The sequence below is a fragment of the Anastrepha ludens genome, chromosome 2, assembly GCF_028408465.1.
Source record: "Anastrepha ludens isolate Willacy chromosome 2, idAnaLude1.1, whole genome shotgun sequence".
Classification (NCBI taxonomy): Eukaryota; Metazoa; Arthropoda; class Insecta; order Diptera; family Tephritidae; genus Anastrepha; species Anastrepha ludens.
In genome coordinates this window covers 53,847,791-53,919,879 of record NC_071498.1, presented here as the reverse complement: position 1 = coordinate 53,919,879, position 72,089 = coordinate 53,847,791, and the positions used below count along the sequence as shown (strand labels likewise).

General features: G+C 37.4%; 1 protein-coding gene across 1 annotated transcript; it reads right to left on the bottom strand.

Moving 5' to 3' along the window:
• Nucleotides 1–19,279: 19,279 nt before the first annotated feature.
• On the bottom strand, nucleotides 19,280–71,543 carry LOC128871155 (uncharacterized). Its single transcript, XM_054113307.1, has 2 exons — nucleotides 70,050–71,543; nucleotides 19,280–19,674 (listed from the first exon to the last, which is right to left on the bottom strand). Exons 1-2 carry the CDS (start codon nucleotides 70,877–70,879, stop codon nucleotides 19,503–19,505), a joined length of 1,002 nt encoding a protein of 333 aa, XP_053969282.1. The 5' UTR covers nucleotides 70,880–71,543; the 3' UTR covers nucleotides 19,280–19,502.
• Nucleotides 71,544–72,089: the final 546 nt, after the last annotated feature.

Here is a 72,089-nt window from a genome sequence, read left to right as displayed (position 1 = left end):
TTGCAACTTTCTGTTTGCTCTATTTTCGTTGTCGTTGGCCTTTTTGTATATTCAACTTTTAGGGAATTATCGATAATTTTTTAGCTGTTCTGAAAATTATTGTTACAAAAAAATATATTTTTACTTTGAAGAAAGAAAAAAAAGAAAAATGAATAAATAAAAAATGAAAAATAAAAAATGTGAGCTGCTTTGGTATAATAGCGTTGAGAATTACAACTTCAAAGGCAATAAAAGCTTTCAAAATTGAAATTTGTAGCAATTTATGGGTTTCGCGCGTTAACAATTCCGCGTCTTTAAAGACAATCCATTGAATCACTAATTTGTTGTCTGCTTCCAAAGAAGAATAGGTTGGTTGTTTCGCTTACCGCGTGACTATTCTTGAAATGATACTTATGGAAACTGCTATTATAAAGGAATCAATCATAGATCTGTTCTCCTTGTTCCTATGTATTTAGTCTGAGTTTTTCTACTACTTCACACGTTTGAATGTCTCTCTTTGAATTAGTCAAAGAGAGCACGCCAGTGCGTCATTGGCACAATTATATTCCAGATATTGTAGAATGCTAAATTTCTACTTATTCAGAATCGCCCCTGACATACTCAACATATGTCCTGCATGTGAAGGCACTCCGCACGACACTAACCACATTTTCACGTACACCACCAAACCCACTCATCTAACAACCCTCCCCCTCTGGACCCAACCTGTCGTAGGGCCTACCTTTAGATGAGTTAGACAGAGACGACCGCTGACTTACACTACACTGAAGGAGTTTAGCACTGCTGCTACAACAAAAACAGCACGCCAGTGCGCCATTATATGCTCTAATATAGCGGCTCCCGTTTCAACCAATTCGACCGTTTTCTCCTTCCCATTTGCCTTTGTATGACTAAGAATCCAAATAAGAGAATTCACCACCGCTTGAGGCAAACCAAGGTTTTGCTGTCGTTATCAGACATGTTTAGACTCCGAGGCCTTTCTGTTGCTTCAGGGCAAAATAAAATTTATTAGGTTCCTCACAACCATACATTCCCGTTGTTCTTTAAATCACAAAAAGAGTATTTACTTACGTTTGGAACACTTGTCCTAAATAGTCTTGACAAGTGAAAGAGGGAATGTTGTAGTTATATAATAATTCCTTCTTCTAGATCTTGTCAACATTTCCAACAACAACATGAGAGGCGAGTTATCCATTGTAATAACTTCTGTTATTAGACGAATGGCCCATCTACCGAAATGCGTAAAGATTTCATGCCTTACTTACTTATTGTTGACTAAAGTTGCCGAGCCACCTGGCAGCTAGATTTCGCATGCCAGCTTTGCATCAAAGTCTCAGAAAATATTTTCTTTGATTAGCCATTTCCATGTTTGTAAGGAGATACCTGTGGTATCCCTAGTGTTGAAATCAAAAAAGGTGATCTCACGGCGAGCTGGCTCATAAGCCCCGTAGCTGATATCTAGACTTATATCGCAGCATATACGTTAGGAATGACTCTTTTAATTATCATTTCGTAAAAAATGTTGAAGATCAAACGTTCTCCTACAGAATATTGTTTGGCGATCTGTTGTTAATGCATCCAGAAAAGTGCATCTACTTTTACATGGCGAGCTTGAGCACTTGATCACAGCTTCTGGCCCATTATTCACTGACTAGCTTAGTGTAATTATATCTTTCCTTTCCTTACTAGATAGATAGATAGATTTGATTACTGGAAATGATAGTGCCATACGTGGCTGAAAACTACATTGGGTTTAGGGCAAGTTTTAAGAAGAACGAATGAAAGAAGGCACATCTGCAGCAACCCCCGACAATTGTGGCCGATTCTCAATGTTAGAGGCACAGCGTTCTTCGTGAGGCAAAGTGAGCATAGTCTCACTGATTTCTATTATAACAGAGTACTGTTTACTAGGTAGACACGTTCAGAGGTTAAGCGTGCAGGCTCATGACTTTTGTAAAAGATATTTAAGCAGAGAAGAGGAAGCGCCGATCTCATATCTTCTGCGCCACTGTCATGTAACCCACCATGCGGTATAGCAATGAGCTATGAGCCTGAGTATGGCTCATAATCTAAACTGAATCTGTTAGACTTTGAATTGTTGTGGTTTATAATATATCGCTCCATTCATTTTTTCCTTCCTTAGGAGCTCCACAGGGCAATATCTTAAATCCCTTATTATTTGTGCATTTCATTATTGATATTTTCTCTAGATTTTCCAACTGCGCTCTTCCTCTGTAGAATATGAGTCGCAGATTTATTCTTAACTAAATTTTTTTAAATATTTATATTGAGATTTGTTCAATATCAATATTATTATGCATCTTTTGTAATATTGCCCTTTATTCGACGAAATTGTCCTTCGTTCTCAGATCCTTCCTTATATCGAGGCTGCCGTTACGGCGAATGGCGAGCGCTATCGGGCTATGCTGACTAAAATTTTGTTTCCAAAAATTAATCAGCTAAACATCAGTGCAGGACGGTGCTTCTTGCCATACAGCGCTCTTCGAATCGATTTATTGGAATATTTCACTTATCATTAACGCCCTACAGTCAGATTTATTGGAAAAGGTAGTCACAAATTATTCAGATAGAATGTATCACGTAAATCATAACTACGGCGGGTATATGCCGGGTATCATATTCTAAAAATAAATGCCATGAAATTATGTACCATAAAAAAATTACTCCAATTTTTTGCATTAATATCTTAAACCTCTTTGTTGAGTATTTGGCCGAGCTCCTCCTCTTATTTGTGGTGTGAGTCTTGATGTTTTCAAATTAAGAGACCTCCTGTAAACGGCTTTTACCGCCTACAAGTAGATTTTTCATTGGTTTACTTTATATGTATGTGCGGCATTTTGCTCATTGCGCGCCTAACTACGTAAGTATTTTAATAATATATATTTTTTTGTTTTTTGCAATAAACGCATATAATTTCTTTTTATAATTATTTAGGTAAATTTTTTAACAAAATAATGGAAACGAATAGCAAACGTTGTCGTCTGGCAAATGACACCTCACAAATTGCATCTTGGTTGGACGAAATTTTGGAAGACGAGGACGACGTGGAAGAAGATTTTGAGGAAAGTGATTGTGAAAGTGAAAACACTGAAAACCAAAGTGACACAGAACAATCTTCTGATACCGACGCAGGTTTTGATCAAGACGAAAACGTCGAAATGCCGCGAGGAAGGCTGCAATTTTATTTGGGAAAAGATATGTGTACAAAATGGGCTATGGATGTACCTACTCGCAATATACGTACTAGACGCTGTTACACATCTTCCAGGAGTTAAGGGCACAGCGAAAGTCGCTATAACCCCTCCACAATGTCTCGCACTATTTTTGAAAGATACTTTACTTGAAAAATTTGTAACATACACAAATATGTACATTAAAAAAGTGACTGATTTGTACCAAAGAGACAGGGATTGCAAGGAAACAGATTTGGCGAAGATGAAAGCATTTATTGGAATTTTGTATATGGCTGGATTAAAAAAATTGAACCATTCAAATTTAAAGGAGCTTTGACTAGATGATGGAACTGCTCCAGATATTTTCAGAGCAACAAGTCGATCAAGCGTTTTTTATTCCTAGTCCGTGTGATTCGTTTCGATGAAAATTCGTCTTGTTTAGCCAGATCCCAATTAGATAATCTTGCAGCGTTCAGAGAAATATTTGAAGAATTTAATGGCTATTGTTCCGAACATTTTATTCCTGGAGAATACTGCACCATTGACGAAATGCTGCAATCTTTTCGAGGAAGGTGTAAGTTCCGAATTTATATGCCTAATAAGCCAGCTAAGTACGGATTAAAAATCAACGCATTGGTTAATTCAAGGACGTTTTACACTTATAAAATGGAAATATACTGCGGAAAACAGCCACCTGGACCTTATCAGTTAGATAATTCACCTGCTAGTATCGTCAAAAGAATTGCTGCTCCAATATTAAATACGGGCAGAAATTTAACAATGGACAATTACTTTATGTCCATACCCCTGGTTGATGATCTTTACAAAAACTACAGGACGACAGATGTTGGTACACTAAGAAAAAATAAGAAGGAAATTCCCCGTCAATTCATTTCGACAAGAGGAAGACCAGTACCTCATAACCTATTTGGTTTTGGTGAAAACAAAACTATTGTCTCGCATATTCCAAAAAAGAAAGATAAGAGAATTGTACTTTTGTTATCTTCTTTTCATACCGACGACGGAATAGATGATGAAACGGATGACAAAATCAAACCCGAAATTATAACATTTTATAACCACACAAAGGGTGGAGTAGATACTGTGGACCAGATGAAGGAAACTTATTCGGTATCCAGAACTACACGCAGGTGGCCCATGCGACTATTTTTTACAATTATTAATATTGCTGGTATAAACGCGCAGATTATTTATAAATGCAATACCCAAATCATGACACAGAGAAGGTTATTTTTGAAAGAAATTGCTTTGGAGCTTATAAAGCCAAATATTGTACGTCGTCAGACTATCAAAACACTTTCAAGCTCATTAAAAGAAATTATATCTCATATAGTGCCAAACAATGAACATTTAGAAGCCTCTGAAAATAATGGATTTTGCGCATTGTGTACCAGGCGAAAAAATAGACGCACCAAAAAAGGATGCTTTTTGTGCAACAAATTAATCTGCACCGAGCACGGAAGAACTATATGTCGAACTTGTTTCGATTGCTCCATTAACAAAGATCTGGCTCAATATGGAATTTTTATTAATATGTATTGCTACTAATTTAAATTTTTTTTTGTTGCTAGTGAAAAAAAAATGTATTGAATTTTCGTTTTATCTTTTTTATGTTATAAAAATAGTTTCTAAGAGTTTAAAACTCAAAAATGCATAAATCTTAATTAATAAAAATAAACCATTAACCTATAAAAAAAAAAAAAGCTTGTCTGTAAAGTCGGTTTACTGACGATAGTTTAACGTGATAACGTCATAAGAAAATACTGATTGAGTGGTTGCATTTTTCAAAAGAAAAATTTAATTTTATTTGTTTGATAGATATTTTGTATGGATATAGAGAATGAGGTAACATTAACATAACATAATATACTTTAACATAACATAACATAACATAACATAACATAACATAACATAACATAACATAACATAACATAACATAACATAACATAACATAACATAACATAACATAACATAACATAACATAACATAACATAACATAACATAACATAACATAACATAACACAACATAACATAACATAACATAACATAACATAACATAACATAACATAACATAACATAACATAACATAACATAACATAACATAACATAACATAACATAACATAACATAACATAACATAACATAACACAACATAACACAACATAACATAACATAACATAACATAACATAACATAACATAACATAACATAACATAACATAACATAACATAACATAACATAACATAACATAACATAACATAACATAACATAACATAACATAACATAACATAACATAACATGCTGTTCAAGCAAGGTAACGACGCATGAGCAAGGTAACGACACATTTTTTCGTGCGTGCAGCCGGCTAAATCGAATTATAAGACGTTATCACATCAAAAACACTTTATCTTACTAATCTACCTAACCTAGAAGCATAATATGTTTATGTTAAAGTGGTTTGAGCAAAATGCAATTCGTGTAACTTATTAAAGCGCGCCTTCTCGAGGGTTAATGATCGGGTGATCGTTCTAACGATAGTCGGTACTACGCTACCAAACCGAATTTAAATGCGGCCAAGGACTGTCCCTAGCTTCATTCTTCAAGCATATATGGGGAATTTTGCGCCATTACAACAACAAACAAAGGTGATATCTCAATGGGGGGCTTATTGTTATTCCTCAAATTTTGATTTATTCTCAACTAAGCTAATTTTCAAGCGCATTCTCGTTAGACACTTGCTTTAATATTTATTTATTTAATTTTGTGATTTGTTTAGAAATTAAGTTGCATACGTAAGTTCATTGATAAGTACTAGTAGTTTGATGATATCAGATAGTGAATCCTGCTGTAGTTCCAGGAGAAAGGGCACCAAAGGGTCCCTCTCCATGTTAATTGTGTCCAGGGAGATATTTTTGAATACTCAGGTAACGCCACTACCAACTAAGCAACTTACTTCAAAAGAAGCACTGCACATACATATATACATATACCCTAGCACGCAGCGCCACGCATAATTACTTTCATTGTTGTCTGGCTTACCCTGACGGCACAAGCGCTTGGAAAATTTATTTGCTTATTTTTTGCATTGCAGAATATACTTAATTACATTTTGCTGAGGTAACCAAATTGGTTCATCTTACCTCTCCAAATGTGTCACCTTGGAATGGAGGAGAAATTAATTTAATATAAGCTACCGAATATAATTTCTATCTATAATTAATTTTCGTAGTACCTCAAATTCAATTCACAATTAAAGCTATGCAAAGTAGATATCTGCAGATACGTACACAACTTCACGCCAATAAGAAAGGTTACCTGAAACTTCCATCTAAATCACCCTTACACTTTTCGCCTCTCTCTTGCGGATGTTATCTACCCGCGCTCACTTTACTTCACTTTTTACTACATGCCAACGCCTTGCCGCTAGCTATTCCTTTGCTGGACTAATATTTATCTAGATTTTAAAATTTATTTGTATTAGCGCAAGAATGCGCATGTATCGCGTTGAATTTACAATTTTCCAACAACGGTGACTTAGTGTCACTTTTTCAAATTCATTTAATTTATTTACGCTATGCAACCCCTCCCCCTCTCCTCGGTTTTCTCCCATGCAATTACATAGCTCATTTCGAGTTTTTTTCTTATTTAGTTATGTATACGAGTATTTTTCTCTACGCTTATTTGCTTCTATCCTGCAGCAATTAACATAAAATATGCAAAGGGCACGCTTAGAATTTTTTTCTCATTCGGACCACTACCACAAATTGCGGTCAAATTTCATTAGAAATCTAATATATGGCTGCTAGTTGAAATTCTAGAAAATAAATTTGAGTTGGTGAGGAAAAGTTAATTTGCACTTCTTCGAATAAAGTTTGCGCTTAAGGGAGAAAATATAAATTAAAACAAATGCACAGAAAATAAAAAAACAAATTACTTTTCAGAAGTACAAAATTATTTTCAAGTGAAATTTGAGAAAGCTTCTAGAAAATTTCAATTAGTATTCGTCGCTTAGGAAATAAATGGCCGTGGATGATACTTTCGCCTTTGGAAAAATGTCTTTTGCTTTTTCCGGTTTTGTTTTTTAAATATTGGGAAACAAAAATGCCGGAAACGAAACGCCGAAAAATTGGCCAACTGTGTATCAGCGGTTCCCCCACAAGGGCCAGAGCCAATAACCGGAATCAGTTACGCAGGAATCATGAATTGGATCAGGGATTATGTATGCAATCCAGTCTACAACACTGCAGAACTGCAAAGTGTTCAGTGACAAGTCCGGATAGAAAACTGTCAAACTTTCTACTGAAACTTGGAAGGAAAGACGTTCGGTTGATATGGTGGGTATCATTACAGGACACAACCCATGGGATCAGCTTATGACCATCATTGGAATCATTGAGCACTCAATGTGCCTGTCGTACTTCGAGGAGGCGGATAGCACTGAGCACTTTCTCTGTGAGTGTCCTGCCTTTGCTAGAGCACGGCTACGAGTTTTGGGTTCCGATATCGTGAGAATGAGTAATATTCGTGTTCTAAAACTGAAGGATAGTTACAGGTTTGCAAAAGAATTTGGAAAATTCTCACAGGACTAACTATAAGGCGGCGCAAAAGTAACCTTGCGATGTTTTTTGGCTGTAATTTAAAAAAAAAATGAAAAACTTTGATTCTTCTTGTGGATTATTTTTATTTGGTCTTTTACTTTTTTTTACATCAAGCCGAGAATGTGATGTCATGTAAATGGCCGCCGCCACAGTTGATTGCCATTTGAGCCCTTTTTATGGCATTTTCCATCACTTTGGCCAAAACTTCCGGCGATGGGTCCTCACATTCTTGACGGATATTGTCTTTAAGAGCTGCAAGAGTCTGAGGCTTGTTGACATAAACCCGCGACTTCAAAAACCCCCACAAAAAGAAGTCTGGAGCGGTCAAATCAGGCGATCTTGCTGGCCAGTGCAAATCGCCAAAACGAGAGATTAGGCGCCCGGGAAATGCATCCTTCAGCATATCGTTTGTGGAACATGCAGTGTGTGCCGTTGCACCGTCCTGTTGGAACCACATGTTTTCCAATCCCAATTCATCAAGTTGCGGCAAAAAGAACTCGTTGATCATTGCTCTGTAGCGCTCACCATTCACAGTAACCGTTTGGCCCGCGACGTCTTCGAAGAAAAAAGGTCCGATGACTCCTCCAGCGCAAACAGCACACCATACAGTGACTTTGAGCGGGTGTAATGGCTCTTCGTGGATTACACGCGGATTTTCAGTGCCCCAGAAGCGTAAATTTTGCTTATTTACGTACCCGCTAAGATGGAAATGGGCCTCATCACTCATGATTATTTTTGATGAAAAATCATCTTCGTCTTGGTGGTGATTAAGTATGGCTTGAGCGTATGTTAGACGCGATTGGCGGTCAGCAGCTAACAGCTGATGCACCGTCTGGACTTTGTACGGAAACATCTTCAAATCTTGTACCAAAATTCGCTGTAAAGACCGTCGACTGATACCCATTTGCGTGGCACGCCGACGGCGCTTCCATGACATCCTCGGCTACAGCAGCAATATTCCCTGCAGAATGGCTACTCCGGGGTCTGCTACGCCTGGCAGCATCTCGTGTTGTGCCAGTCTCTTCGAGGCGAGCGGCTAAACGTCGCAGTGTTTCACCAGTAGGCGTTGGACGGCGAGGAAATCTGCGACGAAATTCACGTTGTGCCAAAGTTACCGACCGATTATTGGTCAAATAAATAGTCAGCAATATTCCGCGTTCTGGAGCAGTGTAGCGTAACATTTTTTATTAACGTGTATTTCGCATGTGTTTACTACAGAAATGTCAAAACAGAACTGACATTAGGGGCCAATCGCAAAATTTATAGCATTTTCTGATAGGAGGATTACTTTAGCGCCACCTGTTATCTCTATCTCTGCCTCTATTCTTTCCTATCTCTTTCTCTGATACTTTTCTCCTTCCCTGCTTGACTATCTATCCTCTTTTCAGAGCTTTAAATACAGTGGGATTTTTAGCCTGTGTGTTTTAGGAGCCACCAAATGTCCTGGTGTTCACTGGATCAACCTTTTCAAATTTCAATTTCAAGCAGCAAAAACGATAAGACTAATGTACTTACTTCCGGCAAACCAATAGTCGCTGACTACTAACTGCAGAGCCTCTAAAGTGTCATCTCAAAGAGGCATTAAAGGACAAAATGTCTGCTTGAATTCAACACATCAACTACCAGCATCCTCACAGGTATTATAAGGGGTCACTGTACACTCTAGCCAGTAGAATGGGCGTACCTCACAATGACTTCTGCAGGAGTTGTGGAGATGCAGTGACTTCTGCAGGAGTTGAGTCGGCTCAACACATCCTCTGTAAATGTCCTGCACTTCAAAGAAGCCGTGACAAATATCTTGACGATTATTACATTGAAACCTGGAAAATTTGCAAAATGTCTCATTGGAGGGACTGGTTACCTTCTTAAAAAGATCTAAATGACTTAAGCAACTTACTTAATTAAGGGATGGAAATCTAATGCAGGTATCATAATGGGTGTTAGGGTCACCGAGTGCCTTGTCTTAGACAAGCAACCTGGCTAACTTAACCTAACATATTTGGCATGAGCAACGAGTAATCGCAAATTTGTTTGATGGGCATATGTCGAAAATTTTCGAGTGTGAACTCTAGCATTTGATTATTTTGAATTGTTTGTCAGATCTTTTTTCCAATGTCACAAATTATTGATACGGTAATAATACGTTTCCACCAGAGAAAAACCCTGGGTATGCAAGTTTTGGGTTTGAGAAAATTGTGAACAGTTTCCACTGGGTGTTTAATGGTAATTGTGTTTACGCAGTAATTCGTTTGCTTCATTCTTGTGTATGTACCTTATGATCAAACAGTACCGGGAATGTTTAATTCAAGCGAACCGCGCACGTGGGAACCGGTCTATATTGTTTTCTTATGTTGCTAGAACTGTAAGACACACACCTCTCACTTTTTAGCGCCATCGGATCATTAGTGTCCGGCCGGAAATGTGGGTAAACAATTCTTTGATTTTGCATGATGATAACACGCAATCGCACCGAGCTCAAATTGTGCTAGATTATTTGAGCAAACTCTAAGTAAATACCATCGTGCAAGCATCGTATTCAAATGATATGGCCCCGTGCGACTTCTTTTTGTTTCCCAAGTTACCACTTCGTGGAAGGAGATTTCAGTCGATAGAGGAGATCAAAGAGAATGCGACGAGTGCCATCCCTTCATCGGCCTAGCAGGGGTGCATGAAGGACTGGGTTAAACGTTGACACATGTGTGTTGCTTCAGACGGGTCATATTTTGAAGGAGATGAAATGAATTTGCATGAAATTTAACTCTGTTTTGTTTTATTTAAACATTCCCGGTACTTTTGGGTCATAGGGTATACCTAAATTGTGTAAGGATGATAGATTTACTAGGTTTGCTCTTTAACTATGGTGAAAAATTAAATTGTGAGTGGAATTTGGCTGCCACGTCACTTGGGTATTCGGCGGCTGAATTCTGCACGATCATTTCACACATATTCACAATCTCGTCCAATCAGTTGTTGTTCTTACGGCAACGGATTGCCATTGGTTGCGTTTTTTCGTAAATTACCAACACAATCTCAGTTGTTTTTGTAAACACACCCGAAGTGATGTCAGCCTATCAGCGGATTCTGTCAAGTTTGCTGAGAGCCGAATAGCGGTCCGTTATAATTATTATTATTATTATTATTAGAAGAAGACCATTACGCACTGCGACCAGAGTTGATTTATTTTGCAAGGCCTATTTTTGTAATACTAGAGGTTTAGCGTTTTAAAAATTTTACCACCGTTTTGCGTTGGTTGTTCCGAAGATTGCATGGAGATACTACGGTACCACCAAGGTGGTGAAGTCTTTATCTGCGTAATGTGAGTGACAAAGCACATGTTCTGAGCTTTCTATGTCCATTTCGCAAAAGCGGCAGACATTGGTCTCAGATAGATCTATATTATTTAAATGATACTTCAGGTCACAAGATAGCCTGTTAAAAGAGGCAGGTCTACTCTGCTAAACCCTTTGAACGCATTCGACGTATCAGAATGTCATGCATTAATTAAAAAACCAAATTCATATTTTTAAGCAAAAGTTGTCCTGCAGTGGTTGTTTTTCAGAAATTTCCCCTATGCCGGTCTTGTGCACAAATTTTTTCAGACTGGCGTTCTTTGCTTTATCAAAAACTCACAAACGTTGAATTGAGCATAAATATATTTTCACTTTATTTTGATCGACAGTGTATAGTAAAGCTGTGGCTGCAATATGAGAAATGAGGCGCCATTTTAAGCTCCGCATACCGTTACCAAATATATAATATTTATAGCAGTCAATTTGACAAAATTATGTGCCATTCATTTGTGGCAGTAGCGTCATCAAAAATAGGGATACAGATATATACTTACACATATATATATACAAGTACTATATATTTATGCATACCCAAAGGCGCTAAAGGACTCAAAAAATGTGCTAAAAAATGATGGCAGTGTGAGATGAGAAAGCTGAAAGTGGCAGTGGCAAAAAATGTAATGACAAAAGTGGGTTAATGTAACAGAATCGAGATACAAAAATAGCAACTTGATATGAGCGAGAAAAATAAACAAAAAAAAAACAGAATGTCTATTAATAAGGTTAACAACACCAATGCACAGTCAAGTCTGGATTTACTGACACGGTTGAATGTTCGGTTCGCCACCCGTCGAAGTATTTAACTGGCATTTGACCGATTTTGTTTTCGTGTTTGTCATTTTCTCGCTTAGTGGAAGACAATGGAAGGGCCTAGAAGTGAGTCGTAGTTAGGACAAAATTAAAATGAACAAAATGAAAAATTGTACTTGGATCCTTCAGTACGTCTGTAGTAGTAGTGGTGGGAAAAATGTAAAAACCTGCAGCAGAAGTAAAAAAACTGAGCAAAGCTGAGTGCGGAAAACGGAAAAAATCGATTGCAGTTAGGCAGCAGTTGAGCAGTAGAAAAAAATGAGGCCAGTACCTGAATAAGTTGAAACTAAAAGCCAGTAATAAGTTGGCAAAAATAACAGCTGCTGCATCACTGCTGCCACAAACTGGGCTAGGATATGCGTCAAGTGTTGTGGTGTCAACACAAATCAAGTAGCTGCGACAAATTTCCCAATCACTAACTTTTCGAACTGTCGAAGTGACGTTGGCTTCGAAGTTGACGCCTGCAAAATGCCAAGCGTAAATGTGTAAAAACAAAAAAAAACCTAAAAATTTGTGCCAGAATTGCCGCATATTTGGCTGGAAAAAATTATTTTTTTGTTTGCTTTTGCAAAAAATTGTGGGCTATGTTTATTTTCTGCCTGTTTTACATTTCTACTTTCGTCTTCGTTTTGGTTTTTTGCTTCGTACAACCTATTTGAAATTGTAAATTTGGCCACTTGCTATGTATTAAGTCCATACCAGCTGACAGCGATACTTTTTATAGCTAAGTGCAAAGGCAAAGCTAAAAAGAGATAACAAAATACTTAAAAAAGAAAAAAAAAAATATAAAAAATTAAGAGGCATTCATTTCTATATTTTTGCGCGCTTACGTAAATGGTACGATGCAATGGGGCAAATATCAATGGGCGCGTGAAAACACACTAAGGCAACGTTTTAAAGTGCACGTATTTGAATCAGCAGCAGGCGGAAGCGGTGCAGTAAGAGAATATTTAAGAATCCTTTTTTTTGTATATTTATATTAATTTTTTTTATTTTTTGTTTGTTGCCTCTTCCTTTTAATCATTATTTATTATAAGAGTTAGCAAAACTTTGAAGCGATTAACCCTTAAGTGCGGATAAGCTTTGATACGTTTTTTGTAGTTGATAACAGATGAAGCTGCAATTTCGTGGGAACTTTATGCTCAATATGATTTCTCTATTTCTAATGCATGATAATGCAATAGTTGTTTTTAGTGGACGGATGCACATTTTTTGGATATTGTGAAATGGCTCTATATATCGGGAGTTTTCTTAAGAGCTTCTTCCATAGCGTTACAGCGCGGGGAGTGTCAAAGCTTCCTTCGAAATGCTGTTCCAAAGCGGTCTATCTTGAGCTGTTGCTTCGTAGTTAGAATTCTGTAAGTACTATCATCCATTCTTATTGGGCCAAAGACCTTTCTTAAATTTTTTCATTCCATACAGGCAATCTGCACGCAGTCATTACCCTTAAGAGTCCATAACTTACAACCATACGTTGGGATTGATCGAATAAGGAGCTTGTACATAGTTAACATTGTAGCTTTAGACGAAAGTCCTTTCTTGAACAAGCTAAGGTGGGCGTAATACGCTTTGTTGGCGGCGTTAATGCGATCCCTGACTGCGAAAGTTGAATCACCACTTTTTGCATCTGTGCAGGCCGCCTCCATTTCAACAGATATTTGGTTTTGCCCTCGTTTACAAAAAGGTCAATATATTTATATATAAATATATACTTGGCGCATACACCTTTTTTGGGTGTTTGCCCGAGCTCCTCCTCCTATTTGTGGTGTGCGCCTTGATGTTGTTCCACAAATGGAGGAACCTACAGTTTCAAGCCAACTCCGAACGGTAGAAATTTTATGAGGAGCTTTTTCATGGCAGAAATACACTCGGAGGTTTGCCATTGTCTGCCGAGGGGCGACCGCTATTGGAAAAATGTTTTTCTTAATTTTGGTGTTTTACCGAGATTCACAATGACGACTAATACTTCCTTGGTTTAAACATATTTTTAATACCTAATCTGTAGTAATTTTCAGGTCGAAATGTACTGAAATTTTCTTGTCTACAAAATTCCTACTGTTATGTATTTACAATAAATAAAAATATTGAAAAATTGTGAAAGTGGATTTTGTACGGTGGTGCATTCATGCCTTTTTTTCTACATCTGGTTAGCATTTTTCTTTCCTCCTTATTTTCAACATACCAGTTTTTGATTTACATATTGAACACAGCCAGAAAATATCCCACCCGACCACGATCACGACAGTATTGAAAGTTTTGTTTTTTTTGGTAATCACAGATTAAGTCCAGCCGATGTTTTTTATTGGCTTGAAAAATTTTTATTCACCAGCTAAGCTCCAAATTTTAAGGATCATCATTTTGATAGTATTCACTTTCATAGTTATTTTCTGTAATAACCGTAGGGAATGTATGTATGTACATATATCAATATGTATATATTTATTTAATAGTTGTTAATTGTTAAGAGAAAAAAAGTGAAGTTAACAGACAGTTAACCCTCTAGTGCCCAAATTTTATTTTTGAATGAAAAAAATTGCTTTGGGTGGGGATTATGGTAAAATTATAGGTTCTTTATCAAGAAAGTGAAATTTTGTTCCTTGATCCGATTAATAGGGATAACACCTTACCCCACCTGCAGGCGGCTTTGGGAAAGAATGCCAAAAAAAATCTAAATGAAAAACTTGCAAACTCAGTGTATTACGTAGTTTTATTGAACAAAACAGAAAGTTTTTAACAGAAATCAATACAAAACAAACAGTCAGTCTTATTTCAATAAGTTTTAGAAAAATGTCTACAAAAGAAAGGCATGCTTTTGGGCGTAAATAGGCAGTTGGTGCAAATTATTTATGGTGAAAATTGTGAAAGCAGTCCTTTTGCTGGGAAAAACAAAGATTCAGATTCCATTTTCGGCACACGATTTGAGTTTCGGAGGTGCAGCCAGGATATTCGCACCTTTTTTTACCGGTGCGTGATAAAAACTTTGTAAAATGTCCAACTCCGTCGTAGCGAACGTCGTCAGGAGGTAAGTAGGCTTTTCTTCCAGTAAATTTTACTTGAGGAGTTTGTCATGGACGACCTGGAGCTCTTGGTATTAAAGAATATTGTTGTTTGCATAGTACGTATGCGATCTCTGCTCGGAAGTTCGGCAGTTGGTACTGCCTAGCATGCGTGTCAATCTTGTTAATTCTTCTGAACAAAACATAAGCGTTTATCATGGCCATATCAAGCAGGTGATTAAAAAGTCGGTTTGTGTACTTATTGCTCTTTACCGGAATCTTATATCGCCCAATTAGTCCAACCATCTTATATCGCCCAATTAGTCCAACCCCCCATATATGACTATTATATTCACGGACTACATTGGGGCAATCGACATCAACAAATTTTTTTTCTGAGCAGACGAACCGCGACACCTTATTTATAACATTTGTTTCATTCTGGAAGGGCTTTTCGCCTGCGTAACTCGATGCGAGTCACACTATTTTATTGTCCCTCCAAACTGATAAAGAAATGTCAACTCCTAAAGCAGATCCACAAAATTCAGTTGAATATCCACGGGGTTGTTTCCTGAGATCAAGATCTGTCGGAAGTTTGCAATTCGGAATTCGATTTGAACGAATAGTTCCCAGCGAATGTATTCCGCGTGATTTTAGATAAACCAGAAGTGGCAGTGACGTGTAATAGTTGTCGAAATATGTTATATGGTTTTTTAAAATCTGGAATATTACGGGAAAATCGGACCACCACATTCGCTGATGCCCCAAGATCTGGTGTATCAGTCAGAACAGCATTGTCTCCTGCGCCGCAATATATTTCGAAGTTATAACAAAATCCGAAGGAGTCACACAAAACGAAGAGTTTTATACCCCATTTATGTGGTTTATCTGGCAGATATTGTCCAAGGAAAGTCCTCATCTTCGGTGTGCACATTTGATCATCGTCACATAAACGTTGAATCATCGGAAGGGACTGAAACCTGTTATTGAAATGATCAACGAGACATAAATTGACACACACTTCTGATTCCAGCATAGAATCTGACAAATTTACCGCCCTGTTAATCACCTCGTCAATTCCAGTGTCGATAGGTAATTCTGCATCGTCCACATTTTCGTCTAAAAGATCTTCGAAATCTTCTTCCACGTCTGTATCATCGTCGATTTCTAGTAAATCCAAAAATGTTGCAATATCTTCATCATTGAGGGATGATAATTTAGACTTTTGTCGTTGATCCATTTCTAAAAAACCAAAACTTTAAGCTTAGCCCCCTCTAAAAATATCAAAATTTCAAACTTACCGCATAGTGTTATTTATTCCGAGTTATCCCAGGACCGCCTCTAGACGGGCTGTCTTCAAAGGTTTATAAAATACAGGAAACACTTTTTTTTTGTTATTATTTTTAACTTTCGTATTTTGAACACAACCAGCAACACTATGATAATTTTTATTATAAGCTAAATACACTTCTAAAAGTTTTATTTAATTTTTAAAATACACCACTTTTGCAGAATAATTAATTTGACCGCTTTTCACTATTTTCCGACTTCAAATGACTATGACGGCTGATTAAAAAACAAGACGCTGCTGCAAATGCACCAGCAATAATTTTGGGACTTTCCGGAATTAGAAAGAGTTTAAAAAGTAACGAAATGGTATTTTAAAAGGGAATAAGCGTGAAGTAAACTTAGGCCGTCTACAGGCGGTCTTGGGTACTAGAGGGTTAAAAAAAAGAAAACTTTGAGTTAAATGCACTAAAGTTCTTTTCTATTCGCTCTTTACCCGCTCGCTATCTCTATGCTCGATTAACTCGACGAAAAATTTGCCACAACAAAGTTGTTGAGTAAGATTCGCCGCTAGCGAGTATGGCTATAGCTCTTCCTGCGCTACCAATGTATGTTCACATGTACCAGTTGCTTCATCTATTCGCCATTTACTAACTCTTGGCAAAAAGAAAAGGTCATAAATCAACATTAAATTACAGTGAATTTTGTGAATTTTGTGAATTTTTTGCAAAAATGATGAAATACATAAATAATTGTTTTCCCCAATTTTATGCACACAGTCATCTATGTAAACTAAAATTAACCTCCCTCAACACAGTTCTTTGTTTTTTTTTTCTCTATATCATTACAATTATTTAATAATTATAATTTTTTTATTCTTAAATTAAACCAGAATCGAATTAAAAGAAAAAAGAAAAGAATTTATAATGAAATTTTTTATAATAACAATAAAGCTAAAGTGAATTTAACATAGAAAAGAGAAAACACTGAATACAATTTACAGGACGATATTCCAGCAACAACTACAATGCAAAGAGGCCCACACGCGTGCTTCGACTGCTATATCGACATCAGAGGTATGTAAGTGCGGTTATGAGCATTCTTATGTTAATATTCACTCTCCCTCTCATGTAAACGTATAAATGGGAGTAAGTGACAGTTTAGTATATATGATCTGGACTTATATCTGATCATTTTGTCTATTCCTGTCCATTCCTTTTCGACTAACTAAATTTTTTTTTCAGTTCAATGACCATACCTATATGCATTATAAGAAATGTTGACGTAGGACAGTTTTATTAAATGTACACAATCAAGCCTACCAGAACTTGTTTATGGTCTGATAACAATATGTCTTTCCATAGGCTAGAATTTTTAAACTACCTGAAAGCTCCATAAAGAAATTAAAGTTCCGATAATGTTACTGAGAGCTTGAAATCATATATTGTTGTGCAATGCACATTGAAGAGTTCCTATGAAATTTCCAATTATATATATAAACATATATATAATTAGCGCGTATACCCTTTTTGGGTATTTGACCGAACTCCTCCTCTTATTTGTGACGAGTGTCTTGACGTTGTTCCACAAATGGAGGGACCTACAGTTTCAAACCGACTCCAAACGGCAGGTATTTTTTATCAGAGGCTTTTTCATGGCAGAAATGCCAAGCCGGAGGTTTGCCATTGCCTGACGAGGGGCGATCGCTATTCGACTTTTTTCTTCTTTTTTTCTTATTCTTCGTTTTGATCTTCCAATTAGAATGGGGAAATTTCGAAAAAAGTAATAGAAGAAGAATAAAATATGAAATTCGGCGAAAGATGTCATTTCTGATCGAAAACAACTTTTTTGTAATTGAAAACAACTTCTAAATTATATAGACTAACAAAGAACAATATCGAGAATTATGAACGATTACTGTAAAACTATTCTTATCTCTCTGAATCGTAATCTATTCTGAAGTAGTATTGTGGTGGGGGCAAGAGGATGGCGAGTTTAAAGCCAAAGAGCGGACTTGGGGTATCGAAAAAGCTTAGTCCCTATAATGTCTGCATCGTTGAGAGTCCTGCCGGGGAATATCTTAGGTTTATACTAAGAAACTGTGAAAGGATTGCCACTTTACCGCCCACCGGCAAATGAAGAAAGGCAAGTGCTTTCTCTCGCGGTCACTAAAGGATCAGTGTCACTTATACTAGGACACAAATGAGAGAACTCTCTGACTGGTTATCTGACAGGATGGCGTAGATGAAATTATTTAGATAGTTAAGGCAGGATATGTCGGAGAAATGAAATCAGGTTTTGTAGGTTGGCTCAGAAAACACCAGAACATTTGATTCATCCTTTATTATAAGTCACAACAGAAGAAGAAGAAAATCAATTATTTGCGTCATCCAAAATATGGCTCTAAATACACTACATCAATTGCTAAAATTTATAAACAGCCGATAGCTGCAGAAATCATCCAAAATCTTCAGAAAGCAACAAAGTGCTCAGTTTTCCTTTAAATTAAGGCTTAGAGTGATCTTATTTGTAAGGGTAGGCACAAAATGCTTATTTACGTCAGAGCTCAAGTACTTCCAAAATAATTGAATGGCAATAATAATAACCAAAAATATACAATTCCCATATAATTTATGCTTAGATACCCGAACGCCTTGCCACGCACAGCAGGGTTAACTATTAATCGTGCAATTTTCTCGGAAATACTTTCAGAAATCAGTGAGTAGCATAGTGAACGAGAAAATCGCTGACAATTCATTCATACTGCCTAAAACATTTTTTCATGCCTTTATTTTTTAATTTTGTTTGCAAATTGGGAACAACAACAACAGTTACACGCCTGTCCATTGTATTTGATTGTGTCGCTTCCCTTTAGGGTTTATAAGTAAATGCTTTTACAAATGCCCTTTTCGAAATTATAAAGAAAACAAATTTATTTTGCGCCTTAGACAAAATGGGGAAAAATAGAATAAGCACCATTCCATATATATTAATATTATGCCACAACCCAAATTTCAACATTATCCACCAGTCCGTTTGCCAATTGACCGATAAACAGTCCCTTGAGAAATCGACGCCAGCATACAGAATTTACATTGACAATTTTACCCACACACGCACAGGCGCACAAACAAACATATGTTTTGCCATTCAAACCTACTTCATTTACATAAGGAATATATTTTATGCAGTAACTGTACATATATATGTACATGTACTTTACTATATACCGATTTATTTTTTGCACATCACTCACCTTGTATGGGCACGTAAATATTCAAATAAAGGCAATCTTCCGATTGATTTTGCAGATACGGCAGTAGACGTTTCAAGTACTCCAATCGTCCTTTGGGCATACGCTCTAAAGCGGCTGTCTCGTTGGCGATGTCGGGTAGGCGTTGCGGGCAAACCGGGCTGAATCTGTGTTGGAGAGAAGAAGCAGAGAGGTATGTCATGAAAATTGCACATTTATTGTGGAGCCAAATGTGTGGGTGGCCCAACGGGGCATTGTCTGTATAATTTGCTATTGAATAGGAAGCTTGAAAGATATTTAAGTAGTGATGCGCGAATGGGAGAAAATATGAAACATTTTTTTAAAACTATATAGCTATTGGATACAATTTTTTTAAATTTTTTTCGAAGTTGTATCTTCTCTTCGGGCATGTCGCTTGAAACTTATTTTCGCACAATTTTTAATTACGTATGCATAGGTTTTTTCTATTTTATTTATTTATTTGTGTCAATTTTGGGCAAACGAAATACGTAATAATGAAATAAAAATAATTATTTTAAATTGACTACACTGTGGTGCTAGATTCTTCCACATTGTGTAGTTATTCAATGGCATTCAGAATAGATTAAGATTTAGATAAGTCTGAGTCTAAAACTTTGAGCAAAAATATAACAAAAAGAAGCAGTTTATTGGTGGCTCAATGGTTTTTACAACTGGTGGAAAGATAATTGTTTACTTCGATGTGAGAAATTTTACCGGATGTGAGACATTTAGGAATGCTTAGCGTAAAAACGAGCACTTTCTGCTCTCTTACCATTTATATAAACAGTACGGTAAGCTCTTCGAATGAAGCCAAGCTGGAGGTCGAAAATTCCAAAAAACGCACCAAAACCTCGAAATATTTTTGTTGTCACCGATCGAGATACAATTGACTTCACCGTGTTTAGAGTGCGTTACTGTCAAGATGTTTTATAGGATAGATGTTCCCGTGCATTTGTTTTGAGCAGGCAGCCGCTCGACCTTGAACGTTCCGATGAATGGGCGTGACGCTGCATTATTGCCTCGCGCGTGCATCCGAAAGTTTTTGTTTATAAAAAGAGTACAACTATTCCGAGAATATCCGGGTCTGATGGATTTTCTCCGCGATGGTAAGTGGAGTATTTATATACTAACTTCGAATGATATTTTTGATATTGGTGCCTGTCAGATACATCCAACGAAAGTGTTTTATTTCTCATTTGTTCAATAAAAATTTCAATATTGAGTGAAAAATTAGTTCATGAGTTGAACCGAGTTGAGCTTAGAGCCTTAGAGTTTCGGGATCGGAAAAGTGTCTACAATAAAATACCGATTCAATCAACTGCGGATTCTTGCGGATTTGCCTTTATGAACGATTTTCGTGTGACCACGCGCTTGCCGTTTGCCGAGCACGGCTGGCGCAGCGGTGCAGTGTGAGTCCGGCATACGGCCCGACCGCGACGCGGCCGAGCTATACGGAGAATTTGTCGATCCCCAATTCTCATTTTGTAAAAGTATTAATCAATGCATGTAGGGATCGTTTATTTTAGTTCAATGTAATATATAATTTTTATCCAATATTTTCCAATTTTTGTTTTCAGTTTCTAAACAAATAGAAGTATCGCGGATGCGGCGACAAATGTTTGAGGCGCTCCTTAATAATGTTGACGCAGATTTCGTAGTAAAAATCAGGATTCTGATCAAAAAATTAACTACTTATTCTCCCGATTCATGCCAAATTTCAACTATATCAAAAGGACCATTGCAAATTTTTTTTGGGAATTGAAGAAGTGGCAAAAAGTTTGACGCAAAAGAAACATCTTCGACGAAAAATTTAAGAATTGGCTGGATGCTTTAATGGATGTTGTGGTAAAATACACATTTTTAATAATACCTCCTCATTTATAATTTTTAGAAATGGTCGTTGTCAATATAACCAACTTTATTGAAAATTTTATCGACCGACAATGAAACCACATCGAGCGTTTCATTTGGAAATCCTGGTTCAGCAAAAAAAAAGGAATAATGGTGATAGACCTAAAGTGCCTTTTTTCGAAGTTTCTACCCGTTCAAAGCTACGAAAAGTCAGTTAAATGCGAGAAGAGTACTCTACCGAGGAAATATCGTTTGCCGCAAAAGTTAGTCTTCGAAGTGATGTAGCGGTTGCAGCATCCCAAGTGATTCGAGATGTGATGGAGTCCCCGACACGCGCTGATAAATACAAGACAGCAATGAAACATTCCACGCAGAAGATGACTCAATTTACTCCTGAGGAAGGGTTGGCCACCATGATCGAAAGCAAAGTCACAAGGCAGCAGTATGAAGTCTTTCGTGACACTTACAAATCTCGTAAGCTTCCACCTTTACCTCCATATGGAAACATTTTAGAGGCAAAACAACGTTGTTACCCGGAAAATATAACAATTTCTGAGACGCGCGCTGAAGTTAAATTACAGTCGCTTCTGAATCACACTTGTGCTAGAATTTTGCTTTCGCAAACAGATGTTTTACAACAATTGCTTCCCAATACTTCCGAGAAATTTTCTTTAAATGCTAAGTGGGGTTTCGACGGCAGCTCCGGTCACAAGGAATACAAACAAAAATTTGAGGACGAAGGTGGTTCAGACACGAGTGTTATATTGACATCCCTTGTACCTTTACAACTTCTTGGATTTGATAACGATTCCCACAAAGATATCGTTGTTTGGAAAAATCCTAGACCGTCTTCCCCACGTTTTTGTAGACCGATACGACTACAATTTATAAGCGAAGATAAAAAGTCAACCCTTGAAGAAGAGCGAGCAATTCGTGAGCAAATCGAATCTTTTGAAAAAAATTCAGTACATTCATCGACGGAAAAACTGTAGAAGTTGAATTTACTTTAGCATTCACAATGATAGATGGTAAAGTTTGCAATGCTTTGACGAATACGACATCTGCAATGCGTTGCTATTTGTGCAATGCAACTGCAAAACAATTCAACGATATTGACGCGATGAGAGCAATCCATGTTGACGACTCTAAATTTCAATACGGGTTGTCAACATTGCATTTTTGAGTGCCTTCTGCACGTAGGCTACAAAAAAGAAATTCAGAAATGGCATTAAGCGTAAATCTGAAATACAAGAAGCGTTCAAAGTTGAATTGAATCTGTTAGTTGACCGTCCGAAACCTGGTATGGGGAATTCCAATGATGGGACTCCGAAGTATACTGTAGAACTTTTGGCTTGAAGAAAGAATTATTCGACCGATTTTACGTCATTTTACAAGTTGTATCCAGCGGTTTTAATGTAAATGTACTGTTATTTGAGAGCTATTGCACAGAAACTGTCAATATATATGTAACTGAATATTCGTGGTATTATATGCCGACCACTGTCCCTAAAGTTCTTATCCATGGCGCATAAATTATCCAGTCCGCTATTTTGCCTATCGGACAGTTGTCAGAAGAGGCACAAGAAGCCCAAAATAAAGACATTAGGAATTACAGGAAGCTCTTTTCGCGGAAATGTTCTAGAACAAGTACAATGGAAGACATATTCCATTTGCTTCTTGTGATCCCCATATTTCTAGTTTGAAGAAGTTAAAGCCGAAAAAAGGAAAGACATTATCTTCGAAAGCGCTTGCATTGTTGAGTTATGAGAGAAGCGAGAACCATGATACTGATAGCGATAACGAAACCCAAAGCGATAACGATGATTAGAGTGTGGTGTAGCATTTTGTGAAGAAAACATGTTTATCAATAAAACATTTCTCATTTTCTTTATGTGTTATTTCCATTATTTTAGGAGTTCACCTTAAACTTATAGTATATACAAAATTAATTAGCCTTCTGTAGCTGCCATTTTGAATTTTGAAAAAGTACAGTGACCTCGAAAATGTAAGTAATTCATTAATTCATTAATTTTTATACACGTTTAGTGGTTTTGGTGCGTTTTTTGGAATTTTCGACTACCTTGGATGTGTTTGTACAATATGGGTGTCAGATGGAAGCTGTTGATGAAAGCTTTTAAGTGAAGTAATTTTTACTGCCCATTTCCGGGATAAAGAAAGGAGATGGAGCTGGAGATGGAAGAGGAAAAAGAATAGCTACAGGAAGAGGAAGAGGAAGAGGAAGAGGAAGACCACTTATTATTAAAAATAAAAAACAAAAATTCTAAAAAAAATTTAAAATGTTACATATACGCTTATTATATAAACGTTAATCTGAAGTCAGTTATAGTGAAAAATTCATTGTATCATTGCCGGCGTGATTGGTGATCGTTTCCTTAATTTTTTACAGAATGATTATGCTAATATGAGATATTACCTACATATATCATTCATATATTTCCGTATTACCTGTGTACTCACAAATATACGGTTGAAGCAAATATATGTCAGTTTTTTTACTTCGCCTGGAAAAGTTTATATAAATTTAAGAAGAGTAAATAGAACTTATTTTATATCAGACTGCACGCAAAAAAGTCATTTGCACCTGAACACATAGCTGGGTTAAGGCGGGGAGGAATAGAACAGTTCTCTTCTCCTTCTCCGCTTTTTCGCACACGTAATTGTATGGGATGAGTGCACGATGGCACATAAAAAGTCACTGGAAGCGCTTGATAGGACATTACGAGATTTACGTAGTAAAAATGTAATGTTTGGTCGTGCCTTAGTGCTGCTGACAGGTGATCTTAGACAAACACTGCCTGTTATTCCTCGAGCAACTGTAGCAGATGAATTGGCTGCATGTTTGAAATCATCATATTTGTGGAAACATGTTCAAACACTCAAACTAACTACAAATGTACGTGTTCTAATGCAAAATGATCCATCAGCTGCTGAGTTTTCACAGCAATTATTGGATATTGGAAACGGCAAAGCTCCTGTCGATAATTTAACTGGTTTAATAACTTTACAACCAAACTTTTGTCAAATAAGTCAAACAAAAGAACAGTTAATTCAAAGTATTTTCCCAAATTTGTCTCAAAATTACAAAAATCATGATTGGCTTAGTGAACGAACCATCATGGCTGGCAAAAATGAAGATGTTAATGAAATGAATGCGGCTATTTTGGCTAACATACCAAGTCCAGAACAAACATATCGATCCGTTGACACTGTTACAAATCAAGATGATATTGTAAATTATCCCACTGAATTTTTGAATCCCCTTGATTTACCTGGATTACCGCCACACATGCTAAACTTGAAAAAAGGAGCACCGATTATTATGTTGAGAAACGTAAATCAACCACGACTATGTAATGGCACTCGATTAACAGTTAAGAGATTGGTGAATAACTTCATTGAAGCAACAATTTTGAATGGAAAATTCTCTGGTGAAGACGTTTTAATACCGCGAATACCAATGATACCATCGGATATGCCGTTTGAATTCAAACGTCTTCAATTTCCTGTCCGCCTTGCATTCGCGATTACTATTAATAAGTCACAAGGCCACACTTTATCAATTTGTGGTATTGATTTAGAATACCCATGTTTTTCTCATGGCCAACTTTATGTTTCATGCTCAAGAGTTGGTAAGCCATCGGTATTGTTCATTTATTCAACAACGCATGGAAAAACGAAGAATATTGTATACCAAAGAGCATTACAATAAAAAAAGTAATAAAGTAAATCACATCAAACGTTTTTTAATTGCTACTACTATTCAAAACTTCTTTCATTACTATTCACGCGCGAGAATTTTTATAAAAAACACACAGTATTTTTCGGCTTAATTTAATTAATTAATCTAGATTTTTTTAAAGACGACCAGCGGAACGGGCGGGTTTTCGCTAGGAGTATATACAAAATTAATTAGCCTTCTGTAGCTGCCATTTTGAATTTTGAAAAATTAACATCATTTTCGAGGTCACTGAAGTAAGTATCAGTTGATTTTGACTCGAAACACGTTATTTTTATGACAGTTGGCCGCCATCTTGTGGCTGCCATTTTGAATTTTGAAAAATTAACATCGTTTTCGAATTCAGCGACCCCGAAAACCTTCAGGTAAGTATATTTCATTAATTTTTATACACGTTTAGTGGTTTTGGTGCGTTTTTTGGAATTTTCGACCACTGCAGCGTATTCCAATTTGCACCGAATGAAGCGAGCAGAGAAGAGTTTCATTTTACAAATGCAAGCATATCTAGCAAATAGATGCGAGGTTTGGGTGTAGGTGACGGTCACCACCTAAATTGATGGAAATTAAGTCAGCAATTTGAAATCTTCTTTTAGCAATACGCAGTTCAATACAAGTTGCTTCAGAAGCTTTCAAAAGCCTGCAAAAATTGTCATCTGTTTCTTTAATTATATATATAAAATAAATTTCTTACATTTGCTACTTTTCGCACTCCACAGTTTTCTTCATTTAAGGTCATCACAATTTATTTTAGGCACTTGACATGCATAATCTTTGTTGGCACAAAATGAGAAAATAGCGAAAAAGGAAGGAAACCCATTTAAACTTCTTTGCATAGATAATAACTTGGGGAAAGTTCATTCAACTGCAGCTGTTTCGTATTCAGTCTCATCCCATGAGCTTTGCTGCTTTTCGATTTTTGCTTTGGTTTATTTACTTCAACGGTAAGACTTAAAGAGCTTACAACTTTTCTGCTAAAATTCTTCATACTTTGTAAAGTTCGCTACTAAATGATGTTCTTGCAGTCAAAATTATTGGCAACGTTAATGCGAGCTTGCAATTGGGAGCTATCAGTATGTGAATTGAATTTATAAATTTAAAATAATTCCTTGTTTGACGAAATTATTAGACGCATCACTTTTTCACATTTATTGAAGGTTAGTGAAAGTAATGAATCTCAAAGTAAATTTCAAAAAAACAAATTATTATTGGCGATACGGCAACGCGCGAGGCAGGTTTTAGTGGACACTTCTCCTTTATGGTGGGTAAATAAATGAAGACTTTTTTTAAGTTTGAAGTTTTTGCCCACGTTAAGGGGTTAAGGGTAGTCAGAGGCTCGAAAAATTATGATTTTGAATAATTTTTTTTTGCTAGTCCATTGCTTTATTTTACAAAAATAAAAACACAGCATTAATTCGTCATGTTTCGATTTGACTTTAGCAAATTTCAAAACAAAAAAATAATAATTGTAAAAGTTATCGCTGTTTGTGTGGCGCCCGTTTCTCCAGAAGTCCCTTGCGGTGATTATCACAAGTCCTTGGAAATTCATCTAAAATCAAACGGACAAGAGAAATTAGTTTTATTAATAGATATTCCTGCGCCTAATCGAATCCTTTTTTCAAAATTTACAATATGACGGTCTCAGGAAATATTTTTCAGATTTTCAAGAAAAGCGGACAATTAATTGTTTAAAAAAAATCTAAATTTAAAAAAAAAAAATCCTTCGATCAACCAAGAGTTCTTTATATTTTTCAAAAGCAGTATAAATTTTATTGAAATCTACCAAGCGGTTTCTAAGTTACAGTTATCACCATTTCAAAAAACATAGTTTTGAGAAAAATGCATTTGAAGTTTTGCTATCGACTTATGAGCGCCCTTTGTTAATTGTTGAATAACTCGAAAAGTATTTACCCGATTGATTGCAAGTTTTCACAGAATATTTTGGGGTATTAGGCTTTAAGAAAATGCAAAAAAAAAATTAAATTTTTTGAAAATTCTGACTACCCCTGACCCCTTAAACTGCTAAAAACCAAACTCTTGAATAGAAGAACGAAAATCAAAATATATATGTAAGACACTAAATCGACCAGTGGCATCATATGGAGGTGAAATTTGTAACCATTTTTTGTTAATAAACGTTTGAAATTAAAAAAAGTCGCATTTCATAGGTATATGGTAGCATGGTAGCACTTTATAAAACGAATTTTTTGTTTGATGTTAAAGTTATGGTGGCAGAAGACTTTCTTAAATTTGCAGAAGATGGGTCTTGCCATTTTTATTCTTGTCCTTATATCAGCTGATGCATCCCAGTTTTCACTGACCCAACAACCAAGGCATGTGTAGCTTGAAACTTTTTCTATCAGATCGTCATTTATTGTTATTGTGACTGCTGATATGCATAAATGTAGTTCTGAGGCATAATGTTTGCTAAAAGTGTAGTGCCATCGGTGTTTTCGCCATTGATCATAATGCTTTCGTGTGAGTTCCAAAGAGCTTCTTGGCATATTTGGTGGCAATACACATGAAATTCCTTACGTCTTTAATGATATGTATGTCTTTGGTATTTTCAATGGTCACCCTGACCTGTGCTGTTTCGTTTCAATAGACTTTTTTTAGGCAATCCTTTTTGTGTCGTTTGATTCCAACAGACGTTTTTTTGGGCAATGCTTTTTCGTTAAAATGATGACAAAGTTGTCGCCCCTCGGCAAGCAATGGCAAACCTCTGAGAATATTTCTGCCATGAAAAAGTTCCTCATAAAAAATATCTGCCACAAATAGGTGGAGGAGCTCGGCCAAACAAACAAAAAAGGATGCGCCAATTATATATATTGAAGTAAATATTTTTCATCCATTTCCAAAATCTTAAAAAATTTGTCGTGCTGCACATAGTCCAAGTAATCAATACATCATGTAGCACACCTTGCAATTCTGAGCACGAACAGTTAAAGCAAAATAGAGCTTCACGAACTTTCCATACTATTTTTGAAACCAAATTATGAACTTCCCATTGCTTCTTCACTTTTATAAATACTGTTATGAATTATTTTTAAGAAAATTTTAAGGTCGTTTTACATGAGGCTTATAAGTCTGTATTCATCATGTAAAAGTGAATTTTAACCAATTTAATCAAAATCATAAATATAATTCAAGGTCTGTTCATGTTGTACAGTTAATAACATAAATAAGTATACAGATTTATGGAACTGTTTGACGCTAACGCTTTCCCTAATATGTTATCAAAATATTTTACACATGGTAATTGTGCACTGGGATAAGCTTTCAAATGCACCTCAATTTAGCTGTAAATTTTAGGTACCGTTATCCACGCTTTGTTTTGTCTTTGATGCCAGCGAAATTTATATCACAAAAGTTGGTATACTGCAAACGATTGTTCAGTTAGCATAACATTTATTTTTGCGCGTTGATTAAAAAAGTTAAAACTATTAAAAGGAAATAATCAAAGTGAGTATAAAAATTTAGGGAAGTACGTTTTGTATTAATTTTTGCGACAGTAAAGGCACCAAGAGGAAAAGAGCTTTCTAATGATTTAAAAAAACTGGTTATAAAATATCATAAGGGACATAAATCATTGCGAAAAAATGGACGTTTGATAGATAGGACTTTTGCTACAGCTCAAGATATTGTGAATAAATATAAAAGTGCGGGAAGCACTACTAATAAAGAGCGTTGTGGGCGTCTGCTGCTCTTAAGCCCCAGAGAAAAAAGGTTAGTCGTACGGAAAATCAGGACAAACCCCAAAATAAGTGCCACCAAGTTGAAATCTGAAGTTGAAAATGAGACTGGAAAACTATTTAGCACCCAAACTTTTCGCCGGCTTTTTCATAGTGCCAGTTATCATGGGCGCAATGTTAGGAAAAAGTCCTTCGTGAGTAGTGTCAATCGGAGTAAACGGATTTCATTCGCAAAAGATCATGGAAAATATGAATGAGAGAATGTAAATTGGAACCAAGTCATATTTTCTGATCAGTGTAAGTTCAGGATCTGTGGATCTGATGGCCGTGAAAAAGTTTGGAGAAAAGTTAACGCGGAATTGGATCCAAACAATATGACCGGCACTGCGAAGCATGTAGGGGACTCTGTGATGGTTTGCGGATGTATGGCTGCGAACGGGGTTGGAAACTTGGTATTTATCGAAAATATTATGGACCGATATGGTTATTTAAATATTTTGAAAAATAATTTAAAAGATCGCGCTACGAAAGTGGGCCTCGTTTATCTTCCAGCTGTATCCACATCCAACAGGATAATGACCCCAAGCACACATCCAACATTGTACGAGAGTGGCTGTTAAACAATGTGCGAAAACAGCTGAAAACAGCGCCACAGTCCCCGGATACCAACCCAGTCGAACATTTATGGGAACATTTAAAGCGGCAAATACGTAAACATCCGATTAGAAATAAGGAACAACTGAAAAACGTCCTTCAAGAGGAATGGAATAAAATACCACCAGCTGTAACTGAAAACTTGGTAAAATCAATGCCATCACGACTTAAAGCGATTGTAAAGTCTAATGGTTATCTTTCCAAATACTAGGATTTGATTTTAATTATGTTTTTGATTTCACAAATTAATAATGTGATGAACTGTATACTTACTTTTGAGACATGAATTTTTATAAAGTTTAATATAAAATGCTATAATTTTGTTCATTTTTTTAAATTTTGTCGTTATTTGGATTAAATATGATTTTTGTATTTCATTCATGTAAATAAAACACAACTTTCTTTTAGCTTAGGTTGTTTGAGAATTCGATTGGGGGGAAATTTAAAACGTTTCCGGTGTATACTTACTTCTGTTACTAACTGTATGTATCCAAAACCGAATTCCCACTGTAAAACAACTAATTAAAATCGCTGCAGAAGCAACCCCTTTAGTATGGTGGCGAAATGTGATCAGCCACTTTTAGTGTTTCAAATATTAATTTCTTGTTGCATAAACGTTTTAAAGCTAATAAAATTCTGGTATTAAATTTTATTTCCCTTCGTGCACTGCAAATGCTTTTGGGGCTGCCTATAAACGTATACGCTAATAAAATCATGTTCGCTCACGCTTCAGCAGTTAATGGGTTTATATGCTCAACGCACCAGTTAAGTGGTGATGACAACAACAATAATAACAACAACAAAAGTAATAATTGCATAACAAGCAACCGCAATTCGTGTAACAACAACGCTGTCTTGTAGCTGCAGCAACTCAAAACACATTAAACTAAAGTCGACAACTCAACAAGAGAGAAAGTGGGTTGTAAAGCTGTTTCAGCGAAAATGAAATGAAAAATTTTCCAACATTAAAATATCTCTACATATTACGCTTTTTACTACACAACAGGAGAGCTGAACAATTGGAGAGAGGAGCTAAGGAGAGTAGAGCCATCGTAAAGCAACTGTGGTTGTTTGCATAGAAACTGTGTATGTAGTAGTGCTCACTTTTCAAGCGTCGTTATTAAAAACAGGCAAGCAAGTAGAAGATGTAATTATTTCTGAAGTAAAGAAGCAAATATTAAACCAATCTGAGACACAAGCAGGCAGGCACTACAGTGGAAACCACTTTGCTTAGGCGTGAAATGCGAATAGAAGTCGCGGTGATATTCGTAGAAAGCTGTGACGCACAAGTCGAATCAAATTTATTAGCAGGAAGGTGGGGAAAAATTCTGAGAACTTTTCACAAAAAAACACTTATGTATGTAGCTTACTTTATCAGGTATTGCTTTTATAAATATAAATAATTGGCGCTCACACCCTTTTTCGGAATTTGGCTGAGCTCCTCCTCCTATTGCTGGTGTGCGTCGTTTGATATTGTTGCACAAATAGAGGGGCCTACAATTTTATGCCGCCTCCGAATCGCAGATAGTTTTTATGAGAAGTTTGTGTTAAAAAAGTTATTTAAAACACCTTTTATCGCACATAAGCTTCGCTGGACATTTTTTTTTATTTAGGAGGACCATAGAAATTGCCTTCTGAAAGTTTAGGTTTATAACTTTTGCCATACCTGAGATCTACAATGCGTTTTATATACCCAAAGGGTTACTCCGCGTTCTTAGTGGATGTGAAATATGTTATCAAGGACACTCTTTTGCTCGTCGTAATAAACAGAATCAACTGCTTCGGGAGCAAATAAAATTTCAGAATAATTTGTGTGCTGATAATTGAAAACCAATTTCTTACTGGTTACAAAAAAACGACATTTTGCAAAAAGACTTGGAACGAAGAGCAGGATATTGGTCAGAATACAGACAAAACAAATGGTGTGACTACGATGCCAGACTGTGTCGATGTTATCAGCGGCAATCAAATATTGAACGCAAATATCCAAAGAATACATTTTTTTATAAACCGGAATTTTCGTTTCGGCAATTTTTAGCACACACTTTACTATTCTGCTTGTTCGATTTTTAAATAGCCAAGTTAAGGAAATTGATCTAAGCATTAGGGAGTTGAGCAAATGGATCATACCTGAGTTCAAATCCTCGGTCAGGAAACACTAAATGATGAAAAAAAGTTGTTCCCAATAGAGGTCACCTCTCGGTAGGCAGTGGCAAACCTTCGAATGCATTTATGTCTTGAAAAACTAGGGATATTTTGTGCCTTTCGTAGGCGGCATACAATTGTTGAGCCCTCCATTTGTAGGAATATATCAGTAGGAGGAGAAGGATGTCACCCACACATGCTATAAATGGCGTAAGCTCCAATCATATACAGGGGGAACGATATGAAGTGTTACCAACTTCACACTGCTTGTATCTGTAAAACAGCTCATGACATCAACGTCAAAATTGTTCTAATGACAGTTCAATACATTGTTTATAAGCCATCAAAAGCTTTTGCGACTCAGTTTTGTTGAATTTTTTTTCTGTGATGGACTTCAAACGTAATAATGTGATTGCGTTATATTTCGTTGGAAAATCACAACCAGCCATTGTTCGTGAGCTCAGTCACCTCAAAGTGAATAAAAGGTTTGTGTATCGCATTATAAAACGTTACAATGATACTGGTAGCATTGCAAAACGCTATGGAGGTGGACCAGAAGAAACCGCAACAACGCCAGAAATGATTCGGAAAGTGAAGGCTCGACTTGAACGAAATCCACGTCGAAGTGGAAGAAAAATGGCCAAAGAACTGAAAATATCGCAAGACAGCACACGACGCATATTGAAAAATGAGCTCAAGGTCAAGGCTTACAAGTTCCAAAAAGCACACGATCTTTCACCCCAGCAAAAAAAAGTTCGGTGCGAAAGAGCAAAGGAGTTGTTGCGCTTGCACGAACGTGGCGAATTTCTTAACAAATTTCCCAATTGAGCATTTCATAAACACTCAAAACGATCGTGTTTACTTGACCAAACGTTCATACCGAACGCCAGAGGCAAATCCGTTGAACTATTCCATCTGGTCCATTTTGGAGAGCAAGGTGAGGACTAAAAAATATGTATGGATGCGCGGAAAAAAGCGATTATACGAGAATGGGCCAAAATCACATTCGTGCAGCATGCAACTCATTTTTTGACCGTTTGAAGGCTATAGTCAAGGCAAAAGGTGGTCATATCGAGCTTAAGTGGATATATGTTAGAATTGTAATCATTTTTGAACAATTTTGTCTTTGAAATCAATAAAAACTAATTTCACACAAAAAAGTTATGGTGTTTTGAATAGGTAACACTTCATATCGTTCACCCTGTATATGAATACTGCGGCGAAATTAAGAAAATTCTAAGATACGAAGCATCTATTGTATGCATATTTTTCCAGAGCAAATAAAGTTAAAAAAGCGAAAAGTCGTGTATTACAATTAAATTGCAAAATGCTTGTTGATTTTATTTAATTTGAATGCCGACCGCTGTGTTGACTGCTACAGTTGCTTTTGGCTATGCCACACTGAGCACAAACAGCAAATAAGCAGAATGTCCATCAACACTGTCGGTAAAAACACCAAAAACCACATAAGAAGCTGTGGCCGCAACAATTATGCCTGTAGGTATTGTGTTTAACAATATTTTTAATGAAAAGTTATGTAAAACATAACATAGCGCAGCGTGAGCATAAGGCTTGTGGGCATAGGTAATTATTGTAACTTCACATACATGAAAAGAAAATATCGCAAATCTCAAGAGGAGCTGAGAAGAAATTTGCGTTTGATTAAAAATGCTATTAATAATTCATTTTACGGCTTCCTATTAATTTTTGAGTATTGCGTTGAAGGGCTTAGTGGAATGTGAGGTGACAAAAATAAATATTATTAAAAATGTTAAGTGTGTTTGTTGGAGGAAAAGAAAATTAAAAAAAATCGTATGTATAAATTTTTATCGTTTACATTTGTTGAAATGCTTGGAAAAACCATATTTTGGTAAAATATACCGAGTACAGGTCGAAAAATGTGAGGCGAAGTAAGCGTCTCAAGCACTCAGAACGCGCAGTTTAACTTTGAACGCGTTTTTCTCGAAACGATTTGATTGGTATGATGCAGAAAAAAATATTGGTGGAATCAGGTTAATCTGCATCTATGCTTACGAGCAAAATAACTAAATACCAAATAGCCAAACATTTTTTTTTTTTTCTGATTAAAAAGTTTGAAATTTTGATGAAAATTCATCGAATTTTTATAAATCTTTAGCAATGTTTGAAGCTTTGATTTATAGTACTATTGATGTAGAGTAAGCTATATTTTTATATAAATTCATTAAAATTGAAACCGCTAAGTATCTACAAAAAATTGGTTAAGACAACGCGATTTTATTATTTTGACCGTAATTGTTTGTTTTTTTAAGATTAGCTACGATTAAAGTTATTAATTAATACTTAAGAATTGTTTACGGTTAAAAATAACTTTACAAATTTTCAACTCTACCACTTTCTTTTTTTTCGGATTTCAACAATCGAAAATCTTGTTTTAAATCGAGTCTTTACTATTAATTGATTTGTTTCTATTTCAAACCCCCTTTTTTCTTTGTTTTGTTTTTTTGTCGGGACAACTAGCAAGTGCAGCACTCAGACATGAATTAAGTCCATTGTACTGCACCTGGACTCCCTTTTAATTTTCTTTAAATCTATCCGACCTCCGAAGAAATCTGAGTAGATCTTGTGGTGCCAAGGAGCCAAGATGGTCGCTTCTTAACACATCAGTGCCAAAGACCTCAAACCTGATTCGAGCGAAGGGAGGGCAGACGCACAGGAAGAGGTTCGCCGTCTCATCCTCCTCTTCACAAGCTGGAGAAAGTACACTGTCTGAGATGCCCAACGTTTCCATGTGCCTCGCCCACAGAAAGTGGGCTGTCATTAGTCCAACCAGCCGCCTGCACTCCCCTCTGCTTAATTTTTAGCTTGGTAAATATTTTTTATTTATATTATATTTTTCGGCCGCCGTAGCCGAGTGGGTTGATGCGTGATTACCATTTGGAATTCATAGAGAGGTCGTTGGTTCGAATCTCGGTGAAAGCAAAATTAATAAAAACGTTTTTCTAATAGCGGTCGCCCCTCGGCAGGCAATGGCAAACCTCCGAGTGTATTTCTGCCATGAAAAAGCTCCTCATAAAAATATCTGTCGTTCGGAGTCGGCTTGAAACTGTAGGTCCCTCCACTTGTGGAACAACATCAAGGCGCACACCACAAATAGGAGGAGGAGCTCGGCCAAACACCTAACAGAAGTGTACGCGCCAATATTTTTTTTTTTTTTTTAATATTTTTTATGGATTTTATTTCATGCTTAAAACTGAAAGCTTTTTAACTTTATTGTTTGCTTGGAAATCAATTTTTTTCTTTGGATTTATATTTTGCTTTAAAAATAAAATTATTTTTCAAAATCTTAGAGTATATTTCTGACGTGAAAAAACTCTCATAACAAATCATCTGCCATTTGGAGGTGGCATAAAACTACAGATCACTTCATTTCTGAAAAAAAAACATCAATGCGAGCACCACAAATAGGAGGAGGAGCTCGGCCAGACACCCAGCATAGGAGGAAGGGCATTATATACCTGTGTATGTACATATACATATATATGTATATAATATATATATTCCTATAACTGTTCTTTGCGACTCCAATTTTTTTCCACTTTCCAGACTCCAGTTCTCATCCATGCCTTCAATGTTTTTATGTAAATTTGAAAATACCCGGAATTTCACTTTCACGAAAATATGAAACTGCAGAAAATCTTAAATAGTAAAATCCTTACACTTTTCTAAACCCATTTTATAATACCTTCAAGTTTTAGCTTATCGTTTGAGTTAAATTTTCCCATAACTTTCTTGAATACACAGAAAAATTACAAAAAGATTTCATGTTCCTGTCTGTCAGCCATTTGCCTGTCTACGTGTCTACGTGTCTATCACCTTATCTGCCTATTTGACCAGCCATCCACTGTAGGGGCGGACGTTCAACCATACATAAATGCACCTGCCTGTCTGGCTGCTTGATTGCCAGAAAATTAATGTGTACATAGGCAAATTGTAAGCGGTCACGCGCCCCACTTCCACTTCTCTGCGGCCAAATTGTCATTGTTTGGCGTTACTTTTAGATTTGTGGTAGCGATTACCGTTACCGCATTTGATTTATGACCGCCAACGCCTTGGAGACAGGTGCTGAAAACTAGCTGTTCGTTTGTATGACACATTAGCGTACAATAATAATTATGAATAATTACCAGGATGAGACTGGTGTTTAAAAAATAATAAATAATATCTTCCTACTATTTGTACATGCGAAATATTATTAAATGGGCGGCTTATGAAGTGAGAATGGAAAGATTTATCATGGCGCAAAATTCAGAAAAAATGACGTGAGCCTAATGAAACGCCTAATGTCACTCGCGCCTAATCTATCATTAAAAGTAAGAAAATATACAGTCACGTAAATAAGTATGCTTACATAGGTATGTATGCACATACATGTAGGTATGTGAAAATATGCAAACTCAAAAATCTTCGTTCTACTTGGATTTTATTTAAGCCAGTAACACCAGCCAATGCTCTCAACCTTCAAGCTCATTTTAATGACACTCAGTCGCTGTAATCCTGCACATTTTAAATATCAGCGCACTCAGAGGCAGCCACGGTTCAAAGATAACAACAAAATGTGTGTAGGTATGTACAATGCGGACAAGTATAGTGGCGAGAGCAGAATAATACACAGCGAATCCTTTGGAAGCCATACAAATAAGTGAGTTGCGCAGCGCAAGTTACTCGCATTGTAATTGGGATGCTTAATGTCCCGTATAATCCACTCAATCCGAGCGCAACTGAAGAAAGGAGGGTGCACGAACAAGTCTAAGAAGCTTTTTTTATGGTCCCATAAGAGCCACTGCCGCTGCCACTGCCACTGTCGCTGGCATTTATAGCTACGAGTATTTATGTTGCTCTTGCAGCGATTGAAAACTTCTGATACTTAGATATTTATGCACAAAATACTGTTAGCGTAAAGGCTTGTAGGAGTGTAGGCGTGTGCAATGTTAAATTTAAACACAAAGGTAAATACAGATTTGTGTACAAGAGCAAAACAGGTAACGAAACGCCGCCGTCATCAAGTTTCATAGTTAAATATTTGAGTTCAGAAACAAACTGGGGTTGGCCCGATAAGATGCACAGTAAATGTCAAATGCGTATATGCGTATGTACGTATGTAGATAAGTAGGTGATAAGAAAAATATTGGCTTAAATGCATAGCGTTAAAAAAAGTACTTAAAGTTAAGCTGGCTTCAGATACGATAGTTAAACCTCTTACAGCAGTACTTAGTGCTTAGCCAAATACGCATAAATTCGGAAAATATCTGTGATAGCACCAAATCGAAAAGGATTCTGGCAACATTTTTCTTTAACATTATTTCAGTTTTCTTATTCTAAACTCTTTCTTTTTATCTTTTTGATAATCGAATACAAACACTGCGCTAAATACCTTTAACAGAGGGTCTTATTGAGCAGTTTTGACAATTTATTTTTAATCTTTAATTTTAATAATTTTTTTATGAAAACCCAACTCATTCTCCTGCAAAGGCCATATAAATTGCAGTTCCAAACTTTGTGCAATTAAAAAAAAATTAAATAAATTTTCATTAATATTTCATACATTTTAATCTGAATTTTCAGAAAATTTTCTGGTATGCACTTTCATGGCTCATTAATTTTGATATGACAAAGTGCAAATTTCGATTCACTCATAAACCGCGTTGATTTTTAGTAATTTATTTTGTTGAACTTTTTTTTATATTTTTTTTTTTATTCTGTGGATAGGAAAAAGTACCCACCATTTATCAGAAACTTGGTTGCAGAAAAACGGAAACTATAGTAACGCTGGCAGCAAACCAGATTTCTTGAAATTAAATCGAAATTGAACGTAAAAAGTAAACAGCTACGCACTGCAAGCTAGGCAACTAAAAATTAAGCATTCAATCGATTTCAGTCTGAGCTCACAGCTGATAAAAGCACAGAGGATTCCTTGTGGAAAGCGACTAAGTTTTTCAATAAACCAATTCAATACAGCGCTCCTGTTAAAATTGGCAAGCGAGCAAAACGCGAATCCGTTGAGTCGAGCATTTGAAAAAAATATTTAGCCATAATAAAGGCACTGATGAACCTGTCATGCCTGAAGTACTTCGGAATCTGCCGAAAAATTGCATTGCCTATTTGCTATTTATTTAACAGGTATCTCAGCCTTAGATGCATACTTATATTTTTATAATAATTGCATTGCCTATTTGCTATTTATTTCACAGGTATCTCAGCCTTAGATGCATACTTATATTTTTATAATAATTGCATTGCCTATTTGCTATTTATTTAACAGGTATCTCAGCCTTAGATGCATACTTATATTTTTATAAGTACAGTATTGGAAATCACCCAACGAAGTGTCCACTTACTGGTCTCTCTGCTACTAGTAATGTCGAAGCTTTTTGGCAAAATACTTTTAAAACGTCTACAGTCACTCATTGAAAATAAACATTTGATTTCCATTCACCAATTCGGTTTCAGAAAATATCATTCAAAGCTCGATCAAATACACAGATTCGTAAGCACCATAGAAATCGCTATAAAAAAGAAAAAAGTGTGTTTAGCTGTTTTCCTTTATGTATCCCAAACTTTCGATAAAGCACGGCGCGAATAGCTCCTCCAAAAAGTCAAGCCCTTGTTGCTAACACAAGACGGCAAGGTGCTCTCCTCATGTCTTAATGATAGGTACTTTTGTGTAAAACACGAAAATGCATATTCGCCTCTATATAATACAAACGTAGGCGTTCCACATGGAGGCATTTTGTGTCCTCTGCTATATCTCCTGTATACCTGCGACCTTGTTCTTCTTCTTCTTAACCCACGGCCTACCATTGGCAAAACAGCATATGACTGTAAAAATTACGGATGACATTGCCATACTTCCAGTCGATGGCACTATTGAGAACGCAACGAATGAGCTACAAGAAGCTGTTAACCTTATTGTTATATGGTAACTCCATTATCAAAAGCTGTATTCTGTATTCTTTAATTGACAACATGACAATAGTGTCATCACACTTAAGAATTAGGTAACATTAGCGCCAGAAAAGTAAGCTTATTTTGCAAAATTTTTGAAGAGGAAGTTAAGGCACCTGCAAACAAAATGCATACATTTTGGTTAGGTCTGGTAAAATTAGCTTGTTCCAGTTGTTCACTACGAGACACATTTAGGCTCAAAGTCACGATCACAATGACACTACCTGGGGAAATTCTTTTTAACTCTCCTAAAACCAATGTGAACCATTCAGAAATTTTAAAATATCTCTGATTTACACCGAGCTGAGATCTTCATTGGAAAATTGTCAACCCAAAATGATAAATCTGAGTACAGATGGGGCAGGACAGCGGCATAGAAAGTGCAAATCGTCTCTTCCTCATTTAGACAGCTTCTGCAGGAGTCATCTATCTTCGAGCCCAACTTCATCACATCTCTGCCTATTAGACAGTACTGCTTTATAACGGAAATCAGTGTGCCAAGGCTATGCTTATTTTGGCTTAGCAGAGATTTTGTGCGCTTAACATTGCGAGTCGGCCACCATTAACCTGGGAGTCTTCAACTGGATTCGTTACGTCATCTTTAATTTGCTGCTCTTACAATTTTCTCAAAAGTAAATAGCTTATATTATATGTCTGTAAGGGTTTTTTTCCGGAATGACGCCCGTAAAGAGGAAACTCTCATGAATACTGCTATACCGGTATGTAATATTCACGACTTGTAGCCTCTCAGTTACACTTACGCACTAAACACCTCTCCACGATCTGCCAAAAAGTATTACCTCACGGGGCTGGTTAGCTCATAGGCTGCTACGTCTACGAACCCTCGCGCTTCTTAAATCATTGTGGATCTGTTTGACATGCGTGCAGATTCGCTTCCAGTTATCACTCGATTTCAGTATAAAATCTATGATATTTTCTCCGTTACTATAGGTTTCGGGACCAAGACGTGATCAGCGTCTTCTTCCCTCACCGAGTCTGTAAGGGAATATCTATGTCATTGTCTGTGTACTTGACAGCTAACTTGGTGCTATGTACTGCTAGTTCACCGGCCTCGCAGTTCCACTCGATAGCGCAATGATCAGAAACCCATTTTACGTTTGGGTGAAATGATTCAGCCAGTGCGTTAATAAATGTGCGGCATTTAATGGCTACCTTAGTGGTTGCCAACTGCTTTAAGAGGGACTTTTTTGCCACCTGGTTATCAGTATACCTGTAGATATCCAGGTATCGCATCGCGTTAGGGGTTTTATTATTGTCATCAGTTCAGAAACACACTGCAGTAGTTGCGAAGCCGAAAACTGAAGAAGATCCTCAGATGTTCGGAATATCGACTTCCGTCCACCCTGTCCTCGAGTTTTGAACCAACTTGCTTGGTCCACCAGTCTGTGAGGCTCCAAAATACCTCTTAGCATTTCACCGTGGCCGTGAGTCTTACTTAAATTATTCAATCTTATTTCCACCGCAAAGTGGAGTAATAATGCAGTCATACATTTGGCATTAAGTTTGTAAATGGTCTGCATCACCTTGACAAAGGTCCAAATGAGTCTTACGTTGCAATCAGATCTTTTTTGATGGGAATGATTGCGGTGTGGCTCAATATAAGTATTTGGGTGTTTGGCCGAGGTCCTCCTCATATTTGTGGTTTGCGTTTTGATGTTGCTTCATAAATGGAGGGATCTACAGTTTCAAGCCGACTCCGAACGACAGATATTTTTTATGAGGAGCTTTTTTTATGACAGAAATACACTCGGAGATTTCCGATTGCCGGCCGAGGGGCGACCGCTATTAGAAAAAACTTTTTTTAATTTTGATTTTCTACCGAGATACGGCGGCCGCTCAATATAAGTAGCGGGCTCAATATGAGGGTGGTTTCCATTATAATAGTTCGGGGGCATATGGGTATTTCAGCCCTTTTGAGCATTTAACTTAACTTAACTTAACTTAACTTAACTCAACTTAACTTAACTTAACTTAACTTAACTTAACTTAACTTAACTTAACTTAACTTAACTTAACTTAACTTAACTTAACTTAACTTAACTTAACTTAACTTAACTTAACTTAACTTAACTTAACTTAACTTAACTTAACTTAACTTATCTTAACTTAACTTAACTTAACTTAACTTACCTCAACTTAACTTAACTTAACTTAACTTAACTTAACTTAACTTAACTTAAGTATTGTTAGCCCACGAAACAGAGGCACCTGTGAGATAAAAATGTTTTGAAATCTTACAGAATTTGTTCAGCCTTTATACACTTCAACGGATTGCTATTTATACCGCCAATTAAAGCGGGAGTTGTATAATTTATTATTATTATTATTACATTAGCAGATAATAGTATCGAAATTGCTCACTTATTTATAGTTAATTGCGCTACCAAATTTACTGCTACTATCAGAAAATAATCGGCAGTTACGAGTAAGGCATTGGAGTTTGTTCTAAGAAAAAATAAAAATGTGTGTACAACCCTCTAAAGAACATTTGTATGTATCTACATATGCCATCAACACAGGTACGACTAAGGGGATATTTATTCAAATACATGCAGGCAATTTGGTATAAGGGTACCTTCAGCCACATTTGTATATGTACATATCTAAATTTTCTCTGCAAACAATTTGTATTGGGAAAGGGGAAAAGCACTTACACATATACATATGTACAAATACATAAATACGCAAAAATAATGACACGCTTAAAAAGAAAATAAAAAATTATAAAAGTAAACACCCGCCAACATCAGACATTTTGTCAAGTTAAGGTGGCGATAATAAAAATTGAAGTTTTTTGTTTTAACCGCGAAATGTGTATGTATGTATGTACATATGTATGACTCGAGCGCTGGTTGAACATACTGCTCAGGCAAGTATTTCGGTCATCAAGATTGCCTGCGTGTGCATAAAAGTTTATTCCATCGTTTACATTTGAACATTGGCGTAAATGCCTCCATATAAACTTACGCGCGCTTGTGTCCATGGAAAAGTCTGTTTGCTTGCCATTTTAGTGCACTGCATCAATTTAGCGCTCATAAAATTTACGTTTATTCAGCAAAAATGAATATCGATGAAGGCACACCAGCAGGTAAATACTTACTTTTGCCACGACACATTAACGCCAGGCACGATTTACGATTTTTGCGTGGTTTGCTGGCGAAGCTCTTCGTGCTATAGTGCAGGTTGTAACCGGGCATGCAGGTACCGCGAAATAATAAAGAGGGATGTGAATTAAAAATAAGTTTTTTATACTGCACTAAAGTATACTTGCTACAGTATGTCAAGGAAGTGTTTTTACAAGGGGAATAACATTTTTTACACTTTCTTTTGCAAATACATTTTTGTTAAGCAAAATTTCATTTTGTTTTCTTTGGAATTTATTGTGACTTATGGTATTTAAAATTATTGTGTTTTAAATAATAAATTAAAAGACAATATCGCTGGCAGAACTATTTATAAACATCTAAAAGGGTAGGAAAATTTTAAAGTGTCCAAGTATATTGACCTTTAGGTGTTACGAGTATAATGCCCTTTAAGGAGTTTGCACCAAAGTTGTAACTTTTCACTTAACACTTTCACTTTTTTCTCCAGCATTGTTTATATATTAAAACAAATTTTATTTTTCTTAAGCGTTTTACATACGAAATCTGGTATGAACTACTACAAAAAAGTGTTTTTCATGAAACATTCCTGTAATTAGCGCTTACACCCTTTACTGGGTATTTGTCCAACCTCCCTCTCCTATTTCGCGTGTGAGCCTTATTGTTTTTCGCAAATGGGTAGATCTACGCCTCCAAATGTCAAACCATTTGATTTTTGTTTTCAAGAGCTCTTTTCATGGCAGAAATACACTTGGAGGCTTGATATTGATTACCTAGGGGTGTTCGCTTTTACATATATTGTAGTATAGGCTATAAAAAAAAACGAATCAATACTTTTTCAAACATTTCTTTTATTTTGAAGATTGAATATTGTCATTTATAAATGAGAAATAATATCGTTCAAATGACTGCCACGACTGGCATTACAGTAGGCCATTCGATCAAACCAATTTTTAAGCACATTTTCGATTGTTTGGGCTCCAATTTCATGAATGGCAACTTCGATTTCGTGTTTTTAAGCATCAATCGTCTCTGGATGGTTCGCATAGCATTTGCCCTTAACGGCTCCCCAGAAAAAATAGTCCAACGGGCTTGAATCACAGCTCCGAGGCGGCCAATTGATATCGGAATTTCGGCTGATTATTCGGTTTTCAAAAACGGTAGCCAAAAGTTCGAGTGTAACTTTGGCAGTGTGACAAGTTGCACCGTCCTGTTGAAACCAAATTTCGTCCATGTCATCCTCTTCAATTTTTGGAAACAACTCGTTGAGCATGTCACGGTAACGCTCGCCATTTACTGGAACCGCGGAAGAAGAAGAAGACTCACCACTTTGGAAATAGGTTTTCAATGTTTCCCAATTTTGTTGAAGCGTATAGCGTCCCATTTCGTAAATGTCAAACCTTTAAGTAAATTATGAACACATTTGACATGTCATTTGTGTGACCATTCTCCAAAAAATAGGTGGTTTAAAAAGCAAACGCTATATGGCCCACCCTGTAGTTCATCAGAGGAGAAGCCTCGTGGCACAAAAAGTGGTCCACAAAAGTCGCGCCATATAACCTGGCCGGTCAATTTGAAGGTCCTACTTCCACTTTCTTTATTTCCACTTTCCTGATTTTTGTGAAACCTTCACTAGACTAAGAATGCGGCATTTTTGGATCAACTAATCAGCTGTCACCGTAGCCGAATGGGTTGGTGCGTGACTACCATTCGGATTTCAGAGAGAGAACGTTGATTCGAATCTCGGTGAAAGACCAAAATGCAGGAAAAGTTTTCTCTAACATCAGTCGCCGGTCTTCAGAATTTCTTTTGACATCAGATATGTCCATAGTTGTATGTCTTCATTTAAGTCATCTCTCCATCTTTTTCTCGGCCAATCTTTTGTTCTATCGCCTTGTAGATTTGTTTCGAGGATCTTCTTTTACAGTTCTATCATTTTTTTTGTAGGGAAAATTTAGAAGTGCAGCACTCAGGCAACACTAAGTCCATTGTACTGCACTTGGACTCCCTTTTAATTTTCTTTAAATCTACCCGACCTCCGAAGAAATCTGAGTAGATCTTGTGGTGCCAAGGAGCCAAGGTGGTCGATTCTTAACACATCAGTGCAAAAGAACTCAAGCCTGATTCGAGCGAAAGCAGGGCAGACGCACAGAAAGTGATCCGTCGTCTCATCCTCCTCTCCACATGATGGGCAAAATGCATTGACTGAGATGCCCGACTTTTCCATGTGTTTTTCCCATAGAAAGTGGCCCGTCATCAGTCCGACCGACTGTTGCAGTTCCTCCTGTCATTAAGCAGAGGGGACTGACAGGTAACATCAGTTACGTCCATCTGCAGCATCTCTCGGCCTGCCAAGCTCGCCTGTGGGTTGTAGTTACCCCTTTGCTAACCGTACCTTTGATGGCTGCAGATGGGAGTGGCAGAATGGGCTCTGGACTAAAGAAGTTGCCCTCAAAGCCCATTCTAGCTAAAGAGTCAAAAATCTCATTACACGCGATATCGAAGAGTATCGGGGCCCATGTTAGCATAAGGATATTATACCTACCGACATATTTCAGCCTGTATTTGCAAGGCTCAACTACCCTTGAAGTGGTTGGAGGATTGTCTAATGTCATGACCGCCAATTTGTTGTCACTGCAGACACATACGAATTTACCTCTCCACCTGTTTTGCACAACAAAGTTCATTGCTTCTTGAACAGCATGCACCTCCTCTTGAAACACAGATACGTGCATTCCCCGCTGTACTCCACATAGACACCAGAGCCCGAATCGTGTTCGGCGAGCTCACTTTCAGAGTTTGACCACATAATATTTATTCATATACGACTTCTGATGGCATGAAACCATTACTCATTCGCAGAATTTGACCGTACTATCGAATTCTTTGCGCTGATATCATTTGGACGTCTGATAAGTCTGCGTAACTCGTCATTGTACAGAAGTCGTACAGGGCCATTTATGTTTCTGAGACTATGCTAGCGTGTTCAACGCAGAACTTTTAGCGATCAGAGAAGCATGAAAATCACTAAAACTCTACAAGGAACTTGGTGCAAGAGTAGCTATCTTTTCAGACAGTCCAGCAAGTATCAAGGCTTAAGACTTCAACTCCATTTCATCTAAACTATTCTTACAGAGTAGAGAGGAACTAGAATTACTTAGTAATTGGCTTCAAATTACTCTGATATGCGTTTCCGGTCATGGGAACATACGGGGTAATGAGATAGCGGATGAGCTAGCAAAAAAAGGTTTAACACTAGACTTAGTATAGGCGGTGGTAGTCTTCACCCCACTCAACACAATAAAAGCATCCATTGCTTCACACTATCATGCTTTACCCGAAAGAAGACGGAAGTAATTAACTATATGTTTCACAACAAAAAACACACGCCCGTCGTACAAAATTCAAAGGACGAATCACCTGTTAGGATGTTCTCGACCAAACATTTCACGCTTCACTGCAACCCTTACAAGTCATTGGAAAGTAGGGGATCATGTAGCCAGACTCAGCCTCCCCTTCAATGCCATCTACAGAAGCTGTCAAGCGGAAGGGGTGAAGGAAAGTCTTTTCCACTATTTATGTACTAGAGCTAGGGCACGACTCCGCTCCTTCGATAAGCCTTTCTTACAGGAAATTAATAAGATCTCAGACATCGAGATAAAGAATTTGCTGCTATATTTGGATCTCACAAAATGGATCTGACTTAGAAAAACTCAAAAAAAAGACATCATCACACGAGGATAGTAGTAATAAAACGGTGCTAGTCACTAATTAAGATTATTTAAGTGGAAATACCCGCCGCAAGGCGGGGTCCTCTCACTATTCCTCTGGATCATTGTTATCAATGACTTGCTGGAGGAGCTGGTGAGGAGGGGCTGTAGGGTGATTGCCTACGCGGATGATGTGGCATTAATTGTTAGAGGAAAGTTTATAGATACCCTGTACGATTTAATGCAGGGATATCTGAACGTAGTTGTTCGATGGGCAGCAGATTGCGGCTTATCGGTGAATCCTCTTAAGACGGAGCTCGTCCTATTTACGAGGAAATATAAAATACCCAGAGCTCAACTCCCCTCGATGGGGGCGCTCCGCTGGTGCTTTCTGACAAGGTGAAGTACCTAGGTCTAATCCTTGACAGCAAGCTGACGTGGAAGCCCAACATTGAGGAGAGAGTAAGGAAGGCAACAATCGCCTTGTATGGGTGCAAAGGCGCAATTGGCAAAAGGTGGGGCCTCTCGCCCAGAGTTGTATTCTGGCTCTACAATACCATAATAAAGCCAATTTTGTTATATGGAGTCACTGTCTGGTGGAACTCACTGGAGAGGACGACATCAGTTAAAAAGCTAGAGAGAGTCCAGAGGTCTGCTCTCATTGGCATCAGTGGGGCGCTTCGAACTACTCCTACTCTGGCGCTTAATGTAATGTTAAATGTGGTACCTATAGACATCGCAGGCAGAATTTCCGCTGCTCGTACCGCAATCAGACTGAGGGGCTTGGGCTGTAAGCTCAACCTCACATATGGGCACTCAAGCATCCTCAGAAACTTTGAGTTCATCCCCTCGTCGACGGACCAGTGTGTGCCTTCGCTAAGTCTAAGCGGAACTTTCTCCACCTATATTCCACCAAGGGAGGAGTGGAGCGGGGGCAACACCTGGGGACAGGGCCTCGTTAACCTGTTCACGGATGGCTCGAAGTTGGATGGTAGGGTTGGAGGAGGAGTATTCTGCAAAGAGCTCCCCATCAAACTCAAATTCAGGCTACCGGATCACTGTAGTGTGTTCCAAGCAGAGGTGGCCGCAATTAAAGAAGCAGCTGACTGGCTACTTACTTGCGTAATAACTGCAAAAAAGGTAAATATTTACTCCGATAGCCAAGCGGCCATTAGGGCTCTAGGCTCTATTATGGTGTATTCGAAGCTGGTCAGGGAATGCCTGGTCTCACTCTCGATTGCATCAGAATTCTTCTATATTAAGATAATTTGGGTACCTGGTCACAGTGATATTGCAGGAAACTACGAAGCCGACGAGCTGGCCAGACAGGGGACCTGTGAGGCAATGTGTCCGCGAAAGGAGAGGATCGGGAGCCCCTTGACAACCTGCGCTCTACTCCTGGAAGGATGGGCTATGCACCAACTCAGCGAACGCTGGGCAAGTACACGAACGTGTAGTGTCCTTCTGGCAACGTTTGGATAGGAGGCGCTCGAGGGATATCCTGGGGATGACATAATGTCATCTCTCAAATTTCGTGGGAATCATCACGGGGCACTGTCCGCGAGGTACACATGCCGTGAGACTCGGAATTACTTCGAGTCCTTTTTGTGTCAGCTGTATGGAGGATGAGGTGGAATCATCTCAGCACCTGCTCCTAAGCTGCCCAGCCTTCGCGGGACTAAGATTCAAATATCTTGGTTCTCACTTCTTTTCTGCGCCTGCTGATATAGCAGGTGTTGATAACAAAAATCTGATGAACTACATCAGCAGCATAATGAGGTCAACACAACCGCGGACTAGTCACCGTTCGTAGTCCACAAACACTCACCACTCCCCATCCCTTCCCTTCCTCCCCCCTCTTTGTCCTTCAATGGTATCACAAAGGACGAACCAAACTATTTTGTCCAAGTGGGCCCTACCCTCTGGGCAACCATTACAACCTAACCTAACCTAACCCAACCACTTCAACAATAACAACAACAACATCTTTCTGAGAATATCTCCGTATGTGAGTGTAGGTCTGCGACGGTTTTATACATATATTCGAAGCTTCAGGTTTCTGAAAATTAGTCTCGACTTCATTAGTTTCATATTAAAGTAGTATCAAATGAATACCAGTGGAAAACAACACCTTAAATTTGGAGGCAAAAACAGTGAAAGCAGAATTGGACACTTAAAGATTAATTTTCTTTTTTGACAAAATTCGTTTGAGCTAAATTCAATTTTGCTGCAAAATCTGCAAGGCATAATTTCGTTTTATCAGCATGATTTCTTACTCTGATTAGATTTGCAATATTTCTGAGAAAAAGTAAGTATTTTATTATGTCCAATGATTTATTCCTACCTCGTGATAACCCCCAGATGTAGTCAAGGTGAGGATAGTGAGCGCTGCATTAGCACAGCTGTCAAGAACAACGCCAAGTGTCGTTTCATGGTAGCGAATTCTTAACAAAGGAAATACCGAAAGATATTTGAAAAATGAGATTTTATCAACACAACCACGCACAATGACTGCCATCAATGCTTAATTTCAAATATACATACACACACACGTGAAAATGTGGCGTCATTGTGACATTGCGGCTATTCACATCGGTTTGTTTTGAATTTTCACTTTTCACAACGTGAAACTTTACCATACAAAAACCAAAAAAAAAAAAATAAAAATCGAGAAAATAGAAGAAGCAAAAAATGCAGCCATACGGAAAAGTTAACGTTTTTCTAACGCAAAGAATTTATGCGTACGTAACAATGGTGACAAAATTATGGAATTCTTTAATAATAATAGGCAGGAACACATGCATACCGCTGAAAGGGATTTAGGCCAAACTTTTTCTCCAATTCGCCATGTGTAGAGATCTACATATTCATACCTCCTCTGAATGGTAGTAGGGGTTTTTTGCAGGCACTTTTTCATGGGATGTTTTCTCTTTTTCCCTCTGATAAATAATCGCAGTTGAAAACAACTTTTGATGCTCAACAGTCGTGCCCGAACCTAAAACTATCAGCTGTTGTTTCATACCCAAACACACTTGACTACGACATTCGTCCTTTTTCATACTTTGGTATGATTTTTTCCAGGTGAAGGCCAACACCAGCATTGAGACATTGAACATTTGCGGCAATGTTGCTGACGGCAAAGCTGTGGTTGCCTACTAAATACATAACGCACAGCATTACATACTCGCATGTTATACACATTCATACATAGCATTGCTCTTACCCGCCAAAAACTCTTTTGTGATATTCTCCTTCCCGATATGCTTCCAAAACCATTTGCATTCACTCATTTATTATTATTTCCATTTTTGCTTGCAGCTGCTTACAGCTTCAATACGAATACGTTGCTTTCAACGTAATCACTTCGCTTTGAAAAATGATTTGTGTTTTCTTTGGTTATTGTGCATATGTGCCAAGTGCAACTACAATAGCAATAGTGGAAGTAAAATAATGGGTGATTTTGTAGGATATATCGAGGTATGAATTTTAGCTATTTGCATTTTTTGTGAAAATTAGTTTTTATGATTAAGAACTCTTAGATTCATCTGTCATGACAATGATTTTTAAATAAAAACAAAAAATAAAATTTAGCATAATTTTTGCCAACTATCGAAACCTTTGGCCCGAAACACCAAATAATAGAAACATTTTTTTCTAATAGCGGTTTTTTGGGACGGCGATGACAAGCCTCCGAGTATATTTCAACCACGAAAAATCTCCTCATAAGATCTGCCATTCGGAGGTGACATAAAAATTTAGGTTCCGCAGTTTTTCTAAAAATATCAAAAATCAAACATCACCTCAAACGAGAGAAGGTGCTCTACTGAACATTCAGTAATATATAAAGCGCCTTTCAAAGGTGGTGTCTAGATGTCTGTAGGGAATAATTCCTAGACGGTACCTTTCTTTATCTCTCACAGGTGATGAAAAAGCAGCGGCACTGGGAAATTATTTTCAAAAAGACCTATCAAATGGTGAGGATCAGCGAACGGATTTTTAGGACTTAAAAAACTTCTTGAAAAGGCAAAATAAAGTAAGGAAAAAGGCAGAAAAAGGCCCTAAAAAACAAAGAAAAAGGCACTAAAAACATAAAAAAAGGCAATAAAAAGTAAAAAAAAACCATTAGAAATAAGCAAAAAAAATTCATTTATTTTGATTGAGAAAAAAGGCACTTATCTTAGAATTTACAACTCAAATGAAAAAAGGAACTAGTTTCATTGCACGAAATTTTTGTTCTTTTTTATGACTTGGATCTGAATGGAGTTTTTTAAGTCAAACGCCTTACTGTTTATAGTTGTGGTAGCATTGTACTACAAGATGCATCTTAAAATTTTCGGGCAACATTTTCATGCGATTATCGCTAAGAAAGGTCTTGAATGTACTAAAAGTTCGTTCGACTTGAGCTGATACAAGTGGTGCCCAGTTTAAATATGGAACGTTGGAAGCTTGTAAATTTGTAGGGCTTGAGATGTTCTCCTCTCCTTTTAAAATTTTATCAACACTCCTTATTGTCTCCAAACCTACGTTGGCTGTAAAAACAGCTAGAAATTTTTCCAATACAAGTTTGGAAGCGGGTCGCCGCACTTCAGTAAGCCACTTCTGAATATTATCTAGAATATTCAATACCTCGCCAACTGGGGCTCCTAAAAAATTAATGTATGTACCTATGTAAATAATTTTTATTTTTTTTCATTAAACAACTTCTAAACAACCTGTTTTCTGAAAAACTTCAAAAACCTTTTCTTCCAAAATAAATCCAAAACTATGTTTTATATATATTAAATTAGGCAAAATAGAGTCTTTGTTTAACAATTGTTTGGAGAAACTGACACATGCAGCGTCGTCTGTTATGTGGTCAACTATTCTTTGTTGTCAAAGTTGTCGGCATAATACACGGCTGCAATTAACCACGTACCCCATCGAGTTATCACCTGCATAACATAATACAATATTTAAAATCAACAACAATAAAATATTTTTTAGATATACCGGCCGTAGGGGAAGAGATAAAGTTGGTTCAATTTCTTTGAAAACTGCCATTCTGGTTGGGCTTTTTAAGAAAACTTTCTTTAAGTTTGAAATCAAGGCGTCAACATCCGAGTATCTTGAGCGTATAGCTTCGCAGACTCGGTGTATACCATGCGCAATGCAAGTTATGTGAATCATATTGGGGTAGAGCAGTTTCAACGATGACGCACTCCTCTTCATGTAGGGCGCAGCATCCGTGACAAATACCAAAACCTTTTCGCGTTGAACTCCTTCTGGCCATAGAATATGCATAGAATCGTCAAAAACTGTTGCGATTATTGATGAATTCACACTTGCCAAAACCTCCACTGTCAAAAGATAACCTCGCCCGTTTTCATGCAATGGTCCAACAATAACGTTAGTTACACTGCGACCAGCTTTGTCTGTAGTTTCATCAATGGACACAAAAATGGGTTTTTTTCCTATTTCTAGACGAATTTTCTGAAGAATCGAATAGTAGCAGTCCTTGAGATAATTTTTTCTTACAGTTGATTCATTAGGAAGAGTTTTGTGAACGTACTTCTCAAAAAATGACTTAAATGCTTCACTTTTTAATTTATGTAATAGAAGGGAATGTCGGTTGCAATCATCATTTTAGTGAGATCCGCGTAAAATTCATTCTTTTGCATAAACGGCCCTATCATTTGGGTCTTGGTTTTTATTAATTGCATTCCTTTTACATGTTTTTCACTTTTGATGTCCTGCTGAAGATAATACTTTTTATCGTGATTTACTTTTTTTGAACAAGTGCTACAGAACAAAATGGATCCATCTGTATAAAACATATCAGAACCAAACTCTTTAATCAGCTCATTAATTTTTAAACTTGTCGCCGTTTTAGATTTCGGCATTTTTCGTTTTAATATTATCGTGTGCTCAGTTTTTCCAATTACGAATTGTTTTGAATAAAAAAGCTGTTGAGTTAGCAGTTGAGCAAACGCCTGGAATTTAGCAATAAATTTGGTACGCAACAGGGTGATATGAGCGTTATAAAATTATTGCTGAAAGAGTTGATATTGAATACATTGCACGATACAAATTTCTTCAACACCATTTTTATATACAAATCAATTTAAAATATGAACTTTTGAAAATTTGAAAAGGAAAAAGGCATTTATTTCAAAAAAGGCAAGAAAAGGCATTTATTCCGAAAAAGGCAAAAAAGGCAAAATGAAATGTGTATATCCGGCATCAACTAAAGCTGATTCGTCGTAATTTTAATCAAAACCACAATACCTGTTATCAGAAAAAAAAGGCATTTTCCATAAAATCCGTTCCCTGGTGATGATAAACAAATTGACACGAATCACAAAAATAAGTAATGCAAGTACACAAGAAGTGATATTACAGGGTTCGGCACTCGAAGTGTAAACAATTAAAAAGGCCTTAAATTTAGTTTGGAAAATTTCTTTGATTCAATTAAGAGTTTAAAATGTGTGAAAATAATACAAAATTAAGAATCAATTTATATTACTTTTGCTCGATATGACCACTTTTAGCTTTAAGTATGGCCCTGAGACGGTCCAGAAATGCATCGCAAGCTGCTCGAATGTGACTTGCAGGTATTTTGGCTCACTCGCGGATAATGGCTTTTTTCAGCGCCCCGAGACTGAGGAATGTTTTAGTACGGACCGTGCCCTCCCAAATGGCCCAAAAGAGAATAATCCAACTGATTCGCCTCTGGGGAGTTTGAGAGCCATTGTGTGGACGTTATGAAGTTCGAAACGTTGTTTTTTAACCCTTCTTGGTTCACTCGAGCTTTGTGATACTGTTCTCTTGAAACGTCCATGATCTGCCACGGAAATGTACCCAGTTATGAATCCAACAGCTTTGACTTCAAAAAGATAAAAGCTCACTTCCTACTATATAAAAAATTGCAGAAAAACTTTTACTTGACACGAAAAATATCATTTCAGATCATTCTCTTTTCAAAAAAAAAAAACGTTCAACTATCCAACAAATACATCGCGTTACACAAAAAAAAAAAGAACTTCAGATATAGAGAATAAACGATACTGAGTTGCTGTATTTTTGAACGTAGGAAGAGCATTTGACAAAGTTTGACACTAAGGTTTCTTATGTGAACTCAGCGCAATATTACCACTGGAATATTATTCAATTATCAAGAGCTACCTTACTGATCGTTGCTTCTACATAAAATACAATAGTAAATATTCACAAATTCATCCAATAACAGCAGTAGTTCTACAAGGCAGCGTTCTAGGACACTGGTATACAGGTTGCGACAAAAGCAAAGGTTGTTGTTATGCCGGTTAAGCTCAACAATAAAAATATAAAAGTTGAGGCATTTGAAAAAATATCTTGAAAACCATGTGGACTCAAAATTAATTTGGAAATATCACATGAAGCAGTGGGTCGAAATGAAAGATTCTCTGCACTGGTCATATCACAAATGTATAATTTCTAAGAAGACATCAAAAACGATGAGAGTTGATTCTAACTACGGCATATACAAGTATGGGACACATCATTCGAAGTACCAAATATGAGCAACTCCAAATAATACTCCAAGACAAAATAAAAGAAAAGAATTTGAATAATATTTTGTTGCATGCGTAATTGAGTCTCACCAATATTATCATAATAAAGAGAAATTATAAAAATTTCCTAAAAAAATGGTATTTTATTCAAAATCAACACCGGCCCTTAAAACTTAACCACCCTTTAATAAATAAGTGCGCCAACAGCCAGCAAGAAATAGGCAGCTCATGAAGGCAAAATCAAATAAAATACCTCAGAAACAGGTTTTCTTATTTATTTCAGTCTATGAAGAATAATTCTTACAGACTAGCAGAGGAAAAGTTTTTGTACCGCTAATATAGTAGCTTCATTTCAAAGTTTGCAGAAAGAAGCTTTTGCTGTGACTGAGCAATCAGTGACAATTTTTTTTGATAAAATATTAAATTTTACTAAATTTTCGAATAGATATCCTTAGGCAAGCAAATCTTTTATGGATTTATGCTAAATACGTAAAAATTAAAAGAACATAAATTATTGTATTTGTAATCGTTGAAACTTATTTTCCCCGAAATATGAGGGCAATCACTGACACCTTGAATAGCATTTAAGGTAAAGGCTAAAAATAGTCACATCGCTTTCCAAATATTATAAAGTTATCAATTTGAAATGCTCCTCTTTCCTGTTGAAATATGACATTGTTCAAATATCCACTGCGATGTCATAGATCTGAAAAGTACAATTTTTGGTGACCTCACAAAAAATGTTCTAGCGGAGGCGCTTATCACGACACATCTTTTACTTATAACCTACCCTGAAGTAATTTACAAAGATAATCCTTGACATTTGCAACTGCTACTCAATCGTTTAACTTGCATCAATAAAGCAAAGATTTGACAGCGGCACTAAAACCTAATATTGTTTTAGATCTATAAAAATCAAAACTATGTTAGAATCCCTTTGCCTAAAGCAAAAGGTGAAAGTATATTATTTTAAATGTGCATAGTTTTGCCAACGTTTTATTGAAAAGACATTTATACGCATTCCACAATGATGCCGGGTACTTTCCCAGTTTCTAGAGATATATGAATGGAGGAGCTTTATACAGGGTGGTTAAATTTTAAAGGGCGATGTTGAATGTAAACTTGACCTAAACCTCAAACTTTTTTCTGCATTTCTAACTAACTCAACTCGAGCAACGAGTTAAAGTTATTCAGGCTTATTATGAAAAAGGCGTTCAAATCAAAATGCATATCGCCCACTTCGTGAAGAAAATCATCTTCAGTGATGAGGCACATCTTCGCCTAAATGGATTCGTCAATAAACAGAATTGCCGCATTTGGGCAAATGATAATCCAAGAGTGATTACCCTCAAAGAGTGACTGTTTGGTGCGGTTTATGGGCCGACGGCATCATTGGGCCGTATTTTTTCCAAAATGAGGCCGGTCAGGCAGTTACTGTGAATAGCGTTCGCTATCGTGAGATGATAAGGAACTTTTTATGGCGCGAATTGAAAGATATGGATGTAGACGATATGTGGCCTCAACAGGACGGTGCCACTTGTCACACAGCTAACGAAGCAAAGGCTCTTTTGCGCGAAAAATTTGATGGCCGAATAATTTCACGTCGCACAGTGCGGCCGATTCCCAAAAAGCTGGCCAAAAGTCGAAAAAAAAAGTTTCTAGATAGAGTTTTTTTGTCTTTGGGTTGGCTACAGTAATGCCTTGAGTAGTGAAAACCGTTCATAGCAACGTCCTGTACCCTAAGTATCCTCTGTATTTTCAGTCGCAACGTGGCCTTCGTTTGAGCATCGTATTACTGTCGATGAATAGTGAAAGTTGTACACATTTGAAAGATTTTGTAATGGAGTAAATTGAACAAAACCAAATGGAATCATCTTCGGAAGGTTAGTAAAATACGAGAAATCTTTAGTACAAATCAATACCTCGACACAAAATTTTTAGCTGCAGCAATACGTAGATACATTTTTTGCAATTTTTTTTATAAAATTTGAGTTTTCAAACTGTATAGAATACAACGCCGTCATATGCTGCTTTGAAACCTATTAAAGGTTACTCAAAAAAGTAATGGTTACTGAATAAAATAAAATTCAGCTGCTACCACTTGCTACCTTGCGACCCCGAAAACATATAAATTTACATGCATCTTGATTATGTTCTTGAATATACGCTATTTCACGTGAGGGGGTGGCCAATAGGGGTGGAAAGGGGGGGAATTTCAAAATTTTAAGATCAAATTCATAATCAGCGACCCCGACAACCCCCGAGTAAGAAATTTTGAATCAATTACTTAATTTTTTGAGTTTTGGCCAGCTTTTCGGGAATCGGCCGCACTGTGCGTCGCGGAGATGTCAATTGGCCGCCAAGATCATGTCATTTGACACCGTTGGACTTCTTTCTTCGCGGTTATTTGAAAGAAAAGGTGTACGTCGATAGCCCAGCAAGAATTCAAGAGCTAAAGGATGAGATAACTCGGCACATTAACGGCATAGAACCTTAATTATGCCTCAACGTCATCGAAGATTTCGACCATCGAATGGAGGTGTGCCGCCGAGATCGCGGCGGCTATGTGGCCAATTTTTTATTTCATACGTAATTGAATCATACTAGTACTCACACTATAAAGAGAAATGATAATAAGTTCCTAAAAAATTTCATTTTATTTAAAATCAACACCGGCCTTTGAAACTTAACCACCCTTTATAAGCTGTCGCCGACTCTCAATGTTAAACGCACAGAATCTCTGCTAAGCCAAAAAAAACTGTCTTAGCCCGCCCAAAGGATAGGTATGCAAGCATATGACTTCTGTAGAATATGTCTTGATGAGGAAGAAGAAGAGAATATCTTGCCCCTTTTGTGTCATTGTCCTGCTCTATCCGGACGGAGATATGCAATTCTAGGCAGACAAGTTTTTAATGAATTGGAAAATCAAAATCTCAGTTCTGCAGAAATATATAGGAGATATTCTAAAATTTTTGAAAAGCACACACTGGTTTTATGAGAAATAGGGAAAGCTACCCACGTGGCATCACAATTGGCTATGAGCCTGAGTGTGTCCCACAGGACAACCGCTTCAACCTAACCTAACCTTTATATAATCAACATGCGTCATTGAACAGATTTGGCAAACGCCACCAAAGTAACATGAAAATCACAGCCTGTTGCATCGACGCGTGGCTGTTGGAGGACTCTAGAGCTGATTAGTTGATCCGAAACTGCCGCATTCCTAGTCTAGTGAAGGCCTCACGAAAATAAAGAAAGTGGAAGTAGGGCCTACAAATTGACCGCCCAGGTTATATGACGCGACTTTTTTGGAGCACTTTTTGTGCCACGAGGCGTCTTTGCTGATAAACCAGCAATGACTAATGACTCAAAAGCCAGCATACGGCTCTTTATTATTGATATTGGACCTGTTATAGTGGAAAAAGTGATAAAAATTACGAAATTTAATCGAGCTGACGATATTTAAAAGCCAGTTGCTTAGAAGCAAATTATTTATAAGTTTTAAGAGTTATAACACTTATAAGTTGATGGAATTAATCCATTCGCTTATTCATTAAATTTTTAGTACAATATATTTTATTTGGAAGTAAATCCTATACCTAGAAAAACACCCATTACCATATAAGTTTTTCCATGACTTTTTTCCAGATGAGTATATTAGTTCCCACCACTGCGTCGCTATGGCATGAGAAGGCACAGCCAATACAATTAAGAGCCACAGGTGTCCTTAAAAAGTTGGTTTCCTACAAACTTGAGTATATACATATAAGTGCATTTGTATGTGTATACAGTATTGTGCTAGGCCTAAACAGTACTTTGAGCTGATTTTATTTTGTATCTATATACATAAACCCTTTTTTATATCTTTATACGTAATTGGCGATTACACCCTTTTTGGGCGTTTGAGCGATTTCCTCCTTCCATTTGTTGCGTGCGTGTTGATGTTGTTCCGCAAATGGAACAATCGACATAAGTAATATAAGATATTTAACCGTTTTACTGGTTGAAGTCAACACATAAAATTGATGTTCGTGCAAGTAAACAAATTTCTGTATTTTTGCTCCACATCATTTAAAATGTATCAAAATTTTTCTATATATATAAAAAAAACAAAAGTTTTAAAATTTTCAGCGATTTTCAAATAACTGTATTTCATACTCACGTAGGTTTTAGAAAAAGAAATGTGAAGCTTTAAATCTCTAGTTTTAAAATTTTTATATGGAAAAATCTTCAAAGTAATGGATCACAAGAAGAACTCTATGAAGTAGCGTGAATTTTTGTTTTTAATTGAATTTTTTTATTTTAATAAAGTTTTTTTATTTCAAATTTTGTTTTGGTTTTTATTTAAATTTAAAGTTTATTTTTCAATCTTAATTTTTTTATTTAGTAATATAATTTTTTGTTTATTTCTATTTTGAGATGAATGGTTCCGTGTCTAGAAGTCCACGCAAGTGGGGAAAGTAACTGATTGCCATTCACTTGGGAGTGGCCAGGACGATTCTTCTGCATACGGTCCAAACAGCTCACAACTTCCGTGCTCGGCCCAAGTATCCTCTGGGTAGCTTCCGTACATCCGTTTGAGAGTGAGTTAATGTGAGAAGATGAAGGAACCCAGGATATCTGGTTGCGCGCTGGGTTTGAAACCCGCCACATTAAAGCATCGATTTCAATGAATACCAACAACAAAGCCTCGAATGAAACCCGCCACACTGATTCATCATTGCAAAATGGCATTGAGCTACACGTCCAGCTCAGTCAAGGTAGGAAAAGATCTCTCCGAAACTTTCACTACCGGCACAGAAAGATACACAGCGTTTTGGATTTAACATTTCAGCCGACTTCTATTATTTTTAAAGTACCAAGGAATTTTAAATCTTGCCACCGCCGTCACAACAAAAAACAATGTAAGCCTGGAGATAAGCCAACGAATCACGCTTGCTAATAGGTGTTACTATGGTCTCAGAAAGCAAATGTGTAGCAGAGACCTCGCTCTCCTTACAAAACTAACACTCTACATGACGCTCATCGTACCCGTGCTCCTCTATGGCACTGAAGCGTGGGTTGTGTCGAAGATTGATGCAGCCGCTCTTGGAGTATTCAAGAGAAAAATACATCGGAAAATCTGTGGTTCTCTTCTTGTTGACGATAATTACTGTCGCCAAATGAACCACGAGGTGGGTGAGAGCTATGGCGCTGGTTGGGCCACGACGAGCATATGGATGCAGCGCTCCAGCAATGAAGGTGTTCGGATGACAATTTAGAGGACAACGACGTAGGGCAAGACCATGCCTCCGATGGACGGACCAAGTCGAAGGAACACTATCATCGCTTGGAGTAACAAATTCGAGAAGGCGTGTGCAAGGCAGAGATGCCTGGCGAGAATTATTGCAGTTGACCTTAATCCGTACTTTGAGTCCACGGACTTCTCGCTGAGACATCGCACTTTGAATGAAATATGTATTCTTTTTCATCTATATTTCATCAGCCAATTATTCCATAGAAAATTAATTAGAGGTTTCAAAGGCTTGTAAATTCTTACCGAAACTTGTCATTGTTTTTTCGAAAGAAATTGTTATACATTTTTGATACAAATTTGTAGAATTAGGAAAAAAAAAATTTACTTTTAGAGGTTTTAGGGAAAATCGAGCACTGTGCAATTTTGCTGCTCGTCAAGCGCACAAATTTTATGCAACGGTAGTCTAGCGGTTTTCAAGTAACTTTGTTTATAGACGCTTATTTCAGTGCTTCCAAATTTAAGTAGGGTTATTTTTTATTATATTTTTAGTTCTTCAAAAGACCCGGCCTACGGTAAGATCAAACTATGTTGCATACTTTCAGGTAGAGTACTTTGTAAATCCATGAAATTGGATAACCACTCATCATCATAAATTCCTGGAGTTCCAGTATAGAACATAGGGACACAACGAATTTCTTCCATTCGGGTCTGTTTTGCACCAATTTCGTAACTTCACTCCACCTGAGTTGCATGGCGCGGGTTTCTGACTCCACCATTTTTCTTCAAGTATTTGCAGGGCTTTCACGTCTACGACTGCCTTGAAGGTTCCTGTCAATAGCGTCCCTCGTTAAGTCACCATTCCCTCTACGTAGAATATGGCCAATCCAGCCTCATTTCCTGTTTCGGCTTTCTAATAGTATTAGCTTTTGCTGGGTTCCGGTCCATAAGTCACCATTCGAAATAATATATGGCCAGAATATTTTGAGAGTTTTACAAAAACTTGTGGTGTCAGCTGACGTCACATTCAACGTTTCACAACCATAAAAATAAAGTCGACTTTATATTTGATTTAAAAAATCGCAGTATTGTGCGTCGTAAAATTGCCGTCAGAGAGCCAAATGCCGCCCCAGCTTTCATTATTCGGCTTTTGATATCATCGGTCGAACCTCCAGAGACCTATATAACCCCGCCTAAATAGCAGAAAGGTTGTATATCTTCGAGATCGATACCATCAATTGATAAATTTTGCATATTTTCTGTGTTTATACGTATGACTTTGATTTTCGGGATACTGATCTTCAGACCGGGCTTATCAGCTCCTTATCGCACTGCACGAATCTTCGCTGCCATGTCAAGATAGTTGTGGGACAGAAGACAGATGCCAGACGACCGAGACCTTGGGTCAATACGAAAATAATGCAGTGCTGCTAAATCATTCGCAACATTGAATGGAAAGAAAATTTTATGTTTATTGACTACTCTTTACGTAAGTGGTGAATCAAAGGTTGGTCTTGATAAAACAACTAATGTTATGCATGTATTTCACTGTTCAACAACAAAAACATTCCGAAGCTTTAATTTCATCTATGAAATCATTCTTCTGTTCCATCCATATAAATAAAAATCAATTTGCTTTGGCCTTCAAAAATGTTTCTTCAAAACTTGTTTTTTGTTTGTTTGAAAAGTTCTCCTCCGATATTCAAATATTTTTTTAAAGGGTTCATGTAAAATGTTCAAGAAATAAATTCTTTGTTGGGTGCTTATAAGTTAAGATAAATGGCTGCCCAAGCGTGGGCCCACTTCGACAAAGAATCAAACTCGTCCATTGTGGTTCCATGCCAAGGGAAGATAGAGGAGTGGGAGGGTAACAAAAACCGAACAGGGCGAAAGAAGAAAGAAAGTGCTTTGGATTGAAGCATGATGACCAACGGTGACTATAAAGGGTGGTTCAGTTTCAAGGGCCGGTGTTGATTTTCAATAAAATACAACTTTTTTAAGAAATTATTGTCATTTCTCTTTATAATGATAATATTGGTACGGCTCAATTACGTATGGAATAAAATATCGGCCAAATGGCCGCCGCAGCCTCGGCGGCACACCTCCAATGGTCCAAATTTTCGATGACGCTGAGGCATAATTGAGGTTCTATGCCGTTAATGTGCCGAATTATCTTATCCTTTAGCTCTTGAATTGTTTCTGGCTTAGCGACGTACACCTTTTCTTTCAAATAATCCCAAAGAAAGAAGTCGAACGGTGTCGTTTCCGTTTAGGTTTGGTTCACATTCAACATCGGCCCTTGAAATTTAACCACCCTTTATTATATTAGTTAACCGCTTCAAGCAGTTGATGAATTTCAGTAGCTGTGTAAGGTTTAAACCAGCAATATCGACAGGTATAGCAAAAAAGTGAGAGCCCAGATATCTTAATCTTAACCCGACGAAAGCAGAGCAGCTGAGGAGGAGGTACTGAGATGATTCCACATCATCCTCCACATGAATTCTGAGGAAAGGACTTTAACCAATCACAAGTCTCACCACATGACCAACTCACGGTCATTGCCTTTAAGGAATCCTGCCAAATTCGAGAGCTGAAGGATCTCACGACATTGCATGTCTGCGCATTAACTCCGCGCGCAATGAGTTGACGTAAGGCCCATCTTTCAAGGAGGAGACCACAGGTTCTCAAGTGTACCCCAATTCTCTGACTTTGCAGTGAATCCGTCTCAAGGGTCCTCTGTGTATAAGGTACATATCCTACTGTTCTGAAGGTCTAATTGAGCGAATGCCCTATATTCAATATCAGTCCATGACTAAACTATTCGAAAAATTTCGATTCATCTTTAATATCTGCTAGAGGATTAACATACAGATCTTAAATATTCACAGTAAGCCTTAGTATACCCACAACATTGAACTATTGAATTTGTGTTCCTTCATAAATTTATAGTCGGCCAAGTATACCAGATTTTGTGCTAAACTCTTCTCATTTGAAATTTCATTCGCATAAGGGGGCAGCTAAGGCTCATCGAAAACTTTGAAATACGTACGACTAGTTTGTGAAAGAGCCGACATTCTTCCTAATCGATGGCTGAACCGAATGTTCACGTGCCAAAGTGCTCGTATGTTGTTGGTCACAGTCAGAGTGATATTTATGAATCACTAGAACTGAGTGGAATCGAGAGAAACCATCGCAGACGACCGCTAGCGTACGCAATTAGTTCGTAAGAGTCGAACACTGAAGGAAAACTGTTCCCAATATCAATAGAGAGACGACATAGTTATTCTCCAACATGATAATGCACGACCTTGTGCCGCCAAAGGGGCGGCAGTCACTAGCCATTCTCTTTAAATGGTTCTTTTTATTCGATTATTATTTACTTTTTTCTATGGCACATAACCTGGCTGATCAGCATTTTCGCTTTAATAAAGAAGTGAAAAATGGCATAACATGAAATTCGTGCGACTTCCGAAAGGTTAAAAAAAAATAAATAAGTAATACATTTTTTTAAATAGCACCTTATATTTTGTTGGAAAAGCAGCGGAAGCGAGGCTGTACACCTTTTTGATATTAGTTTGCAAATACACATGAAGTAAATTTTAGCCCATTTGTTTGCTTAATATTTACTTTGGCAGGTGAAGTGCAATTTCTTAAAATGAAATGTGAAAATTACAAAGAAAAAGAAAATACCAAAAACTTTTGCAACATTTTTGCTTTTTTAATGACTTGAAAGGGGTTATCTCCCTTGGGCGACCTTTTACCATCTACATACTTCACTTATACTCTCACTTGTGCTCCAATATTTCCACCACCTTAGAGTTCTACAGCGAAAGTATTTTACTAAAAATATTTGCTGTTAGCCACTTTGCTTTTCTTTTTACAGAGAATGTCTAAAACATGAAAGAATGAATTAATGAGTAATCAAAGCATGACATTCGCCAGTTTTTGTAGATAAACTTTCTACAAATGCACCCCTTCTCTGTTTTTCATATTCTCTGGGTCTACCTGTCATTCATTTAATATTATGTTATCGCTTTATTTAATATTTCAATTTCACTTTTGTGTATGTTTCCAATGGCAAGTCAGCTCGTTTGTGTTGGTGAATTTGTTTCTGCTTATTTTTCTGCAGACACATCACCTTTGTAGCCGAAGTTTGAAGTTAAAAGTCAAAAAAGACAAATTATGTTGTATTGTGCGAAGTGGGTGGAGAATTACGGCCGTGGGCTAGAAATTAGGCATGATTTTACTGCGAATTTCTGACATTTTCCGCTGTGTTGTTATGGTTTGAGAAAGGTGGTGGTAGGCGTATTGTTGGCTTGAGTTGAAGCAGCGGGTCATAGCTTAGCTGAACAAGTCAATTACTCACTTTTGTTGATTTTTAGAGCGGAAAACAGGTTAAAATACATGAAGCGCTAGCTTTGATCGTAAGTAAATTTCCGTTGCACTTCGAAAAGTTCTGCTTTGCTTTAAAAAGTGGCAGTTTGAGTGGTTATAAAAATATCGCTTAAAGGTTATTAAATATATTTGGTGAAAGTATTATTTTAAATGCAATTAAAGAAGTATTTGATAACAAATTTATTTATAAACAATTTTATATTAGGTAGGGGAATAAATTCATAGCGTTTTTATGTTTTCTTTTATTTTACTATTTTTGCTCTTCGATAAAAGACCTTCGATAGAAGTCTTTCTGCGCTTCAAAACTATGTTAATTCTATTTTTGAGCTATTTAATTTTTTTCTTTTGTTGTAGTTTGAAATGGAATACCCAGGAGGCAAAAATCCACATTTTCGACACCTTCCTTTTTTCCTTTTCATCGTGCTCAAAAAGCTGTCATAGCAGCCTGGGACATTTGCGACGTATATGGAGAAGGTGTCATAAGCGAGTCTTCAGCACGAAAATGGTTTGCAAAGTTCAAAACTGGCGACTTCGACGTGTCATGCGTCCCGCAGCGGAAGGGCTTCTGAATTCGATGAAGAACGTCTAAAATGAATTTTGAAGGAGAGCAGTCGCCAAACCAGTCTTGAATTGGCGGAAAAAATGAACTGCGATCATATAAAGATTCTTAATCACCTTCATTCAATGGAATTTACCGAAAAATTGGGAACCTGGGTGCCTCACGAGATTAATGAAGAAAAAAAAAAAGTCGCCCTCAAATTGCTTCTCAGCATCTCGCACGCCATCGAGGAACAACCGGTGATAAACAGCTCTTTTTGTACTGAATCGTTGAGATGAGATGAGAAAGAGATGAGAAATGGTGTCTTTACATCAATATGAGGCAAATAGAAAAGTGAGTGGCTCCAAGAGATACGCCAAAGCCTAGAGTCAAACCGGGTGTTCATTTAAAGAGGATCATGATATGTGTTTGGTGGGACTGGAAGGGCATGGTGCACCAGGAAATGCTCGAAAAGAATGCCGCGGGCAACAAGGAGCTCTACATTGCCCAACTACCCCGCGTGAATGAAGCTATTCGACTGAGAAGACCTGATCGACGTGGTCAAACCATACTCCTTCACGACAACGCCAGGCCCCAGGTTGTACAAGTCGTCAAAGCCGCACTCAAAGAGCTCAAATGCGAGGTTCTTCAGCATCCGCCGTATTCTCCGCACCTTTCCCGCTTCCTGTACAACCATATGGTCAAAGAGGTCCTTAGAAACTTAAAACTTCTTTGATACCCGACTACTTTTGTAACTTTAGCCAATTATAAAAAAAATGTTTTGCTTTGTTATCTTTTTAAATTCTTTTTAAAAAACTAGCAACACACAAACACTCAAACTTACGAGGTCGCGAGCTCTTTTTCGCCATGAGTGAATCGGAGGAGGTTCAGCGAGTTTCTCAAGTTTAGAAAGCCTCAGTTCCAGAATTTTGTGATTAATCATACCATGCATTTCCCGCGCGGTATGGAAACTGAGTCATTACTTCCAGTTCTTTTTGCAGCAGCTGTTTAAAAGATTAGGTGGACCCATCTCAGCGCTTTCTTCTTAGATATCTTGCTCTTGAAAGACTAATATTTGGGCATCTTTCATTTCTTTTATCAAGTTCAAGGTCGCAGAACTTTGCTTACCAAATAACTTGAGAATAACACGTTAAAGTAAATTGACCAGCTTAGAAAAAAATGAGGTCTAGGAAACGTGAAATCAAAACTGAGTATTTGTTTTATTTCAGTAAGAGACCTAGTAATGGGTGCATAATTAAAACAATTTGATTTCAAAATTTTAACCTGTAACGGAAAATGAAAGGATATATTTGTTCGGGGAATATTCAAGCTTATATGCAACATCTAGCAACCAAAAATCACCAGGCAATGTCATATATAAGCGTCAATGATTGGATTATGCGCCTTGAGGGTCTTATGAGATATATGCGTTACTTAAACTTAAGAGAATGCAGAGCAAACTAGAAAAGGCTGTGTTGAGGTCTTCTGATCTTTTGGGAGTAAGCAATATAAATTGAATTCCAAACCACTGAGATGCACTCCAACTTAACCTTCATGTGCCCGGCTTACAACATTTGTAGTAAATTGTGAAAAAAAGTGAGATAAAAAAAAAATTTCCGAAACAAGGGTGCCCGAATTTTTTAGTAGTTTCCTGATTATCAAATCAAATTCAATTAAGAGTATAATAACACTCGAACTATTATTTTCCTGACCTCTAGACCCTACTTGAAAAAGACATCATCTTGCGGCCGGCTTACTACATTTGTAGTAACCATATAAAATGTATGCAAAATAGAATTTTATAGTTGACTTCAGCCATCAATGCTTCAACAAATTCTAGTAGATACGAATGAAAAAGCGCGAAAGGGAGATAAAATAATCTGGGAGAAATTAACCTTAATTGAACTAAGAGCATTTATAGGTCTTGTGTTACTAGCAGGTGTAAATAAATCAAATGACGAAGATGTGGATGTGCTATGGAGCCAAGAATGCATTTGCTTTTATCGAGCAGTAATGCCTAAGTCACGCTTCAAAGAAATTGTTTGATTCATTAGATTTGACAGCGAGCGTACAAGAGCATTTAGGCTAGAAGCCGATAAGGCTGCTCCAATATCTGAATTGTGGACAAATGAACGCAAATCTGCGCAAATATTACCAACCAACTGTGGATGAACAATTATTTGCTTAGCGCAGTCGAACTAGGTTTACTCAGTACATACCCTCTAAGCCTGCCAAGTATGGGATAAAGGTTTGGTTTGCATGCGATCCTAAGTCGTTCTATCCACTCAAAAGTGAAATATATACTGGAAAAAACTCAAATGCTGGTCGAGCAAATAACGTAGGTGAAGGTGTTGTGCAAAGGTTAGTACGCCATTGGGAGAACACCGGAAGGACTATTATTTGTGACAATTTTTTTACATCGCTAAACTTAGGCAAGTATTTAATGTCTTGGTACTGTTCGTCAAAATAAAACGTTTGTACCATATGAAATGAAGGCTGACCGCAATCGTGCTGAAGAATCTTCCATTTTCGGGTTTCTCGATGGAAAGTTTTCTTTGGTATCTTATGTTCCAAAAAGAGGCCAGTACTTGCCAGTACACCTTTGACAAATTCAATTGTAGCTGAAAAGAAAAACAAGCCGCAATACATCCTTGATTACAATGCAAACAAAGGAGGCGTCGACGCAATGGATAAAATGCTTTCTGCATATTCAACGAAACGCAAAACATTGCGTTGGCCCTTGGCCATGTTTTATAACACGCTGGACATAAGTGCACTTGCATCATTCATCATTTACTCGGAAAACAATCCATATAACCGTCGCACAGACGCGCGACGAAAGTTCTTGCGGAGCTTGTCTAAGCAGCTTTTTATGCCAGCAATTGAACAGCGCTCTCAAGTTCCCCGGGTGCGGGGATTCCATCAAACACGTAAAGCTATCGAAATGGCACTGGATCGATCCGTTTCTGTTGATTCATCTATTTTACCTGATATTTCCAACGATAAACAACCAAAATATCCTGTACCTTGTCAATACTGTGAAATAGGAAGTCGTAACAACACACGAAAAATCTGTAGTTGGTGCAAAAAAGCAGTGTGTAATGCACATGTCGAAACATATATTTTGGGAAAATGTTGTTCAACTCCTGAAAATTAAAACATTTTTTGTATTAAAATTATCACCTGAATTCAATATTTTTAAATAAAAAGGTTATTACACACGTACAAGTAAAAAAAAACACCATACAAGTCTTTTTTTCTTAACATTACATTGGTTTTGCATGCAATTACGTAGTTACTACAAATGTAGTAAGCCGACCGGGTACGTAAGTTTTATATCCCGGGCACATGAAGGTTAAACCTCACTAGAGATTTATTAGGTGCTTTCCTAGTATAATGTTCCTTAGAACCTCGCGTAGAATCGCATAAAGCCCTAGTTGGAATAGACCTTGGAAATATGATAATAAAACTAATGTGACTAACAAAAACGAACCTTGAATCAAGAGCATTATCCCGATATGAAAATTCATTTACTGTCAAAGACGAGCATAAGAATTGGTAGGGTTATTTCTATTGGAGCCAATCGGATTTAGAACTTTTTGAACGAATGTCATGTGGCGACATTTACTGATATTGAGCGACAATTTTTTTCTTATACTCCATTCGGATAGATTATTAGAATCACTTTGTACTAACGAAACATCCAAGATGCAAGTAGTTCTGATGCAAATTTTCAAATCACCAGCATAGCTAAAACAAACACGAATGCCATTAATAAAAAGCTCAAGCCGATCAAGAGTGCTCGTCTGAGTCACACCAAAAGTGACAATGAGCTGGTGTGATTTGATGCTGTAGCTGTATGAGGTTTGGGTAGAGAGGTAGGATCTTCACCGAAACAGAAAATTTTAATGCAAATCTAACTTTTCAGGACTCCACGGTAATATACTATGTGCAGAAATCCATTAGGTAGGTAGGTAGGTGAAATGGTTGAAGTGCCGGTCTGGCACTCCTCAAGTAGCACTAAAGCGCCGTTTTGATACGAATATGAGACCTCCAATAGGCAGATATCTACAGCTAGCCGAAGCTGTTGATATAATGGAGGAGATTGATTGGATTTAGGTTGGCGCGCTGTCCCAGGTTGTCGAAGCCCGGACATTTAAAGAGTAAGCGCTCTACAGTCTCCTCCTCTGAAAGGCCCCCACAGCTTCTGCAATGGGGGTTAAATGTTAACCCTAGCTTTTCCGCGTGTCTGTCGATCATTCAGAGACCGGTAAACACAGATACGAGTTCGGAAATTGAAGGGCGGGGAATCCAAAGCACTTTATGAGTCCTTCATATATTGTACTGGAGCCAAAGGGTTTTCGAAATAGCACATAAAAAAATGGAGCTCCATCTTCTCTGCGCTTTTTTGAGAAATAATTTGTGCAGTTCCCCTTTAACAACTGTCAGGGGGATACCGATGACTGAGAAAGAGGTCCCTGTGGCCAGTTCGATCCCCTTCCTGGCAAGCTCATCAACAATTTCATTCCCTCTATGTGCCTATGTCCTGGAGCTCAGATCAGAGAAATTTTACCTGCATGCCTACGAGATTTGATCTCCTCCTTACAGGAGTTTACTAATTTCGTTCTGCACCATGGCGTCGTCAGAGCCTTAATCGCGGCTTGACTATCGGAGAAAATGTTAATATCTCCATCGCTCCCACGTTCCCTAAGCATTTTGCATGCCTGCAGGATCGCAAGGACTAGCAATGTTCGGCAGTTTCAAGGAGATAGATAATAGCTGATTTAGAGAAAACCCCTGCTCCGACTCCCGATTCCATCTTGATCCATCTGATGAAAAAAGTCCCAATTGAGCAGTTCATAAACACTCAAAACGATCGTACAGGGTGGCTGATGAAAGCCGCTACCAAAAAAAATTGAATAACTTTTTTTCTTTTTAAGTTATCTGCTCCATTTTTGTTTTAATTTGCAGATTGATCTTTAAAATTTATTAAAATGGATAGCTGGGACACGCAAACAAGAATTTGGATAGTCCGCCGCTATCACGCACTGGAGTCCGTAGTTTTGGTACAGAGAGAGTACAGGCGGATGTTTGGCGGCGATCCCCCGAGCAGATGGACCATAATGACACTGGTGAATAATTTTGCTGAGCAAGGAACAGTCGCAAGAAGGCCTTATCATCGAAACCCACCAGTTCGGACGGAGGAAACGATCGCTGCTGTAGCTGCAGCTATACAAAGCAATCCACGGGTTTCAACAAGAAGCTTTTCTGCTCAACTTGGTGTCAGCCGACAGTCTTTGCAAACAATAATGCACAAAGATTTAGACTTATTTCCCTACAAAATTCAAATGGTTAACAAACTGAATGCAGCAGACTTGCCGATTCGCTTGAAATTTTGCCAGAAGATCCTGCAAATGGTGGAAGAAGACCAAAACATGTTAAACTGCCTTTTCATGTCTGATGAGGCCCATTTCGATTTAAACGGCAATGTGAACAAACAAAATTGTCGAATATGGAGTACTTCTAACCCACAGATACTACACGAGACGGAATTGCATCCTCTTCGCGTGACAGTGTGGTGTGCGGGCCTTATTTTTTTGAAGAAAATGGTCACACCGTTACGGTTACTGGAGACCGTTATTTGAAAATGCTGAAAGAATTTTTCTATCCAGAACTACGCCGAAAGAGAATTCCTTTCAACTCTGTGTGGTTTCAACAAGATGGGGCAACGTCTCACATAGCCCAGACTGTTATGACAGAGTTGCGACGAAAATTTCCCAATAAACTGATTTCAAGAAACTCCGAATTTCGTTGGCCCCCCAGGTCGCCTGACCTTACTGCACCTGACTTTTTCTTGTGGGGTTTATGTAAACAAGAAGTTTATAAAACAAAGCCAACAAATTTGGATGAACTAAAACAATCCATTCGGACAACAATTGCGGCTATTCCTGTCGCAACTCTCAAAGCAGCAATGAACAACTTTTTACTAAGATGCCGCACTTGTGTCAACGAGCATGGGGGTCATTTAAATTCAATTATTTTTAAAACTAGTTAAGCTACATTTAATAAAATTTAATGACCCTCAACTTGAAAAAAAATAAATGAATTCCATACACTAAAAAAAAGTTATTTGAGTTTCTTAATGTAGCAAAATTCATCAGCCACCCTGTATTTACTTGACCGAACGCTCATACGAGAATTTGAGCCTACGTATGGCCACTCGAAGCAATTTCCCATCGCAAGTAATGGTTTGGGCCGCATTGACCGCTGGTAGACGCTCTCCAATCATTTTTATCGAGCCTGGTGTCAAAGTGAATGCGTCTTATTATCGGGAAAATGTTTTAGAAGCTGCTTTAGAGCCATGGACACGCAAACATTTCGGTCGTAGACCATGGACGTTCCAACAGGACTCGGCACCGACTCATAAAGTTCGTGTGAACCAAGACTGGTTAAAAAATCATGTTCCACACTTCATTTCGTCCACACAATTCGGCAGACGCAAATCCGATGGACTATTCCATCTGGTCCATTTTGGAGAGCAAGGTGAGCACTAAAAAATATGCCAGTATGGATGCTTTGGAAAAAGCGATTATACGAGAATGGGCCAAAATACCTCAAGATCACAATCGTGCAGCATGCAACTAATTTTTTGACCAAGGTGGTCATATCGGGCTAAAGTGAATATATGTTAAAATTGTAATCATTTTTGAACAATTTTGTCTTTGAAGTTAATAAAAACTAATTTCACACAAAAAGTTATGGTGTTCACCCTGTATGTGAAGTTCAAAATATTCGCTCGATATCCGAATTAAAATATTCCAGAATTTTCTTTGGAGTTTCTTTGAAATTCAAGCACAATATATTTTATGTATCAAATATAAATTTGACAAACAAATTTCATAGTCATCACTCACCTGTCCGCTTTCTTGACACCGGACCACATGGCTGCCGACACAGGTGGCATGAATCGCAAATTGCCCACAGGCGGTGAGGCATAGGGTATACCACGATACGCTTCCACCGGATCCAGATGTCGACCTTCCAGTTGCACAATAACACCGGATATAGCGCCATTGCGCGTGTGTATGATGCGCGACGATAGTTGCGCTGGCAGTTGATCAACTTGCACGCCATGACCATGACTATTGACATTGTTGTTGGTAATGCCACCCCCGCCTCCACCACTAACATTTTGACGACTGCTACGTCCACTACTAGTGCCGCTACTGCCTCCACTGCCACCACCAATGGCGGTACTACTCGTCAGTGAGGCGGATGTTAATAAGGCAGCGGATGAAGTAGCAGCGGCTGACTCACTGTTGCCCGTCAATGAATGTGATGGCATTAACAGCGAATTGGCTGCGGTCAATGAAGCAGATGCAAATGAAGATGAGACTAATGATGCTGATGATGATGACGATGAAGAACCAGTGTTGATGCCGGCGCTGTCAGCGGACGTTAATGAGGCATCAGATTGCATGGAGATTGAATCTGCATCGGAGGCGGAGATGAGTGCGCGAAAAACAGCTGAGGTACTGCTGGCGCTGCTGCCGTTATCACGTCCGCTTCGACTATAATTTCTCGTGTTGCCATTTTGATTGTTCGCATTGTGAGTTGATGTTGCCGCCGTGGCAAATAAGCCGCTGTTACCGCCGCCGCCGATACATGCCAAGAGTAGGAGGAAGGTTATTAATGCGGTTGTTGTTGTTGCCAGCAGGTGAAAATAACGTAGCAACATTATCATTATGGCGCTACGTAGCGCTGTAAGCGTTTATGGCTATTGTTGCTGCAGCTGCTGTTGCTACTGGTATTACTGTTACTGCTGCCGCTGCCCCCGTCGTTGTTGCGTTTACGAACTATTGTAAATGTTGTTGCTATGCGTGCACTACACGGCTGGCAGCGCTTAATGGCGCCTTACTTTTATTATGGCAGTTGAAATTACTTTACTTGGTACTTTGCGACTGCCGCCTCAACCTCACTATTGATGGCAGTTTGACAAATTCCCAGCGATTATTGGGTAAAATTGCTTTTGTTGTGTTAATTGCAAAAGTTACTTCACTTAATTATAGGTGTGACTTTGTTTTTTTTTTTTTTGCTTATACTTTTACGCTTTTTAAGCTAAATAAATTTTTTTACTTTCACTTATCACCTTCTTTAGCCTTTCGTTCTGTGCTCCTTCTAATGCATAACATTTTTATTTTCATTGCAGTTTGATTTATATTTTACGTTTTATTTCCATACCGATGTGCAAATCTCCTATGCATAGGAGAACCTCTTTCCTTTTTGTTTTGTTTCAAAGCTCAGCTGAGCCACATGAAATCGTGCTTTAGTTTTGTAATATTCGAAAAGAGTGCACTGTACCAGTGTACACCCTGCAACATTTGTCTATTTGCCACTTCTTAGTTGGTTGACCTAAAAAGAGGAAAAAAAGAGGAAAGGTTACTTTTTTCGCAAGTAAGAATATGTAAAAATGTGTATGTAGACAAATGTAAGTGACTGCATATCAGCTATGTACTACCGATAAATATTAGCAAGAAATACTATGCAATCTGTATTTATGTCAATGTCTATTCAAATATCAATCAAAAATTCGTTTTTTCGTTTTTATTTATTTCAAGTTTAAAATATAATTATTGTTTTTACAGACCATTTAGAGCTAATATGAGCTTAAATTAATTAAATTAAAAAAACAGAGTTCAGAAATTTATAAAATTCATTCTTTGCCTCCGTAAAGTCAAGCGGAATAGAACTCGATACCTCACTGGATTCTCTTAGAGCGCGACCAATAACAAAAATATATACGCACAGTTAATGTTAAGCTACCATAACCCACGTATGTTAGTCGTGCACAAATGAGGACGCTTATACTAAAATTACTCACAATTTTGTTGATATTTTGATTTGTAGTAACCTCCTACACTCTTCTCTTTCATATACCATCTATATATATTGCT

Excerpts from the sequence above, each read along its gene's own strand:
- LOC128871155 (XM_054113307.1), bottom strand. The coding sequence starts at position 70,879 with ATGATAATGTTGCTACGTTATTTTCACCTGCTGGCAACAACAACAACC. Across the intron at positions 19,675-70,049 it reads GGTGTCAAGAAAGCGGACAG|ATTCAGCCCGGTTTGCCCGC; the intron begins GTGAGTGATGAC and ends TCTCCAACACAG.